Source organism: Aptenodytes patagonicus, chromosome 17 (assembly GCF_965638725.1).
Source record: "Aptenodytes patagonicus chromosome 17, bAptPat1.pri.cur, whole genome shotgun sequence".
NCBI classification, from domain to species: domain Eukaryota; kingdom Metazoa; phylum Chordata; class Aves; order Sphenisciformes; family Spheniscidae; genus Aptenodytes; species Aptenodytes patagonicus.
Genome location: NC_134965.1, coordinates 13,492,092 through 13,563,499, shown reverse-complemented (window position 1 = coordinate 13,563,499; position 71,408 = coordinate 13,492,092). Strand labels below are relative to the sequence as shown.

The following is a 71,408-nucleotide window of genomic DNA, read 5'->3' as shown; positions in this document are numbered from 1 at the left end:
TGCTATTTTCATTTGTTGAACTATTTTCAGTGTCTTAGTTAGCAATTTTCTGTAATACTATCTTTTCCTATGCAGTATGATTTTTCTTTTCCTGGGAATTGGGTTACAAAAACCATCTAAAAAGGATTTATGCATAGTTTTTCTTAATAAAATAGGGTTGCTTGTTTTAGACAAGGTTTTAGTGGTTGTGGAATACTACTATTACTATATCAAAACATAACAAGTCACTCCCCAGTAAACACAGACTTTGGGCTAAAAGCAGAGATCAAACAGATCCCACGTGTCTGCATTGCTATTCTGGAATGTGATTTCTCTCCCAAGACTGACTTCAGAGGAGAGAATCCTAAAAAAGGATTGGTCACAGGAATAAATTACTATGTAGATTTGCCAGAGTTAAGTCAAACATCTCAATTCTTGGCCATCAAAACTAGGAACAAAATTGAAAGTCAGGACCATAGTATAATATAAATGAGAACATTCTCTAGGAAAAGTTGGAATTTTTTTCTGCTTTTAAATATCAGTTGAGTCAAACTTTCAGGGTATAAGTGTTAACATATATGACCATGAGCCAGGAATTTTCCATATTGTTGTGAAACTAGGACAACATCACTGCCTCAGTTTCTCCTTTTGTAGGAACTAGACTGCCATTGTTGCTGTTGTCTGTCTAAAAACTGTTTCTGGAACCTTATTTTTTTCTGAGACATTTTGACAGAGTATGCTAAAATTATAGTGGATTTATATATAAAGCACAAATATATTATCTAACAAACAGAAATAGATGAGATAATGTTTTCTACCTTAAGCAAATTAAGCTGTTGAAAGTTGAAAACTGCATTCAAAAAATGACACATGGCTGCAGTAGTAATTACAGATAGTAGCTAAGTGACAATAAAATCAAGTTTGTGACATGTCTTTGTAAATGCTATATTTAGGAAAACCACAGACACCAGGATACCGAAAGGTCGTTCCAGGTCCACGAAATAACATAATGTTTCTACTATCATCAATTGTTTAATCTCAGTGTCTGGATTTCAACCTCTTTTTCCAACTGCCACTCAGAACTTTGGCCTTTTTTTAATATTAAATGAAGTATCCTCCATCTTGCCAAAAAAAGGTCTCTCCTTTAATATTTGAGATATTATAAAGGCACTTGATTCTTTGGAGGACTCAGAGATTCCATTTCAAATTGATTACAAAATATCTCCTGTAGATAAAGATCTTGCATGTTCATGTCTATGACTTAATTCAGAGTTGCTTCTGAGGGCTTAAGGGTGGAAACCATTATCTTTTAGTTAAAGTTGTCTATCCCAGTAACCTGTAGTGTTTTCCACACTGGATACTTGTAACTGACAAAAATATAATTTTTAGCTGGATATGCCTTCCATTTATTTAAGCTTAAATTTTACACTCATGGGTTTCAGAGAATATTAGAAGCTATAGGCTAGGTTCTCGCATTTTTAGTCATGTTGATTAGTACTGCACTGGCAATAATGCTTTTTAGAAAATGGAATGGTTTATGGCAACAAGTACAATATAACATCATTAGAACTAGCATAGAGACACAGCCATTAAATGGAGCCACTTCTGGGACGTGAAGGCGCCAAGACTCCATGAGACACAGGAGAAAATAAAGTCTTGTCTGAAGTGCTATTAGATCTTGAAGGTGGACACTGAGGAAGTGAGATGTTGCAAAGGGTTCATCTATGACACCATAGTGTAGTGCATCTGCATCAGAAAGAAAAGAAGATTCAGCAAGGCTTCATGATTGAAAGCTGATCAAGTGGAACAGTAAATATTTTATACCCAATGCTTGGAACCCAAGACATCCCCTTTTGTTCATACATTTATCCATCTGCTTTAGAATAGAGTACAAACTTGTATTGACACGGATAGTGACATCTTAAAGGATTTTACCCATAGAATGCAAGACAAAATTCTGCAGACTGGAGAGTATCCTGCTTCAAATATGGTTAAATAACAGAGAACAGAGTATGCATTATGTTATATTTATAACAAGCCAGTACAAAGTCTGCAATTTTTTTACTCCAATGTTATAATTGTAATTCAATAGAAACAAGATCATAGTTATCAGTGACTGAAACAATTGTCAGAACATATTTAATTAAAGGCTTAACTGTTCACTAAGTTCTATTTTTTGAGGTCAAGAAACTGGCAGGTAATGTGCATTTCAAAAGCCAGCCTATGACAGTCATGGTAGAACAATCTTCATCTGAAGACTGTTAAACACCATTCAATGGAGCTGTAAATTTGGTGAAATGTTGCAAAAAGACTTAAAAGACTGTAGCTTATTGCAGGTGCTGGAATGTGTACTTATGTGACTATGGTACTCCTCTGGCTTCAAACAACCATTAGAAAGCAAAGATAAACTCAAGATTAAATGTCAAGTGTCAGAAAGCATTTTATATTTTTCTTTAGTAAGTTGGTTAAAAAGACATCAGTCTTCTATTCTTAGGACATCTGAAAGGCAGATGAATTTGAGATCAGCCATTTGCCAGGAGCAATATGCATTGAACCTGACAACAATGGTCTACAAGGAACATCTTCACAAAGGTATTGCTTGCCATTTGAAGCCCTTTCTAAGGTGCTCTAAGGAAAGAATTCTGCAGTGAGCCAGGATATACGGGGCCTGATCTGAAGGAACTCTTATCCTGTTGAATGCCAAACAGGCCAGAAACAAACTCATTCCCCAGTAACGAAGGAATGGGAAACTTCCCAGTCTGAGATCCACAGACAAGCTTGCAGAATAATAAACTGAATGTTATCTATTTTATAATGGTTGCAAATATGAATAATTTCACTTATTTTCCATTATATTTTGCATTACCATTACAGTTATTTAATTTTCCAAATAATACTCCAATAATGAAGTAGTTTGATCCGCTTTCTACGCCATTTCATTTTTAGGCTCTTCTACTGTGGCACTGAGCAGAAGGGTGTAGGGAAAACACCAGGAAGAATTATGTATAAAACTAAGGAAATCATTGGCATGAATTTGGAATTAATGAAAAATGTATCTCCTTTATTTTATAATATGTTTTGACTGTGTTCAGCAAGTAAGAAACAAATAGTCAATTTGGTGCTGAAACTAATAGGTATGCTCACATAGACTACAGGTGAGGGCATTTTTCTTAATAATCACAAGAATAGACCAACAGCTCTGCCAACTGGCATGGCAACATATTCCTTACATGAGAATGTATTTTTCTATTTTAAAATAATAGGAAGTTTCCGGGCACTACAGCTGAGAACAGAGGCTTGAGAATGCAACCTTTTCCTCCAATATAGCCTAAAAGCTCAAAAGCCAGATGAGCCACACACGGAGGTATTGTGAGTAAATGTAAATTTTAGATATCTAGGTTTAGTTTGTTTGGATTTGTCTATACCAGACTAGCAGGTAGGGGTTTTTTTGTAGATTTTGTAACTGGCACAAGTGTTAATCCTGCACTTTTTTTTTTTTTTGCTATTTCCAAACATGAACAACAGAAATGGGTAGTGGGCTATTGCACAGAGATTCTTTGACAGCTCAGAGATTGAGTTCTTGTGTAGTGAATGAGGTCAAAACCTCAGGTCTTTCCAGAAGTTTTGAAAGGGGGGGCTGGCATAACGGTCTAGAGAAAGCAAGCTGATGGTAGACAAGCAAGAGCATTCAACTTGCTCATCCCTAAAATGCTGAATGGGCCAGACTGCTGGAACCTGAGCTGCAAGCTTAGATCTGAAGGAGCTTTAGACTTACCTGGGGCCTTGGCAAATCAGAGCTCTCAAAACCAGGTAATGCTAATTATGTGGAGAGCCAGACTTCAAAATGTTGGGCTTGTAGGTGCTACTTTAATGCTAGTGATAACAGAGCATGAAAATACATACTGATGTACAATACTGATTCAGACTCAAGACTAACTTTCCCCAGGTCTAAAATGGATGAGCAGCTGAAGTTTATAAAAACCTGCCCGTTCATGTCAGCTAAGGATCAAAGCTATGAAATCCCAGGAACTAAAATTCTGATAATAAATCAGTAATGTTAATTAAATAATTGGGGCTAAATAGAAAAACCAAACAATTTATTTCTAGTTTTTATATCGCCATCTCAGCTGCCTGACTTAAGAAAAATGGGGGGGGGGGGGGGGGGGGCGCGGAGGGGCGGAAATCACATTCTCCTATTCTTGCACAGGAACATCTAACTATGCTAGAAATAGCACTGCTGTTACTTTTATAGATAAAGAAAAGAGCTGGAAATGCGTGGTCTCCGGTAATGAAAATATGATTAGTGAGATTCCTTCCTGCTGGCAAGTAAAACTCTAAATATTCTGTGCACTCACCCACAACCTCACCCACTCATGATGAAAATAACTTTAATTCTTGGTCATTGCAAAGGTGGTGCACAAATAGTTACAGTTTCACGGATGCCTACATCAATATTTGGCAAGAACATAAACCCTCTCTTTAGCTGCATGCTAGCCAACCTGTCAGTGCTTATAGTCAAGATTATACAGCATTCAGGCAAACAAAAATGCTGAATTCCTTAGGGAGCAAATCTAAATATACCTCTTGTAGGCAAGGCCCATAACCTTTGAATGCCAGGCCTACAGTAGCATACGTTTGAATTATGTCTAACACGTAAACTTAAGTAATGTAAAGTAACCTAGAGCTTATGAATAATTACAAAACAGTATAAAGCACACCTTGACATGTTACTTGCATTACATTCAATTTTATTTTTTCCTGTATTGCAGAGTTAAAATTTTAATTAAAGTAATTTGAGATTAATTGCCATGAAAACATAATTTCTCTGGGGTGGTTTCTTCAAGCTCTCTTGGTTCCTTGCTCATATCTTACAATTAATAATATCTCTGTTCATTAGCTGTTTTTCCTAGCTCAGTGAAAACAGCCTATTGTTTTTTTCAATCCATTCCTTTTCCTAGGTCACTTTATGTGTTAAAAAACAACAACCACCCCCAAACAAAAAGACCTCCAACAAACAAAAAACCCAAGGTTTTTTTTGATGTACAGTTTTATATAGAACACTACAACTAAGAAAAATGTGAAACTATAACTCTCACTATAATTATAATTTCTGAGGTGCCTGATCTTGCAGTCCTTCAGTTTAACCATTGCAAAAAGAAAAGGGGAAAAAAAAAGTCTTAGGATCTGATCCTAGGTTATTTTTGCTTTCTCATGAGCATATTAAGAACAATATAATACGTTCCATTTCCCACTTAACTGGGCTTTGGGTCAATCATCACCCCAACTATCAGATTGCTTTGGAAATTCAAGAGAGAAAAGCTGAAAATTTTGGTGCAAGATGAGCATCCTGGGATGATCACCTAATACACTTTTCCTTCACCAAGATCTTTCCAAACAGAAAGATATGCATATGCTAGCTGAAGAGTATCTCCACTGGTTTCAATGCTGTTGCAGACATGAAGATCTGGTGGTGTTGGAAAGAAAATCCAGCTCAAGGATTAAAATTATATATGTTGAAAATTAATCAGCTTCATCCTTTTCATCAGGAGGCTGAAGTAATTTTAAAAATGAAAGGGAGAAGGGGTGCATGTTGAATAAGTGCTCAGTTGGGATCCAGAGTCACCCTTTTCAATCCATGTAATGGATTCATCATTTGGCTGAATCCATGCAGTGCTGGTCTTTTCAATCTCTAAGCAGGTGAACAATTACCAGGTTATTACTGGAAGATGCTATGTTGATGCAGTGTGAGCATTAAAGCTAGCAAGACAAAAAAAAGAAAAGAGGCTGTTAGCATAAGCACTATTTGACCCTAAGCAGCAATGATCTCCATAATGAACACCTTGTGATGGATATTAGTAGACATCTACTCATGGAGCACTGTTCATCTCACTGGAGATGTACATCTTGACTTTATACCCAGCTGAATATCTTGTTGATCTTGCAGGGAATTGCTTACTTTCCTTTCTTGTCCTTATCCCCACACAAGGGTAAACACACTCCCCTCTGAGATACCTCAGGGTGCTGTATTATAGCTCCTGCTTTTCTAGGAATGTCTCCCTAGACATCCAGTGTCTTCAAAGCATTTTTCCTAGGTGCTTTGCACCAGCATCATCTGTGCATCTTCTCTGAAGACTAGTATTTTGAACAGTAAATAGCAATAATTTTATTTGAGGTGTCATTCTGGGAGCACTAGAACTAAAGAAGCAGATTTCCTATAAGCAAAACTTTAGTGATGATTTCTGCATAATCAAAATTCTCTTGTGGAGTTTCTCTGTATTTTTTCCCATTGTTAGGGCATAGCTAGGTCTCTTTCTTCTCACCAGATATATATTACCCCAAGACTCTCTCCCTATCCAGGAAACTGGACTGGAATCAGCCAGTAGGTTCTGGAAATATTTGGACACATACACTGGCAGTGTAGCTGCAAAAGCTGTGTTTCCACGGGTCTGCTACAGGGACCAGAGTGGAACATAACACTGATCATGGAGTAGATGCTGCCTTGTTATTGCATTCTCTGAATTCCTCTCTGTCAAGGGACCAAGCCTGGACTATACTGCCATATGATCACAGCCTGTGCTGAGAGAAATCCCAGTTAACCTCACCATGAGGAAAGTTCCTTGATTTTACACTGGTAGAGACCTCAAAAACTTGCTGTGGAATATACTTGTCTAGAGACCAAGTCAGAAGTGCTGATTTGCCACAAAATTCCGGTTCAGTGACTCTAATACATCGGATTATAAATATTTCAGCTTCTGCCAAGGTCAAAGCCAGGCTCTGAGACACCCTTGTCTGCGTTCCTGGTCCTCCAGCTCCAAGGTATGGGAGACTGGAAGAACCTTAAAAATACTCAAAGAATCAGTTGATCGCGCTCAGATGATCTAATATTACTACTGGCCATGGCGACACTGACCTTTGTATGTGACACTTGACACCTTAACTTAATCATCTGATAGAGACTAGCACATAAAACTCTTTTTCCTTTTACAGCTATTCAGGGTGTCACCTCATATATCTGTGGGCCCACCTCTATCTCCAAACAAACTGTGTGTCCTTTGTAAGTGATCTTCAACAGCCCTTTCATCATAAGGAGGACTTAGAGCTCAAATTACATAAAGGGGGAAGAAAAAAAAAAAAAAAAAGAGAAAACACCACTATCATTTTGCTTTATTTCTTAAAGCCATGTAAGAGGGGAGATGCAGCCCCATACCCTCCTGCTCCTCAACCTGAATAGCTAAATGCCTGAGCGTTCAGGAGGTGAGCTGCTCCTCAGCAGCATTTACCAAATGCACTGGATTATCTGGAGACCTAGCTTGAACCTCCCCCTAGGATTCACCTCTGAAATCCATGGTTATTCCTCAGATGCTAGGTTTCCTGAGTGGAAGAGTCATCCCTGCTTATCTATGGGTAAACAGTCCAGAATAAGGCCATATTGCTGGGAAACAGTATTCAAGGATACCATTTTCTTTTGCTGGAAATGCCAACATCATCTCTATTCCTTGCACAGAAAGGCTCATTTTAGTATTCTGGAAGAGAGAGAAAGATGAAGAAATCATTGCCATGCTTTGTCTTAAATCACAGCATACTCATGGCAGTCGCTCTACCATTTTCTTGCATGATATCATAGCTGTTCAGCAACAATTTTTCTTGTTGTCTTTCACCTACAGTTATCTTAATGAGTGCCACCAAACAGTCCAACTGAATCTTTAATAGCTCCTGTGCAGAACAGTTCAGTAGAGGGAAGATGTTATTCATGGATTATTCTTTCCAGTCAGGAAACATACATCTCCTGTATCAGGAGCATTCAGAAGTGACAAGAAAGGAGAAGAACATGTGTCCTGCCCACACTTTGAACAGCAGTATTCCTGGAATCTATTCCCAGTTCTGGAAGAGTAGTCAAAACAATCTTTATTCCTAAAATTGCTTGCCACCACCTTCTGAGTGCAAGAATTACAGGAGTAAGTATTAGCACAGCTGTCCAGACATCATGTATATCTTTGGCTAATCTCTTAGTTAAAAGGTTTCCAGATTCCATTATTACAGATTATTTCTGATAGAGTTTTCCTGCAACAGCTCCAGCATTCTCACTGCTAGAGGTTTTTATAGTGTGCAGTCTTCTATTTACAGATTGACCCTGTTACACAGGCTTTATAAATGCTTCACAAAGCATATGAACTTGGAGCTCCCATCTGCATAACATTAATAGGTATCGGTATTCATGCCTCCCAGTATTTATTAGGGTCTTTTTCTGATTTTTTGACTCCTGCTGTTATAGGGCATCAAATTACAGCACAAAAAAAACCAACCCAAAACAAAACACACTTACCCTTTGTAATTTCCATTACTTAAACGTTCCTCAGGAGGCAGAGAATCCTGACCTTAATTTATTGTGCACACCCCAACCTACTGATGGATCAATTCAAATGCAGTGCAGTACCCCACTGGAGTGGAGGAACTCTACACAGCTAGGATAGCTGCTGCAGTGAGACATATAAATTAGCAAAGACCTGAGAGGTGTTTCATGAAAGACACCTGTGCCTAATTAACTCCCAGAATGTTGGTCATCATCAATTTAAGTCACTCCAAAATAAAAAAAAAAAAAACAACCCAAAGAGCTGGGCCAAGATCACCTGCCAAAAAATTCAAGATTTATTTATTTGACCACCCTTCAAACAAGGGTGAAGTTGTTCCCCAATATGAGTCCCCAGAGGGGTGATTTTTATGTGTGTATATTCAGTATCCTAGGGTGACGTGTTCAGATTTGCTCTGTATTGATCTGACTTACATCTATCTGTAGATAGATATGAATGAAAACAGTCAAAGGTTAGCTCTGAATTGAGGCATCATAAGACAATTGTGTGTGTGTGGAGGATGCTCCCAGGAAAGTTTATGTTGTTTTTTCCCCAGCTTTTGCTATTCAAAGAGGAGCTAAAGTGTCCTGTGTTCTGCCCCCCACCCCCGTCCCCACCCCTCTTTTTCAGAGGAAAATCTGTTTTCCCCAATTGAAGGATAACTATTCTTAGTGACATGCACAAAAAAATCCTGGGTTTCTGATTTTTTACTGTATAGCTAAGGCAAAATATTGAAGTAAAATAGATACTTGCTCCACAAATAATAATTCTTTAATTGAAAGATTTTGTTAACTTTGTTTCTGGTGGAAAATTTGATCTTCAACTGGCTTGCTAAAATATTTGCTAAGACCCAACCCATGTTATTGTTCACAAAGAATAGTTCACAAATGAAGCTACAACTAGTTTTAGTATCTGGAACATTCAGTTCTTTCAAGAATATGGTTTGTCTATAAAAATAATGTTTTATGAACACTGTAATGAGGCTTACATTCTGACCTGAACAGTTTATGAAAACTCACTGAAGAACTGTGTGCCAGATAAGGCTAGCGAGTAATTTCACGTGGGTAAATAAAGTACTGAAGTAAACACGAGAAGGATAACACCTTTTTTCTTACAGAAGAAACAGTCTCTTTCTTATTACCAGAATCTACAGTCCACGTTTACACCATAATGAATGGGCAACTATTGACTTAGTGCTCCAGAAAAACCTAAATGGGCAAAAAATAGTTTCAGTATAGTCAGCTCTATTTTTAAAGAGCTACCAAACATCTTATTAAGCAGTCCCTAATCACCTCAGAGCAGCATGCTATGCCTACCTTTTACTCTGTGCCTCTGAATGGTGAGGGCTGTACTTACCTCTATTCCATATAGGACACAGAAATTCCTTAGAATTTCCCTCTGGAAGAAGCAGGTTCTTCTTCACCATGAAAAGCTACAGGTATTAACTAGCCATGCAAAAGCACAGGATAAATAACTATATTATTTTCAGCATATCGAGTTCACAGTTACTACACTGGAATGCTAAATCACAGATTAAATAACAAAGCATTTGAGAGGAATCTACTACAAAAAGATAAAGGAACTGTCTGTTGATAAACACAGTTTACTTTTTAGGCTTATATTCATGTGCAAGTACAACAAATGGCATAGGGATTTAACAACAAGAGGAAAAGCAGGGAACAATAGACATAATAGACAAGAAATGCCACATTCTATCAGTGTGGACTCAGTATTGCTTCGCACTGCAAATTGTTGCACAAAATCACAAGCCAAGCCCTCAAAATTGCAAGTGTGCATTTAAAACTAAGTAATTCAAAACTGAAACAGTGAGTTCCTATTACTTATCTTCTGGTTTTTGAGGCTTTGGAGTTGATATTCGAAGACTTTCTTCCCATGCTGTCACAGCTTTAGGCTTACTTATTGCTTCCAAGAAAAGTTGGGATTCCTACAGGACCCAAAGAGGTGGAACTTCAAGAATCACAGCAAATTTCATACAATTTGATTGAACTCACAGACTTTAGCAACATAGTTTATTCATTAGTTAGGCAAATCATTTAATCTTTGTCTTCGTGCATGAATTAGCAGGACACATTTCTAACTAGTTTTACAGGTTGATAAGCATGAAATACAACATTTCAGACTGAAACAGAAAAGTTAAGCAACTTGCTTAAAGTTCGAGTAGAGTCCAAAAAAAGCCTTAATAAACCAGTTTCTGGCTTCTTGCTTTATGCTCACACTGTCCCCCTTTAATACGTATACTTTTACAAGTCTTTTCACACAGTTTCCCAGACTAATTTATACACTTACTCTTAAGCAATCTAGACTCACATGAAACAGAACAACTTCCTCCCACGTTATATGTATGTGTATAATACATATATAATACATACATATACATATACATATAAATGTATAAGCAAAGCCTAGCACACACAGAACTTGCTGGCATTAGAAAAGCAGTTGGCCTTAGTAGCCCAAATACCATGATTGTCAGCTGGGTGGAGTCAGTGCAACCCTACTGAAGAGCTCCTAGATACGATTTCAATAGACCTCAGTCTGAAAAGTAAAGGGGATGGCTGACCATTAAAACAAAAGTTATGGACACAAACAAACAAAAAGAAACTCTCACAAACTGTATCAGAGTTCAATAAAGGCTCATTTCATGTTGTCATTTATTAGCTACAAGACAGTGGTGTAAAATGCTGAGTCCAGAAAATCTTTAAGCAATCTTTAGGTAACCACTATCTAGATACAAGTCTTCAAAAAATGCTCATCAACCTTTTAGGAACTTTCTTTTTTCTTCCTTGAGTGTTCTGTTGATAGCAGAAGCTGGATTTTAATGGCTGTCCAGATGAATGTGCATGAAAAAGCCTCCTGCCAGTTTTGCAGGTGAAAAATCTTGGCTGGATATAAAGTAAGACCAGAGGAGGTATAAAATCTATCCCTAATAACTCTAACTGGACAGCAACAGAGTTATACAGGAAATGTTAGAATCAAAATCTTACTAAAGAATGAATCTTAGTAATGAATAAAACAGTAAAACTAGCCCCCTCCTCTACAATGCCAATTTTTGACAAATTTCTCCCATTTTCTATCATGGCTATTTAAATGAAACTATGTTATGAGGCTGTTTCCTAAGAAACTATTTTTAGGCTTTTGATAACAACATTATTATTCATTGTGCTGGTTTTGTCATTAATATTCACCTGTAGCAATTTGCACTATCAAGTTGTGGTATTCTGCAAATACTTCTGTGGAGTTGACAACTGTGTAAGTTCATCAGGCCCAGGGAGATTCAAGTGCTCTGCTCGAGGACAGGAACATCTTCAGTCATGTCTTACAAAGCAGATGCAGTCTGTAGTGCATGGCAGAGTCCTCTTTATACCACAGACTCTTCACAAAGGGGCCAGCAAAGATACATAAAAGTGAAGGTCTGATCTGATGCAGAAGAGCTGCCACTGGGATGGTTCTTCCAGACAGAGGAAAACCAGCATCTTTTCATTAAATCATGCAGACAAATGCCAAGCCTAGCAAGTGTCCGGTAATGGGCTGCTGGGATTGTGCTGCAATGCACAAAAGTGTTGGAGACCTCACAGTGACACAACCAGACTGAGCACTGTAAAGTCACATGTTTATTCACCCACACTGGGAAAACATTGTGAAAATTATCTGTCACTTGATCCAAGTGTTCAGGATTCATTACTACCCACTTCTTTCCATATTTAGCATAGACATTTAGGAAAGAAAAAAGATGTGAAGTATATAAAAATGTATATGATATGTCATTACTAAAAAGGAAGAGGTGCTTTTGTGTTAAGGAATCACTACTGGATTTTGGCTAGGACTACGATTTATTTTTTTTCTGGGCTGATTTTCAGCAACTGTCCAATTCCAACACATTGTCAGCAAATGTTTTTTGGCTACAACCAGGTTATTGCTCTTTCAAGTGGTAACACACCGGAGCTGGAAAACAAAGTCTGAATAAACCAAAAACTGAGTTCAAGTGAGATCAGAACTCAGCTGGAATGAACCACCCGCTACTCTGAATTCAGCGGATGACACTCACCAAAGAGGTAACCTGCATAACATAGCCCTACTTCAAACTTAGGGGTCAGGCAGATCTCTACAGTAGGCCAAAGAAGAACATACTTGTACTTAAGAGAAAAGGGGATGACTTTTGCATCCACATTAAACTTGAGTCTATTTCTGTCTTGGTGCTTTTTTCAGCTTGGTGACTTCTAGATCATGTAGAGAATGCTGAAAGGTTTTTCTGCTTCGTTCCACAGATCTAGATGTTCAACACACAGGTGGGAAATACCTTTGTCCTCCCTTTCTATGCTTTCCTGTAGTTTGGCTTTTCATGAACTCATTCACACATACGTAACCATTCCCAAACAGCCAGTGCTTTGTGGGAGTAAGTCTGCACACAGATACATGAAGTAGCAGGAACAAACCCTGTATAATAGCAGCCCATATCATGATTCTGCAGGTTTGAGACATTTAATATTTGCAGAAACAGTATTAGCAACTTGGTATTCTGAGAGAAGAAAGGAAAAGTCAAGGACATTCTATAGAGAGTGAACAGAAAATAGGAAAGCATTAATTTAGCTCCTTACAGACAGCGCTGCCTGCTGTTACGCCAGCTGGACAGCTGACATACCCATTAACCACCAGTTTTCACACTCTGCCCACGTATGATAAAACAGGAACTGTTTGCTAGTTCAGTGTGGCCGAGTAACCCGTCCTGACAAAGTCCACACTGAAGAACCTCCCGTGTTCTCCGTTGGCTCTGGTGGTGCGTCTTTTGAAGTGGGGGTCAAAGGGATTCCTTTATGCCACTACCTTAGGACCATCACAACTTTTGCACCTAAACCAAAACCCCTTTGATGAGAAGAAAAATAAATGCCATGCAAGACGAGTATCTATCATGATATTTATCCTGCAATGCTGGAAGGGGATGTCACTTAGCTCCAGTAACAAAGCAATTGTCCTTGCATTACCCATTGTAAATAACATGTATTTACTTAGGGCACTAGAACAGGACAACATGCATGCTTGATGCTGAAGGAAAGCCTGTTTGTGCCTGTTATACTGGAGTTTGTACAAGATTAATTCTTAAAAACTAGTTGTGTTTCTTAGATTCTTACAATCTTTTACTCTGAAATGAATGAGAGAGCTTTAGGGTATGCCACCCGATTTGGTCCCACCTGAGCATTTTCAAAGATGGAAACCTGAGTTATTGCTTAGCTGAGGAAAGAGGAGGAAACATTGATATATAGGTCTGAAGGTACTTAAAGCGGTATCCAAATCTCTGCTTTGCACCGATTTTCTATGGTGTGTACCCTCCTGGATCTTACTGGAGCAATACCAAGCTACAGTGGAAGCTAATGTAGAAACAAGTGGTCCACTGTGTTACACAGGAAACAATCCATGCCAGAGAGGAGACAGTTCTAGTAATTTTTTATTTGCCAGGCTCTAATTCTGCAACTCACCCATTTAAATTAAATACAAATCAATCACAGGATGTCATAAAAGTGTCTCAGAAAGAAATATTTGCTATTAACAGGACAGAGAGGTGACACATCAAATACACCAGTTATAATAAAACCAGCATTCTTTATTACTGTGTATGTACGCTCCCCCTGCCCTGGCACTTCTGTCAATAAATCACCCTGTGTGACCATTGATGAAAATTACATTTGTTTTCTGCTTGCACAGCAACAGAGGGAAGCTCTTCCCTAGTTGAGATGAGGGCACTTTCTCCCCTTCAAGAAACTTTCAGAACATTCCTTTCTGCAAATGGGATAGGGAAGTGTCTGTCCCACGGCTTTTAGCTGAAACCGGTTTTAGAGGAGTTTTGATCTGCACGAATTGAGACAGTGTCACAGCTCAGTGTCACCCACCCATGCAAGCTCCACTGTACGTTACTTGCAATAGTGAAGAGCAAGCACCATGAAGTACCGGGCAGTGGTGAAATGTCCTCATACTGTGAAGTCCATCAGAAGGCAGAAAAAGTCCCTTTCTCAAATGCATTTAGATACCTACAGATGCAAATCAGCATTAAGTGGCGACTGCCAAAGCACAGGAGATGCTTAACTGTTCCTGGTTTCAGTTTCTTCAAACAAATACTGTGAAAAGCTTCAGGTGGTGACAAATGTCTGTGACCAAGCCACTTCTTGGCACTAGAACTGGCCTCTTCCTTAGATAGACTGCAAGTGGAACAGTGTTTATCCACATGCTCCACCACTCCATGGAAGAGGTATGAGGCCACACCACATGCAGCCAGCTGGATAGACAGGATGCCATTGGAGGCACCCGGGAACAACAGTCAGTGGAGAGTTTATGGTGCCCAGCACCTTGAAAGAGCACAGAAGATAAAGGCACGAAAATCAAATCATTCTTGAAGTAGTTTTCTGCTCAGAAAAGCACCTGGTCATTTTGTGGATAAATACTTTCCTCACTTTTAAAGACAAAAATATGAATATTTTTTCAGTTCTATAAAGAACATTCACGTTAATAACAAAACTATTAAATATCCTACACACACTACTGTGCTACAGGCCAGGTCTTCTGGCCAGAATTCTCTGGCCAGAATTCTATGATTCTACGGTTCTATAACTTCTACCTTGCACCCTCTATCATGACGTGGGGAATCACCATGGGTGCAGAATTTGACCCTTATGTCCTCACAACGCCCTTGTGAGGTAGATAGGTACCATGACATCTTCCTCAGGAGGGGAAACTGAGGCAAAAGAGGTGAACTGACTTGTGTGAGGCTGCACAGCAAATCTGGGAGCAGAATTCAGGTCACGCCCACAGATGTCTCCACTGTAACACACTGCCTTACCTCCCATCCAACTTCATCTCCAGGGCTGAATGAAAAGCATCCACGTACCACTGACAAAATACACCTAGTCCAACACCAGTCTTTCTGTAGGCTACTTCTGCTTCAGAAATGACATAAACAGGTGCTACAAAACACTTCTCACAGGACCTGAATTCCAAAGTACACAAGACAACTCCCATTGCTGTCAGCCAGCACAAGCCCTAGTATCTGGGCCCCTAAATTTTTACGAGGCCTTCAATTACAGCCTTTCTCATGCCTTGTCTCCACTCCAAAATTCCAGAGTTAATTAATAAGGCACACCACAGGCTAATCCAGGAACTTTCACAATAGGTGTGAAGTCCTATAGGCCACCAGTCATTTCCAGGGTGGCACTAACAAAACACTGGTTGGCAGGTGAAACCACATCCTGTGGCCAAGAGAGGGAAAGGCTCCTGGCCCTGCAGTGCCACAGTGCAAGAAACACAAAGCCAGCCTTAACTCATCATCATCCAAGACATCAGCTGAATCATGACCAGCATGGAATTATGTTATCTCAACCCTCAATAAGGGTGTCTAAATGCAGTCAGATTTGGGACTGAAAACAAGGCAATGGAAAATGGGTTGGATGTTGACTTGGAAGGATTCCACCACATGGTTGAGGCCCGACTAAAAACATAACATAACATAACATAACATAACATAACATAACATAACATAACATATGTACCCCTTCTTTCACTAGACAAGTGACAACAGGGATTTCTCTGTACAGCTGCTGACTTGTGGATATAAGTAATAGTTAATGAATTTTCAGCCTCTGCCTGAGTGCAGTGTTCAATGCTAATGATTTACAAGTACATACCAGTGATATGATAGTTCAAACCATTTGATACAACAGCCTGCCCTCTCTTTATTTGAAGTTCGATAAATTCTAAATGTTGACCTTGATTGAAGGTACAACAGATCACTTGATCATACTTATGATCCAGACACATGATCCTTAGGGTTGTGTAATTAAACAGCACTTTTGGCTCCAGCACAACCGGAATAAATTTGTGTTGGTTCATGCCTGAACTGATGTGTGACTCCCGGAAGGTAGCAAACACCTGACACTGGATCTGAAGTGGTGATGAGACTCTATATAGGGCTTTGGGCAATAGGGAGTAGTATTAAGGGTCCTTTCCTTGTTTAGCACATGAATTCTTCACTGCTCACTGGTTAGTTGTGCTGTTTGCCCAAGCTGGGAATGTGTCCAGCTCAAACATAGGTCTTCCCCATGTGTTGATGGCCAGTGTGACACAGAAGACTCCAATGATGTTCATCACTATTCCAGATCTAACCTGTGAGGACAAAAGTCCAAACCAACAACAATAACCAAACATCAGCACAGCAAATTGCAGCAAGGGCTATTTGTACATACACAAGAAAGACACATGGTCAAATAAACCACAGAAATAGCCATTGTACCCACTGCCCTATGTTCTTGCTTAGGTGGAAACACCAGAGAACACACTGTGCAAAGCCTTAGAACACTTTGATATATAACTAGTCTAGGAGCTTTAAGGCATGTACAAGTTGCTCTTATTAGTTAAAGAACAGCTTCTGCCCCCTTCAAGTCTCCAGTTGGAAAATGGATAATGTTTGGGTATTCGGCACAGAACCTGGCACTGTTGTCTGGCAGGCAATCAGAGGACCAGAGCCTAGGGCAACTGATCGTTACCTTCTGCTTTCAGCTCCAGTGGAAACAAGGCTTTCAGCTACACTCGCCAAAGCCCCAGAAGACTGGAAAGCACTGACTGCATTTTAACCCTTCAGTGTTTAAGAGACTTATGACTTGTCAGTTTTTAATTTCAATTGGGCTGGGCTGTATGTCTGCCAAAGCCTGTGAGAAAGGTACTGTTACTGCAGAGATGCAAATCTTTATTGCAATATTAACACCGTGTAAGAGAGGGGCATAGGCTGGTAGTTACAGACCATAAGAGCTTCCTGGTACTTTGGAAATACTCAGCTAAGAAAATTAAACTCTCACCGTATTTCAGGATAAAGCCAATGGAGAGCTTCAGATAAGAGACCAGGCAATTATCATCTTACCATATCCAAAACACGGATGTGGCCATAGGAAAACACTATCGCATTTGGCGGTGTTGCAACAGGTAGCATGAAGGCAAAGGAAGCACTGAGAGTACCAGGCAGCATAACATACAAAGGATGGATCTTGACAGATGCAGCCTGCAATGAAATGGAGAGAATATCACACTGGAGGTGTTCCAAAAGAAAAGCATAAAAAACATTTCCCAGACCATTGAGACACACAGGCTCATTTTGTTTCCTGGTATTATATCACCAGAGTAATTTACAAGCATTTTATTCTGAAATCCACACGTGCTTCAAGATAACTTTGCTCTCGTTTCCTGTCCCACAACACTTAAAAACAATGCTTGATTCTTTCTTGTTGTTTGTTTTGCTCTACAGTATAATTTGGAGTTCTGATCAAATTTATCCAACGATCTTTTCTTTGACCTCAGACCACACTTTTGCCAGGGTAATACAGGGATGGGATTATAATTACTAGGCATGTGGAGTAACACTCTTAGACGTTACATAAACTCTGTGGGACTCAGAACTTAAGTGCCAATTTAAGTCACTAATAGCTCAGCACCTTGATTGGGATAATTGTACTTTGATGAAGTGGTCTAGAATCAAGCGATTGTACTTTCCAAATTAAAGAACTAAGTAGCCTATTTTTTCCTTTATGCTACAATTTCAATTCTGCTCAGAAAAGGCAGCAAAACTTGCCAGGTTTTCCTCCGTAAGTTTTAAAATTGTTCTGGCTTCCTATGGAAAATGACACATTTCTAATAATCAGGCCTACCACTTTCTGTATTCTAGCATAAAACCATGAAGATGAAGGAACCATTCAAAGGGATGAATAGAAAGTGCTGGATTTTGTTTCGGGTTGGGTTTTTTGTTTGCGTGTTTCTCTAGTTCTGAGCTGATGGTTCAGATACAACCACAACAGAAGTAACTGATGTTTGTTGATCTGTATTAAAAAAGCGACTCTCACTTCACTTTCTCCAGGGCCACGGGACACACCTTACAGAAGGCTTGAACTGGCTTCCTTTTCAGTGAGGGTGCCATCCTGAATTAGCTTCTTCCCTCAAGAAGCTGGTTCTCAGGCTTCATGCATATAGGTAGGGCAGATTGGAGAAAGTTTGCATTCCCACTTTCTATCTACATATGATGCTATAAACATAGTAGTGAACACCAGCTAAAATCACTATCCATCATGGTATACTGTCAGATGGACTGTTTCATTACTGGCTTTCAGATTAACATTGGAGCAACAATCAAGACAGTAAATACAATATTGCTTTGCCACTAGAGACTGTCAGTTTAACTCTGATCTCCCAGTTGATAGAATAACAGGATGGAAGTAATCTTACCATGGATGAAAAGACAGGTAGGAAGAGGGTGGCTGTGGCGACATTACTGGTGCATTCGGTGAAGACAGCTATAATAAGCGAAAGTACTGTTGCAATGGCCCACGGTGGGATAGATCCTAGTGGAGTCATTTGATGACCCAGCCAAGCTGAAAGCCCAGAGTTCTGACAAGAAAAAAAAGTGTTTTTCAGTGAGGCTTAGAACCCCTAGCTCATGAACAGTGAACTCATGTTATGTGTAACATTCCTACCAAATAATGCTAAATGACTCCTGAATTATATAGACACCATCCGGGAAAGTACAATGATCTGTCACAAACACTAAAAGAAATTCCTTGCCAACTAGACATAATACTGAGTCCCACCTTCCTGATTTTTCTGAAACCCAAGTACTTGCTCACACTTTGGTTACAAAATTATGGTTTTTTGCTAAACAGAAACAATTATTGCTGAGACGATTGCAAATACTTAGTGTATCACTCAGAAGTTTCCTGGCATGTTTTTCTAAGGTTTCTGAAGATACTGATGCTGTATGAATGCTCTATTGTAGGAACATAGGCAGTGATTGACTCAGCTTACAAAACCTTTGACTTGATGACTTCTAATGCTCTGGAGCTTTAATAATGTAGGTATGATGTATGTAGATGAATGTAAGGCCCTAGAGCTTTAATTTGCCCCATGGTTTAAAACTACCTAACCACAAAACTTAGATCTGAATATGAATTTCCCCAAAGCATGGCACTGTTGATAGCTAAGGATTGCTTTGATTTAGATGCATCTTAGCAGTGATGAAGGAAACAATATGGTTCACCTCAAGATTCTTTCCTGTTTTGGGAATTCAGCTGCCTTTTCTGTGAATTTATGAACATAGGCTCAAACCATGGGCTTATGGAATGCAGCATATTGCCTGGCAGCAGCCACTGACAAGAAGTTCAAGAAACCCCACTGTACACAATTGCGGAAGATATCTACCCACAATGATTTTCTTCCTGACCACTTCAGTAGTAGTTTGGTTTAAATCTGAAGATAAATATCCTTTAAACAAACCTCAAATGGTTCTTAAAAGTGTTATCTATACTTCTATTTTTCTAGCCAGGGCTGGGATCAGTGTGATAACAGAAATAAGAAAGGCTGCTTTTCTGGTCTGTCCAGCCAGTGAAGATCCCAAACTACTTGGCAGCCTCTAAGAGGTAAGATAAATTGAAGAAACTTGGTCAGAGCACATAAATTCCTGAAAAAGAGGCACAAACATTCACCTCTCCTCCCAATTTTTGCTAATTTGGATCTGCCTCCAGATCTGAACATCTCTACTGGGTTTGGCTTTGGGTGCATGCCCAGTAATACAGGACTAGATAACAAACCAGGGAAGTTCGCCTTTGAGTCAGAGAAAAACAGATGTCAGGACATACTGCGCTTGCATCAGCCAAAGCAAAACCTCCTCCCAGCAGCAGCACAATGCTCCAGGGCATCTTCCTCTGAACCACATTCCAGTCTAGCAGCGCGGCTGGTAAAAATGGCTTTTTTATATCTGAAGTGAGAAATGAAAAGCAGAACATGTTTTAGGAGAGTGAAGACATTTTGTCTCCTGTTCTATAAGATACTAGGGAAAGACCCAACAGACAGATACGTATTACTGAGAAACCTGCACACAGTAAGGGTAATACACACGAGCAGGGACTGTGCCCCAGCCCTGCCCAAGAAGTGAGAGAGGTGAGCTACCCTGAAAAACTGCATGCAAATCCAGTATATGTTTCTGCCATGTTAGCTGGAGCTGGCTAACTGTTTCACAATGTTACAATTCCTCTTAAATACCTTCTTCAGTCTGTTCAGGGTCAGACATGCTTGGATTCCAGCCTATGAATTTGGGTTTATTAGCAGGAAGGATAAATAGTAGCAGGGCAATAAACACTGCAGGAGCAGAATCAGTGATATACCTAAAGAAGAAAAGAGAATATAGCTTAGAAAATAGACATCATTCTCCTAGAAGATGGCTGCCTTCCAGCATTGCAGTCACTGCTCTTTGTCATCCTGTTTGGGGCTTGTACATTAGCAAAATGGGTCATTAATTCATGCCTAAGGTCTCTCAGATCTGCCACAACACAAACACAGTAATAAAAGAAACGAGCTACAATACACATTAATAACCAGAGTCACAGATGACAATGGCTCCTGGGAGCAGGGTTCCCTCTCTGTGGTGAAGCCAAGATTCAACAGTTGTATCTCAAAGAAAGATGTGTAAAGAAATGGCCTGAATGATAGTCCCATCGTGCATTTTATATTCTTAATATGCCACAGACATTATGCAAAGAAGCCATTCAAAGCACCAAATCAATTTCCCAGTGAGTTCTAAGCTATTGTTTAGAGGTGATATTACCGAATACTCAAATGACACTGCAACTGATTGGAGCTCATACAAACAAAATACTAACGTGTACATCAGTGTGACTGAGACCAGCATTACAGAATTTTCTCTTCCTTTAGGAGGTTCAGCTTGCTCCATGTCCCAGTCTCCAGCCTTCATTGCAGTACAAACTGGCAAACAATAGATCAATTGGTGATCCCACGCACAAGTGGTAGGATCAAGCCCAGCAAACGTGCATTCAGATAAGGTTGGAATGAATGACCCCGCACTCAAAATGGAATGCAAAAGCAAAGGAATCGGATTCACAACCAAGAGAGTACAGGATGAAAAAAACCCTGAAAACTTACTTTTCTCCTTCTGGGAAAAGCCTGGTGGCCCAGCCTTTTACAAAGCCTGGGTGTCTGGAAAACCACAAGAGAACCAGCAAAACAAACATTAGGAGGACATTGAATTCAGCGTAAGAGATAGGGCCTAATTTCTTCATTTCTGCCTTCAGCACGTTGTATGCAGCTTTTTCTTTAGCAGTTCTCTCTGTCCCACAGCCCCAGCTTTTTTTAAAGCTTTAAGAAAAAGGGAGAAGAAAATACTGTAAGTATTAACATACTAGAGGGATTTAACATGCTTGCCACTCTGAAGCTGTCACTCCTGGGGACAGACACAGACTACAGCAGAGGCCAGGAACAAAGAAATTACAACAGTGTCAAAGTAATTCATGGGGACATGCCAGTTCTCACAGAAGAATGGGGTCTATTAATGGATGTAGGTCTCTGTCCAATTTGGAGCAACCTGGGATGAAAAACTCAGTTTTGAATCAAGGATAGCAAAACAGATATGCTAGCTCTCCTAGGGTTGAAATTCTTAGATGTGAAATTGAAAAATAAAAAGGCAATTCTGTCTGAACATTAAGAATGTATAAAGCTTTTGCCTTAGTGCAACTCCCATGAACACAAAAGGTTTCCAGACCTCAAAAGTTGCTGTGAAATGGAACTGCTCTCTGCTACAAAATTAGTAACTTGTCAGTGCATTTGTTTTATCCAGATTTCTCAGTAAGCTGATCTGCATTAGCTGAGGGGTTTACACAATATCATGTAGTTAAATACTCACTTGAGTCCCATGAAGGAGCACTGTAGCCAAAGCCAAGCTAGTACCAACATCAGAATCATGTTTGGGAATGCAAACCCAAACCAGGAAGCAAAATTCACAATATCATTATTGTTGGGGTATAATCTGAAAAGAAAAATGCTTTCTGTATGAATGTCAAAACATTTAGTAATCTACTCTCCCTTTAATATGTGCTAGTGACAATTATACATGTAAATCTAGGACAAGCAATAATAGGCAACATCCATACCCTAACTGAAGTCAATAGGAAGACAGCCTGGATTTCAGAGCAGAACTAAATGATCCTCATTTTCCCTGTATTTTACTTTAATGCATATAGAGCTCATGTTGATATTTTAGGTCTCAGTAAGACAAGTGCTGCTGAAAGATCTCCCACAAACTCTAGGTATCTTTCACTTCCAACATGCCTGCTCATTTATCCCAAGACAGGACATTCTTTCTTCCTCCCCATTCATTCTAATAAGAGAGCAAGAATTGTCTTTCCTGAAATTAATAGCTGCACTTCTGCTCACTTCCATAGAAGACAAAGTTGCTAGTTGGCTTAAAGGAATGAAGCCAGTGTTTTTAGAACAGCAATTTTTGTTCTTCCTTGCGTCCACCAATAATGACTGAAGGAAAAATATCACTAGCAAATTTCCAGCTCGGTGTTAAAACCAATGGGTAATGTGGCAGCTGAGGCTGAAGTACTCCCAACAGAAGGAAGCAATGTTGAGTGACTGTTGTGGAGTCTGCAAAATTTCCACTGTAGATTAGGTTGCATTTAAATCAATTCCCAAAGTCAGTTTAGCAAAGAGAGTATTTTGTGGATAACTCCTTTCCTTTACAACAGTATCTGTACAGTTTCCACAACCACAGCATGGAGGAATAGTATTATAGGAGAGGCTAAGCTATTTTTAGCTCTCTTCGGTGTGCTTATGAGAAGAGTTGATCATACATTCTTCTGATGCTCTTCACTGCAGTTCCTCTGCTGATACGCTGCATTTCAGTTGAAAAAGAGGCAGAAGAACCAGTATCTCATGATCAACCAGCTGCCTGCTGATTACCAGCAAGTATTTCCAAGTTTCTCGGGAGACCTATAATACCAGCACATAGCTGCCTAAAACAGGCTGAAGCAAAAAAATGAGGCCCATCACTTCATACACATTCCTCACTCTCAATTCATCAACTGATTATTGCTTATAGTTTGTCATCAACTGGTTATTGCTTATAGTTTGCAACTGAAACTGTCATCTAAGATGAGTCTGTTGGTCTCAGAAACAGTAAGGTAGTATAAGTAAGAGAAACAGCAAGAATGACTTACTGATTCATCTGGCCTTTCAATACCATGTTTGGGCCTGTCCCAGTGAGTGTTGCAGTTCCTCCAATGCTGGCAGCATAGCACACACAAAGTGTCATTCCCTTACATATACGCTTCCTCATTTTCTTTTCCTCAGAACATCTGGGGTCATCAGGGACTTGTCCATTGCTTATGACTAGACACAAAGAACACGACTTGCCTGAGGTAAAGTTAGGGAGGCAGAGAGTTCAGGACAGGGTCTGCAGGCTCAGCGCTTCCAGCTTGTGTATGCCATTTATTTTAATTCAAAAAACCACAGATACGTCCCTAAATACTTTGGACTCATGTTCATGAGGATCTGAAGAGAGAGGTTGACAATCTGGGTCTACATGATCCAAGGATGTTGTTGTCTGTATCGGTGCCACGGTTTCTCAGTAATTTCTTGTTTCACAGAGAGGCTTACCACCAGCCAGATATTGTAGTCACTGGAACCATTCCAATATCACAGTAAGAACCCACCTAGCTTTTACAGCTGTGAATATGGGCAGAAAAAAACCCACCCAAAACCAAATTCTTGCCTGGCATAACTGTTAAGATCAACATGTTATGTCTGTTTACATCAACCATGTAATTTTGTGCTGTGTCCATTGTTCTCTGAGGTTAACAGTCTAATCTTGAAGTCTGACCAGACAAATGGAGCAGGACAATGAATTGATGGCAATTACAACCAACTCAACTATACCAAAGGGTATTTTTTGCACACATTTATTACCTTCACTACATGTTAAAGTAAATTAGTCAGCAAAGCTAAGTAGATCCTTCTAAGTGGACAGAAAACCAGCAAAATTATTATTACTGGTCTTAGAGCAGAAGTCTGGTTTTGGGACTCAAGAATCAACACTAAAAAGAGTATTTGCAAATATGAAAACTTATCTTCAATATGCCTGTTTGGAAGCTAGAAATGAGCAACCTTACAGAGCACTCTGTGACCAAGTGGCATTCTTGTGGGCTTGGACATCTTACATAAACATGGTGTCTGAGCTTTGCACAATCATAGTGCATTCTCCCTTTACAAATGAGGTAAGAAATGAAACAACCAAAAGGCAGAGATCACAGCTGTATCTAAACTATGCCTCCAAGGTCCAAACAAATATGGCAGTTATGAGTCAATCTCATAACAGAGCAATGTCTGGCACACATAAACACCCTTCTTCTACACTGTGTCTTCCATGGACACATAAACCAGAAAATGGGCATGGTGTGTCCCAGGCAGGAGGCTTGAAATGTGGGACACAGTATGCACTACCAACATTTGCACTCATTCTTGCACGCAGTCACACAGGGAATCGTGGCAGATCAACTTGCTAATTCAGTGAAATCACATCTCCACGAAAATTCCCAAGACAATCCTTCCTCCTCTGAAAGAGAAAGGCACCACAGATCTGATCTTTAATAGTACTTAATAATATAGCCCTCCATAACAGCACAACAGAGCAGTGAAATCAGAGGGATTGAGTTTGTGCGCATGGTTCAAATCAAGTGAAACCTACTGCAGAACCACAGCATTGACAGAAGGACCTTGGGGAGTCAAGCATCAGGGCAAGATCACGCTTTAAATTGTTCCAAAGAGTAGTTTGTCTACTGTGTGTCAAATGACACTAGGTCCTCTTTTCCATGTAGTTTTTAAAGTATTCCTCTTTCTTCTCTCCACCTCCACATACAATCTGGTCAATAAAGAGATATTTATTACCCCAGAACCAAAATAGGTTGCCTTTGCACAAAATTTTTCAAACATTCCTACATGGCTTAGAAGCTGAATCCCCACTGATAATCAGAAGATTTAGAAAGTGGGATGCTGGGGGGTTGGATGATATTTCCCACAGGACATGCTTTTCACTTCCCTGAGCAGGCAGTTAAATCTAGGGAAACTATGGGAGGATGACCCCAGCTTGAAGGAAAGAACCTAACAATCTGCATGGGATCTAGCACTAAGCATAACAAAATGATAGCCATCAAAATTGGAAGCCATTTTGTAAAACGTAGATGTCACGCATTTAGGGATTTTCAGTCAGATTACCATCCTCTTTCCTTGGAAAAGGTACAGAGAACTCCTTCTAGGTCAGGGAGCTCTGAGTGTAGCAAGTTCAGTAGAATCAACTCACTGCTGAGTAGGCCCTTACCATGCACTGAAGTGGGATCTGATGCATTCTTTTCCTCCAGCTCAATCACTGTATTTGTTTGCCCAGTTGCTTGTTCCATCACAGTCACATCATACTCTGTGTTGTCCATTTGATCCAGAACAGCCTGGACAATGGGAACCATCATAGCAGTGGTGGCTGTGTTACTTATCCACATGGACAGGAAGGCAGTGACTATCATAAATCCCAGCATGAGGCTGAAAAGAGAGAAACAGGCAGAGGAGAAAGGAGGAGAGAAAACAGACACTGCTAGGCTTTGTAGTCACTGTAATTTAGAAAGTAGAGCCCAGACAGGGATGTGTGTAGCATCCAGTAATACAAAGCAGGGCCAGATTCCCTTCTAGGACAGCTCTGCCACCTTCACTGAAGGAATCCCAGAAAGCCATTTAGCTCCTCAGTCTGCGCATGATTAAGTCTGTCATCATTTTGTCCCCAGTGGCAAGCATCTAGAATTTAGCCAGATGCTGGTTTTGGCTAAAGGACAAATAAACTGTTCCTGCTGCCAGACTTCACCTCTGGAAACTCTGTACAAGTGCAGCTAAAGAGGTTCTTGAAGGTTCCCTTCTCCGCTGACTGTTAAACACCACCCCTAGGCCTCTGCTAAATTGACAGAGGCAAGGAAGAAGTAATGTAATACTCTTACAGTGCAGGTTTCACCCCAAGAATCAGCAGGACCCTCAGCGCAATCCTTTTGTGAAGATTCCACTGTTCAACAGAAATTGCAACAATCAGCCCTCCAACGAAGAGCATGTTTGTGTCATTTAGGTACTGCAAGCACACCTGAAAGACAGAGAAGGTAGGTCAGGGGCCCAAATGTTGCCTCTTGCTAGCTTCACCAGTACATGTTGCCTTCCATCCTCTCAAAACCATTTACTGCAACAGACCCCATCCCAGCATTGGCAGAAGGGGCAGTTGCAGCCTCAGAGCTACCTCCAGTTTCCTGAACGCTTGATCCCCTGTTTAAGTGCTGAACTGTATAGTGCAGGGGCTCTTTGTGCATCATGAACCTTCTTTTTGGATCATCAGGAGTTAATAAAGTACAAAATGACAGCAGTTTCCTAAAACATTGTTAGGGGCTCAAAGTATTGTGTAGGTACTAGAAATGCTGGGCTCCAAAACGGATTTCTCAGCACCTTTAGCAACCACACCTGCCCTTACCAGCTTGTTGGTCAGTAGTGAACCTGGGCTATGGTACCTAACTATGGCCTCTCTCCCTTGGACTAGAGCACTAGCACAAACAGCCAGAGTGAGCTTTGGAGGGGACACAGTGTACTTGCTGGCATCATGCTGTCTACCCTGTTGGAAGTTTGTCCCATGCATTTTGAAATCTCCCAGAGGATATGTCAGCACTGCTTTCTCATGGGATGGGTTATGAACACACAAGCTGCTGGCACTAGTGGGATGCTCACCAGCAGGATCCACGCCCAGAAACAGACCTTCCCCTCTATCACCTCAAGTGCTACACCCTTAACGTTTTGGGCAAAGGTGTATTTAGTTCAGCATCTTCCCATACAGGAACGCTGAACACTGCTCAACATGTTCAAAAACAGTACCACAGAACTGGAGTGCCTTCCTATCAGACTTGTTTGCTAAATATTGATGGGGGCTCAGAGCAATGGATATCCCTGTATCACATCTGGATTGAACAAGTTCCTTACTGATTTAGAGCTCTGAACTCCAAGCAGAGGGAAAAATACCACAGGCATGAGGGAGGTAACAGCCAGTGGGATCACTTCAGTGCACCAGTACACAGCCATGATGATGATGATATATGCACATTTGGCCTCCTGCAACATAATGGAAGACACATTTAAGCGTAGAAAACTATTCTTAAACATAAGAAACACATTGGTAGCTCTTGTAAGGGGCCCAAACACACCACTGCCTGTAGCTTAACAAGTTATTCTGAAATAAGTAGCAGAGACATGAGGATTTAAACTTGTACTTTTAAACCTTGTTCTGAAGTAATTTGCATAAAAAGATCTTTTTGACCACAGTGTTTGTTCTAAAGCACCCCCACAAAATGTAGGGTGTGAAAAAAACAAACCTTCCACAACTGGGTAAGCACACAGTTTGCAGTGTGCAATTACCCCTTGGCAGTTGAGGTAAGCAGATTTCACATCTAGGAGCCAAGAATTTTTATTAGTGTTTGTAGATTTCGGCATTTCTATTTTGAGTAATTATTTTTAAATGGATGGCCAAATTTCCCAGTGTGGATGATTAGCTTGTCTGAAATTCACAAGCCTTCAAGGTGGGCCCAGTGACACACCTGAGCCCAGAAACTATATCACTGAATAATTTAAAAGTTCTTAACCTTTTAAAGTAACAAAGTAAAACTGTTTTTTTTTTTTTTGGTGACTAAGCAGGTTAGAGGTACTTAATTACTTTCCCAAATCATACTGTGCTTACCTACTAAAGGGATTCCCTAGATTAGAAATGTTGCAACATGTCTTTTTATACTGTTGATCAGGCATTTCTGTAACCTAGCCTTCCTTGGTTTGTACTTTCAAAATTGTTAGGAGAAGCAAGCATTCATTAGTCAACAGTAAACAGTGTTTTAAAGCTTAAGTCAGTGTTCTGTAGTTCAGAATTTGCTCATATTTAGAGTATGTGTTTATAGGATTTTATTCTAATTCAACAAATGGGACTTTATTGCAAAAATAAATGGTGTTACAGTGACATTTAAAAATTTCCGTAAGGTGATATTTATAAATAGGGGTGTGTTTTCCTTCATTTTGTTGAGAAGCTTAAGACCCAGAAAACAACCTTTGTAAGTAATTTCAATTTTTTTTTCTTCAGGTTTCCAGGATATTAATTACAGCACAAGTTTTGAAAAAAATATTTCTTCAGAGACTGAAAGATATCAGACAGATCCTATTTAAGTCTCTTCCCTTAACAAATACGAGGTGAGCTCATGATACAATTTATGCTGTACCACAGTAACTAAGTGCTAGAACTGACTGTGGTTAATCTGTTGCCAGTATGAAAGACAGATAAACAATCCTAAGTGAATAAAATTCACAATACAGAAGAAGCACTATTTTTGCAGAGTGGGGAGTAAATAATTTATGTGAAGTTCAAAAATACAACTATGCTTATAAATTAACTCCAACAACCACAGCCAATTCAAACAACCAAAGATCTGGAATTAAATATATATCTGTATCTATACCTGTATCTACCTGTGATTTATGGGAACAGTCACAGAATGTTCCTTTGGTGTCTCTGTACAGTTGACAGGAAACATAGTGATCTGCCTTCTCACTGAGAGCTGAAAAAGCAGTCACTGATGGAAATGTTACTCTCCCATTGTGAAATACTGTAATTTCCCAGATTAGACTGATGACACAATGTTCCTACAAATACCGGAAAACTGAAGACATACTTATTTTTTTAGGGAAATTATCTTTCCTAGTATTGATCAAAGTAGTGCCTAACAGTCAGGAATTCCTCTTTCTATAAAGCACCAGCATTCAACTGAAAGGCAGGGCTGATATTACTTAGACAGGTAAACCAGAATGGCTGGCAATTTGGTTTATCAATATGCATGACATTTTCCTGTACTTTAAAATACACTGAGCAATACAGGTCACTCAGAAGAAAGACTGTTTTTAGCATTAGAATAGCCTCTAAAGCTCTAGTAGGCTAAAATACTGTAAACTGAGCTTTCACGTTTTGCCAAGAAGGCTACAAGACGTTAAAGACCAAACTCTTCTCTGGGTTATTCCAATTTTATGCTGGTATAACTCCACTGAAAGCAAAGCAAGTTGTGCCATCGCCATCACTGGAGTAAGATGGATGTGGATTGGAGGATATTGCATTTGAAACCCTGTTACGACCACTGCGTAACACACAATGCATGGTTTCTGACTGCACCACTGATGAAGAATGCCACTCAGCTACACTGCCAGAATCTCAGCAGCAGAGTGAGCTGGAGGACCCAGAAGTCCTGTCTTTCAGCCCACTGCCAGCATTACTAGATAATGCAAGACACAATTCTAAATGCGCAGGCCAGTTATGCATATATGTATCTTTGGCCCAAAAAGTATTGCATCTAATTTGCAGGATGGGTTGGGTCTGTGGGAGCCCCAGGTCCTGGCAGTGGCACAACCTTTAGGATGCATAGAGATTGGCCCAGAGCTCCTTCTGCAAATTCAGCTGCCTAGCACCACTGTCTGAAGATCCTTTGGGAGTGAAACCTGCAACACACGTTCCTGAGATCTGGGACTGAGTAGCTAACTGAGCTGCACAGAAATGCTTGAGATGGCAGGAAGGATCTGCTTCAGTCCACTGTGGAGAAGCAGAACTGCCTTGGCAGGGATCGGGCACTGCTTGCTCAGGTGGCAAAGGAGATGCTGTGGCAAGGGCAGACTGGGTGGACAGTGCTGCACAGGGGCATGTCTGGGGCATGGCCCCACATGAGGCGGTCAAGCAGGCTGGGTGCCCAGCAAGCCTGGACAGGGCCCTGTGTGGCTGGCTGGGACCAGGGCTCTTGGGCAGCTGGGCCCAGACCTGGGGCTCAGGGGGGTAGGCTCCTTTCAGGCAGCAAAGGCCGGACCTGGGGGGGCAGAGGGGTGGGCTCCTGTGGGGTAGCAGGGGCCGGACCTGGGGGGCTCTGTTCCCCGCATGGGCTCCTCAGGCACTTACCCGCGTCGGCACAGCGACCGGCAGCGGCAGCAGCAGCAGCGGTGTGAGGAAGAGGATGGCGAAGGACCGGTACCTCAGCAGGGGCCGCAGGCACGTCGGGGCCATCTTCTGTGGGGATACACGGTCAGGGCGCGAGCGGGAGCAGCGCCCGCCGCTGCCGCCTTAAGTACGGGGCGGCGGGGCCGCGGCGGGAGGGACATGGCGAGGGGCGACACGACCCGCCCGCGCCCTGACGGGACACCGGCCCGCCCGCGCCCTGACGGGGGCCGGCCGCTCCCGCCCTGACGGGACACCGGGCTCGCTCCCGCCCTGACGGGGGCCGGGCCGCCGGGCAGCGGTGCAGACACGGATCAGGAGCGAGCGAGCCGCAGGAGAGCCGCCGGTCTGGCGCCAGCCCAGCGCCCCTGCCCCGCGCCCCGGCCGTGCGACGTCCCTCCGTCCCCACGGCCGGCCGGCGGCAGCAGCCCTGGAGAACACGGTGCCCGCAACCCCTGTCTGACACCTGGGAGATTTCCTCAGCCTGATCCGGACCAAGTCAGAATCCGCCAGCCCGCTCCATCATATGGGTGCCGGGACATAACATGGGGCGTTTCCCACTTCCCCATTCCTTATGTCCACCTCTGTGCTCGTGCTTCTGCAGACCCTCCATGAACAAGGAAAGCTGCTTAATGGCTGCGTATCAAGCTAGCAGACCAGTTGTGAGAATGTTTTAAGAAAAATCTCCCTGCTCATAGTGCCTACAGAAAGTTGCCAGTAAGCACAGATTCTCATAATGCATATTACATGCAGGGACCAAAGTGCTGACACACGGCTTCTCTCAGGTGCTGGACTCTCAGGAGGTGCTGATGATGCCAAGGGAGAGTCATCTCTCACTCATTTACAGTGGTGAGGAAGGACTGAGCTCCTTTATGGAAATAGAGAGTTAAAACCACAGTGGGGGTCTCCCCAAAACAAAGGTCTGTGCAGGCATGCATGGCTGTGTTTCACTGCTTATTATTTTGTGAGGGATTGTGTGTCTGTGACCTGGGTTAACAATAACCCAGAAAGGTTAACTTGAAAGGTTGTTTTTAATGTCGTTCATTTCAGTGATTTGGTCTACAGTGTTGCCACAGAATCAGAATCAGGAGTGATGGCACTACCAAAAGGGTGGCAAGACTATCAAAATGGCAGAAAGGAACAACTGGAGGGACTGGAAACTAGACTGAAGACAAATAGAATCATAGAATCACAGAATGGTTTGGATTAGAATGGACCTCTAAAGGCCATCTAGTCCAACACCCCCTGCCGTGGGCAGGGACATCTTCAACTAGATCAGGTTGCTCAGAGCCCCGTCCAACCTGACCTTGAATGTTTCCAGGGATGGGGCATCCACCACCTCTCTGGGCAACCTGTGCCAGTGCTTCACCACCCTCAGTGTAAAAAATTTCTTCCTTATATCTAGTTTTTTTAATTTTAATAATTAAATTAATTAAATTAATTTTAATAATTTGTTGATATTTTATGTTCTGCTTCTGGGATGTCAACAGCCACCTGAAATTGAAGGCAGCATAAATTATATCTTGACAATTTGATCCTGCAGTCTCTTAGTACAGTCTTACCAAGCAGTTACTCACAGAAATAAAGAATTTCAGATTCCACAGCAAGTAATGAGGGAGCTCTGACTACAGCTTGCACTATTTGTCCTCTGCTGACCAGAGGAACTTGAGTGACAGAAGTTCAAAACAAGACACTCCAGTGTTACTGTTCTGTTTGTAAAAGCAGTGAATGTCCACTAAGGAAAATAGTAGCCAACCGGATCTGTACAGATTCCAAATCTTCAAACCTTTAGCAGCAGTCCCTCTGGGTAACTTACCAACACAGAGGAAACTTCACACCAGCGCAAAGCCTAGCAGAAAGTGGGGAATCGGCCAAAACTTGCATTCCTGTGGACCGTCTCCAATGAAAAAATGGTCCCTAGTCAACAAAGAAAAAGGACTACAAGCACTTAAATAAGAAAATGCAGAGTTAACTCTAAAGGAGTTGTACTAAGGTTTGCTTTGATACACCAGTGCAAATATGATTTCCTGTCTTCTTGTTTAAATGAGATGCAGTGCAGAAAAGAGAAAATAAAGAGACAGGCCATGAATGTGTGTTGATACCTTTAGATGGACTAATCCTGTGAAAGGAGACTTGCTTGCTGTACCTAGGGATGAGATCAGGGACTCCTGTGGGCAATTCAATTAGCCAGTCCATGCCTCAGTGTCCTCTTGTCAAATACAGAGAAGGGAATCAATATTTCCTTATTGTGCAGAATTATTGCAAACTTGCCTTCAGTGTGCCACGCAAAGTACATTCTATGATATGGAACAAAACAAAAAAAGGATTCACAAAAAAGAACAAACATCTGAATAATAGGAAATCAGATTGCAAGATACTGGAGTACCCTCTTCTGCTGTGCATTATAGCAACTGTCAAGCAGAAGGGTGTACCTTTGGGAGGAGAAGGGGAGGGATGCGAGAAACACAATGTTCCCTAGGGTTCTTAAGAACAGCTGACTTGGGACAGGGATGAGAAGATGGTGCAGGCCTCCCAAGAGATTATAGAGCAGAAAGGAAGGAGCAAAGGAGGAAAACAGGGAGGTGTCAATCAGGACCAGCAAGTACCTGACCCTTAGAGATAAATACCCACTTTCCACTTCTTCCGGTGGAGCTGCCTGGTCAATACCAGTTGACTGAGAGAGGGAGATCTAGGAAAAACATTGAGTCCAGATTTGAAAGAAAGCGTGTCTAAATCTCCTTTTTCTGAACATGTTTTTATCTGAGACCCAGGTCCCAAACTAAGCAACTAATCTTTTCATGAATCAAGACCAGCACTGATAAACTGAGTTTAGAAACCTAAATTTAAAGGCTGATCATTCCCAGCACTTTGCCTAAAGCAAAAGCGGGGAAAAATCTTAAGCGTGACCATCGACATGAACAACTTTTATTTCTTTACTTTTTTTGCAAAAGTAGGCTCCTTTTCTAGAGGTTTGCTTCAGGAGGAGAGCAGGTTGGTTTGTTGTAGTGTGTGTGAAATATTTGTTCATGAAAAATGTCTGTGCTGACTCTGCTGAGAAATCAAATTAGTGCCAACTACAGTTCCTGTGGAAGTCTGCTAGGAATTCAGCTAAGACCAAGCAAAGCAGCTGGCTGTTGCAGAGCAGCAAGGACCAAGTCCTGCACTGAACTGAACCTGTAATCTTGAAAGGTAAATTCTGACCTTGTTACCCCCTTGCTCAAGCCATCCTGCCACTGCACACTTCATATTTAAGATACCTCCATCACTATTTTATAAACCATTGGAGGTTTACATGTGTCAATTCATGCTCTACGGTAAGAACCAGGAGGCCGAGAAGTTGACTGAATCCAGATGTTAGAACCACACAACATTCACATACCATCGCAAACAGCAACAACATGGGCAGGAAAAATAGTGAGTGAGGACAAGAGAGAAGACACCTGCATTCAGATAAGGAGGTGGAAAAGCTGTGCAATGCATAGTCAAGATGCAGGAAGGGGAGAGCATGATTGGATGAAATGGGGGAAGAGAGCAGTTTACAATGCAGGCCAAGGGTGGGCACTGCTCTCTAAGGGATCAGCATGCACCAACAGAAAGAAGCAGAGAAGCATGTTCGATTTGGCAAGTCTTCCAGCTGTTCCCTGTCTCTCTCAATCTGTGCTTACAACTCAGATACATTTGGCAGTGGCTGGATATGAGAGTGCTACAGGAATGGCAGCTCTTTCACATAATTTGCCCATGAGCTTCCTCTTCACTGTGCCAAGGAGAAGGCGGACAAAGCTTTGGCTGCTTGCTTTACAGAACTAGTCTAACAGCCGGGCAAAAGGAAGCTGCAGAGAGCCCGTTGCGCTTGCAAAACCTCCAGCAGGAGGAGTTTTAGATGGTTCAAAGAGAGCATTCAAACAAAAACCTCCCACAGCCTGAAATTCAGCTCATGCTAATTGAGCACTAACTGCAGGCCTTCAAGAAAAAAGAATCCTTTCCTCCAGTCAGTACTGCTCTGAACATAGCAGAGACCAGAGCAGTATTTACAAATATGTATGTGAGATGTGTGGTTTCACGGTCTTTACTGCTTTAAAGGCAGTAGGTAAAATTAGCTTTTGGTTGCAGACACCATTTAGAAGCAGGAGATTGTAGCAGCCTTTGGCCTAAATTTTGATACCCTAACGTTGAATAATATGCTGCTCTTGTTCTTCTTGGTAGTAAGTTTCAAATCAGTTTACAAAGCAACTCAAATCTTTGTGTTACAAAGAGACTTAGGCATGGCTGGTGACATGAAGTGGAACCAGGAGCTGAATCAGGTCTCTTGTACCTGAATCCCTTTCCCTGGTTAGTAGACACCACTGCTGCCATTTGCTGCTGTTCTACCCTAATAAACACAGGTATTTTAAAGCATATCAAGAACCAAGGGTATGATGCAGTAACAGAGCCAAGCCCACCTCATGGCTCGCTGCCACTGACCTGCCCTGACTTGCTTGCCATTACTCAGCTGGTGGCTCTGGGGCTTATTGGAGTTTAACTTGACAAAGAAAGCAGAACATTTTTCTGCTGAGTGAGTGAGCTGAGTAGGTTCAATGAAGTGTTCAGTGAGTACCAGAGCCAGTTCAAGAGACTGGGCCACTTATGACTGGGAACAGTAACAGCTGGGACAGGAACAGCTGCACCTTTCAAGACAGCAAATTCATAGATGAGCTTGACAGCGTTGTCAAATGACACACAGAGTCTTGCAATCTTCCCTTTTGTACTTCAGATACTGGATTCAATGATGTGAGCCACTGTAAAGAGTTCCACTCAGAAGTGGGACACTGCTGAAGACTAGTTAACAAAGGCTGACCTGCATTGTTTGGGTTAGTAGAAAGGGACTAGAAATCAAGTCTTCTTGGAAGGTAGGAATTCCAGGGTCATCAGTCCAGGTGGAAAAATTGGAAAATAAAGATTTTAGTGTCGTTTAGGTCATTCCCAAGAAGCTGCTTTTCTGATATATCTTATTTACTACAAGCCAATCTTCCCAGTTACTGCTGTTATTGCTGGGTAGGAACGGTCTGTGGCAAGGAGGCTTTACAGGTAGCAGTTAATTCCTTTAATTACAGATATACATATTTTCTGCCTCTGATTCAAATGCTGTCCAAGCACACAAGTACAGTTTGCCTGTTTAAAAGCAGTCCATTTCACCTAGAAAACTGCTATTCCCTCTCAAGACAAAAAATCTCCTCACATTCTTTTTAAAGTTCTTTCATGTTGCAGGCTCCATGCAACACCCAGAGGTACAAAAGTTTTAACAAAATTATATTAAACAAGGACTGTAAGACCTATCATACTTGACACTGAGAAACAAAAATGAAAACAACTGACCCTGAGACATTCTAGGACTTAGCAGAAAAAGAAGTGTCTTCCACCCAGGCTTTTGAAAATCACATTTAAAAAGCAACCAGCTCAGAACTTACCTCTATGTGATGCTTGACTTAAAAAGATGCCTAGAAGAGGTCTTGTACAATAATGTTACGCACTGGAAGGTTTACACAGAATTTAAATGGAAAGTTATTACCGGCATTTGGAGAAAATCACTGTTTCATTACTTTCCATTTTCCTTCCAATCAGTACTTTCCAGCCACTGCCAGTCCACTGTGTTGCTTTAGGAGTATCTTTCAAATAAGTTCCCAGTGGAGCATCTGATATTTTTCCAAGAAAAGCTTTTGAGACACTGAACGAACAGTCCTTTCAGTACAATCCCTGTGCCCAACAACTTTCTACATAAAAGCCCTCATTATGAATTTTGAGTCAGTGGGGTTTTCTCAGTCAGTGTGTGTTGCTATCAGGCTTTCTTGACCTAGAATTGGTATTTCCCGTATAGCTTGCATGAAGCCCTAAAGCACATTCAAATGCTGTGCAGGCTAATGACTACAAAAGAAAAAAAAAACCAAAAGAAAATCACATTAAAAAATTTGATTCGGAATTGGCAACTCTGTAATCTCTCCCTTAGCTGCCATCTCATTAACATATTTGTTCAAAAGCCTTTTCTCTGCTTCATTACATAATTTGCGTTACAAAATCCAGATAAACACTCATTATTCCCACGTCTAAATAATGGCTTATTGGGCTTCCTTCTTCTTCTTTTATTTTTCCCAGAGAAAAATGGGGGACAGAGGGGTCTTGTTTGGCTGGGAAATGAACCACACCACTTTCTGAGTAACATCTGGGACATCTGTTGCGTATGGCATTACAATACATTATGCAAATACTAGTGCATAATTCTTCCCAGTACCTCTGCAAAGAAGAAGAATTAATATTATTTTCCCCATTTTACAGACTAAGAAGGTCAGTTCATATTTTCTGCATCTCCTGTATCTCATTGTTCCACACCGTCAGGGTCTACAACATCAGAGAAGAGCCACTTGTGTCATACTGCTGGAAGGGATCAGCTGTAGTAGCAGGTACAAGAAATGCTAGGCCTTCCATCAGAAAAACCTGAAGATACTGGTGTTGGCATTGAAATGAAAAATGTGAAGTTCTGTTCCTTTTTCTCTTTAACTTGTATTTCTTCTAAAGTTCCCTATGTAAAATGTAGAGCTGTATGACCCCCAGCTGAGGCCCAGTGACAGGCAGGACCTGCTGCACCTGGGGCCTCTAGTGCTGTCGGTCAGTCCCAAGCATGACAGAATATGACCAGGGAGAAAAGGCAAAGCTGGTTAATGCAGGCTGGAGATTTCACCTTGCACATACTTAGATACCCTGAAGTGGTCCAAGGGTCACTGGGGAAACAGTGGGGCCTGGGCGTGGCTGAGCAGCCACGTTGCTGGGCTTGGTGACGTGACACTGGAGGTTCAATGCTGGATTTCTCCCACATGGTGATGGTGGGCAAATTTCCTCTTCACTAGCTGGCTATTTTTGTCTGAGTGGGACAGCATTGCCTTGGGGAGGCCAAGATGGGTTTGTGAGGCTGGATACTACCGTGACCACCATTCCAGAGGTGGAGGGGGCTGCAGCATACCCCTGCCCTCCCTGCTCACTGCAAACCACCCCTGCAGCCAGTCAGCCTGGATGGGCTGAGAGAACAATGGCTGTGGTGACATGAGCCGGGCAAGGGCTGCGGCCAAGCGGACACCAGCCGTGGTGGGGCGCAGGGCAGCTGCCAGCAGAGCCTGCTGCCCGAAGGCAGCATTCCTGGGTTTGGACCACAGTGCCTGAGGGTTTTTTTCATGGTGCTTCCTCTTCCTCTCTGCTGGCTCCTGCCCAGACTGCAACCTAGTAGACTGCAATGTTACGGTTATCGGTAAAATACCATCAAAGGTGAGTTCACAGGCAGGGCTGCCATGCTCCCTGCAGGTTCCTCTGTGGACAGGTGCTGGTGCTACACCTGCACAACACACAGCACAGGTGCTGGGCAGGAAGGGGTGATGGGGCCCGAGGGCTCCCCACAGCCATTGCCACTCCAGGCGTGGAGGGGAGATGGTGGCAGGAGGGCTCCCCGCAGTCCTCTTGGGGAAGCAGTGGCGAAGATGGTGTCCTGCTACCTCTAATGTCCCTGAAGCACTGGCGGGTGGGCAGCTTGCCACAGCCTGCTGCCTCCCTCCTCAGGGAGCCACAGGCTCACTTGGCTCCTCAGCAGGCGTCTGCAGTGGGTGGGAGAGTGTGGACATAGAATCATAGAATCATAGAAAGGTTTGGGTTGGAAGGGACCTTTAAAGGTCATCTAGTCCAACCCCCCTGCAATGAGCAGGGACATCTTCAACTAGATCAAGTTGCTCAGAGCCCTGTCCAACCTGATGTGCCTGGGTGTTGGGGGGTAGAGGCCAGCCAGGTCAGCCAGCCCTGCTGCAGTGGGACAGAGGAACACCTCTGCCCCCAACTGCTTCAGGCAGCTCCAGGCGGCAACCCAGCCTGCTGCATAAACCAGCTACTTTAAATTAAACTTATTTGGGAAAGAAGGAAACTGACACCCCGTAGTTCCTCTAAGGACTAGCAAACTAATCTGTATGTGGAACTCGCACTAAAGACTAATACTTGTCTGGCAATGCTGCTGTTTCTCCTTTAAAGAATTTTTGGCTAAGCAGCTGTTTGGGGTGGAGTTACCGCAACAGAGGCTTTCAGTTTCGTTTTTTTTTTCCTCTCTGCTCTTAGAAGAAAGGATATCCAGCAGAATAAAAAGAAAAATCATGACAGAAGAGAGCAGGTTCTGCAAAAATTGGTAAGAGATCTTTCTCCCTCTCCACCCCTACAAACTGTGGGGATTTCAAGAGTTTTCTAGGATTTTCCTTAATGTTACCTAGGTCTCCTGTAACAGGGGGAGAAGAGGAAGAACCACACGACAGGAGGGGGGTACGCTAGCCATTGAGTAGTAAAAAAAAATATTTTGTACGCATTTTCACATTTCCAGGTTGCTGCTTTCTTGCTACTTTGCTGTGGAGAGGTTTCTTCCATAGCCCTCCTCCTATGCTGCAATATTCTCTTCTTACATAATATCACTGTGGGTAATTTTGCAGTATCTGGCAGAGGAGTCAGTGCATGGACCATGCCAAACCCAGCAGCTGCTTCAGTTTCCCCCCATGGCTGATGTTTCTTTCTGTTGCTATATTTGCAGTTAAGTGATAAAATATTCATTTTTTTCAGGGTAATTGGCCATCTCTCATAGAATAGAAGCCTGAAAGGGGCCATGAGGATAGCATAGCTTGGTGTGTCTCAACTAGTAGCTAGGCCATTGGGCAAATTATATGAACAAAGACTGTGAAGCACTGCAATTAAAAAAAGGAGTCAAACTTAGAAAGGTTAAACATGAGCTTAGCCTCAATTTTATTTGGTCACAAAGGAAAACCAATGCTTAGCCTTGCACAAAGAGAACCTGTGCATTATATTCTAAAAGGTTGTAGGGGATGCTTTGAATAAAGCAGTTGCTGCACACTGGTCAGACTCCTTGGCAGACCTACTTTGCCTAAAACTTCTGATAGATGCCTCTAAACAATTCTTAAAAACTCTGGTGACAGAGATGACACATTCCCACAGGAAATCCACTCCATTGCTTATCCATCATGATCATGAGAAGCTTCTCCTCATGTTTGAAGCAGATTTCCCTGAGGCAACTTACCTTCTCTAAGAAAATTAGAAGAGTTCACTGTCCCAGGGCTTTTTTGCTGTGGCTGCTCTGTCTTGCGGTTGGGCTGTTCATAATTTATGTGGCCTTATCATGGCCATTCCCTCCACATTGAGTGACCAGCAAATATGTTGGGCAGACCGGTTCTGTGGCCCAGACATGATGTCAGAGTTTGGAACAAAGACTAGCGCAGAAAGCCCAGATGGCATCAGCTATTCTGCCTCACGCATCTCCTCGAAGTAGCAGAGCTGGAAGTGTACATGTCCTTTCAGGCAGTCTTCCTACTCTTGTAGGCCAGAAAGGTTGCATGGGCTTACCTCCAGCTGCCATGTCCTAACGGCCATCACTCTCTTGTGTCAGGCATCAGTATCTCCTGCCGCAGGGTCCTGGGCCCACTGCAGTAAAGGCTTTGAAATGACAGGGATACACCTCACCGCCTGTTGCCTGGTGCACTAATGTCTCTGAGCCTGAAGTGAGGGCAGTGAGGCAGACATCCTAAGACAGGTCCCATGGGATCAGGGTCCCAGGCCCTGCTGGCAGAGGAAGTCAGAAAATCAGCTGGTGTGCACATCAGTCATCCCGAAGCTGTTTCAAGAGGAGCAATGGAAGTTTCATGCTGCTTAAGGTTTGCACCTGGAAGCTTCTTCAGGAGGTCTTACCCAAGTCCTGTTGAACTGTATCTCAATTCTTGTCACTAATGTTGTGAACACATCAATTACTGAAATCAAGTAAGTGATTTCCCAGATAAACTTAAGTGGCTCTTCCTGAATGCACTGAGCATAGTGACATCTGTGTGTCTCAGCTCCGAGGTAGCCTTCATCTGAACAGAACAGCTGCTTGGCTGGGCTACCTTAAATTGGTCTGCTGGGAGCCAAAGAGCTGTAAATTTTGTGATACCTTAGATGACACCCAGAAGAGGGGCCCTTCTTTTCTTTCCATATCTGCAAACAATGTAAACAACAGCCAGAGCTTTTCCTGAAACAATTGTTGGACAAATATACCAGGATCCTCCAGCAGCTGCCCTGTCCCTTTCAGAAGTTTTCCTGGTAATACGGCAGAAGAGAATGAGAAACAGAATCCAGTCTCTAAATGTCTCATTAAGATTAATTGGAAAGACAAATACTTACTTCTAGTTTTTAGGGACAAACTAGTTGAATTGTAACCAGTTGTACTGGGTCTGGCTGGGATGGAGTTGATTTTCTTCATAGCAGCCCCTATGGTGCTGTGTTTTATATTTGTGGCTAAAACAGTGTTGATAACATACCAGTGTTTTGGCTTTTGCTGAACAGTGCTTGAACAGTGTCAAGGTTTTCTCTTTTTCCCCACTCTGCCCCCCCTCAGTGAGTAGGCTGTGGGTGAGCAAGAGTTTGGGAGCTGACCCAAACTGACCAAAGAGATATTCCATACTGTATAACCTTATGCTCAGGAATGAAAACTGCATTAGAGGAAGAAGAACAGGGTTGGGTTGGGGTTTTTTTGCTTCCAAGGTGGCTATTGTTCCAAGACTTTGGGCATAGATATGCCTGTGGGAGGTGGTGAGTGATGCTTCACAAGTGAGTCTTTTGCTTCACTTGTTTCCGCCCTCCCCCCCTTTTCTTCAAGTATTAAACTGTCTTTATCTCAACCTACAGATTTTTTCACTTCTGTTCTTCCTATTTTCCCGCCCTGTCCCACTGTGTGTGTGGTGGGGTGGTGGTGAGTGAGCAGCTGTGTGGGTGCTTGGCTGCTGGCCAGGGTCAACCCACCACACCAGTTCATTTACTCTTCTCTCTTTCTCATTTATGTGCTCGGTAGTAAACGAGATGTGTCTGCTGCCAATTTCTCCCTCCATGAGGCCCACTGCTTGCGGTTTCTCACTCTTTGTCCAGAATGTGATGAACCAGTTGCCCAAAAGGATATGAAAGACCATCAAACAGAAGCACACAAGCAGGTAAGGAATGCTACACATTCTTCAGGGTTTTCTTGCAAATAGCAAAAAGCTCTGCCAGCCCTGAAGTAGTACATTCGTGGTGCTGTGCTCTATATTAACTAGAGTTGAACTTCTGTAATTGTTTGACCAGAAAATCTATAAGGGTCTGATATGACCCTTCAGGCCTGGTCACAGCACCTTTTGATCTTAGTGCACACTCAGCTTAAGAAAATAAAGCTTCCACTGTGGTATCTCAGTTTCCCCAGCAATACAAATTACAGATCAGGTATGGATACATACTCCTAGTGCTTGTGAATTAACCAGAGCACGCAAGTTAAATGATTTAATTAGAGGAAGACAGACAGTACCTGATCTGACATAAGCCTTGCTTGTACAAAGCTATGACATCAATGCACTTTTTTACAAAACTGAACTGGCAGAGTAAATTTATCAGCTCTTCATATAGTGAGGCAATAGCATTCTTAATATAGCGTTAAGAACCCTGTAGCTAGAGGTACTATACTGAAGCATGAATATGCAGGCATGACTTTTTATTCTGTCTTACTAGTTTTATTGTTTTAGCAATTCCATTGATTTCAGTTACTTAACAGAACACATGAGTAGCTCTCGTGGCAAACCTATAGAAAACTAGCATACCTCCTATGTTTTCAGAGGGGCTATTATAATTTAGACTAGCTGAATATCAGACCTATACTTTCAAGTTAAACCTCAGTCAAAATTTTGAATACACCCTCTTTATTTCACATCACACTTTGCATTTCACATGGGCACCTTTGAGAACTGGATCCTCGCACAGAATGACAGCTTCCTGCAGAATCATCAGATAACTGTTTTCCTCAAATTCTCATCAACACAGCTCAGGCCTGACAGAGAAACAAAAATTCACCCGCAGCTTGTCGATGATTGGGATGAAAATGACGGGAAGATCATCTCAGCAGCTTGAAGTTGTATTGACATATGAAAGCACTAACCATCCTCCTATGCTCCCAATGAACTGCTCTATGTTTTGCTTGCAGGTCAGATGTAATCTTTGTCACCAAAGCACGCAGCAATACCAGTTGGAGCATCATGAGGTAAGTATGGAGTGCAGTACTTTTTACCTTCTAGGCTGACCCCTTTTACCAGCCACCAAGAGTCACACTAATGGGTTCAACAGCAAGAACATGTAAATCCCTGACTCCTGTCCTGGACCATGAAGAAACTTAAACCTCTCAACAGTTGCAGTGTTTTGGCATACCTTTTCCCCCTTGTAAATAAGTATATCTCATGGTGGTTGCCCATCCAGTTGTGATGGGACAGTCTGTTCCAGGGGATAATCTATTACTTTCTCATCCTTGGCACCTCAAGCTGATATTCTTTGAGGGCTTCTCAAAGACATTTCCGTCCTGCCCCCACACTCACATTACTTGCTTTTCCAAAGGAGTGGTTATACAAAGTGAGAGTCAAGGAAACAGCTAAGGAGGAGATACACAAAAGAATTGGCAGAGGCTGGGAAGTGAGAGCAGCCTGTCCATGCTAGCTGTAGTCTAACCATTTCAAGGAACCAAAGCAGTGAAGACACAGCAGGCTTCCCCTGGTGGTGGTAGCTGAAGTATTGGAATTTTCTAGGTGGGCTTGTGCTCTGTTGCTAACCTGTACTGACACAGAACATCTTCACTGCTATTGATTCCCATTTTGCCTTATATTGCTGAAATCATCCTAAATTAAACATAGCCTAGATAGGCGAACTCCTAATACAGCTAAGCCTGCATTTGGTTGTGTAGATACCCCTTAAGGATGGCATTCTTAAATTGTCACTCGTTGCTCTCACCCAATGCCCTCTTTTAGTATTGATAGAAAATTTGCAATAATTTCCTCTGTTCATGTGCAGACCAAGGAATGCCACAAACGAGCAATGAAATGCAAGATCTGTGAGCTTGAAATGCCCTTCAACAAGCTGCAGGAACACCTGAACACCTGTGCCAGCCGAACAGAGTGGTGTTGGGAGTGTAACAAATACATCATGTACAAAGACCAGAACAAACACAAAGATATTTGTCAGAACAGTGCTCTGTCCTATCATAAGGATGTGAACTTTCAAACCAGTGAAGCATCCACTAATGCAACATTTATTTGCCCCACTGGTAAGCAAAATTCCTCATTGTCATGGACTGGGTCAACTCTGTTAAATCTCAGTGAAAATTCTCCTGCCTTCTCTACAATTCCCAGTAATTCAGGATAGAGGGGATTGTTGTTTAACCAACCACAGTGAAAGGGCCAAGTGTTGCTTTCTATTATGCTGGTTATTGTAAAGCCAGAGTGGTTCCACTGACTGGTAGCTCATTGGCCATGTTCTTTTATGCCTGCCTTATATCCTGGAAGTGAAATTTCTTCTGTCAGAAAATAAGTGGCACTTCTTCCTCTTTCTATTTGTCGCACAGGAGAAAATATGATTTAGAATTTCCTCCTACTTCATATATAAAGCCAGCGATGCACACCTTGATTTCTTGAAGTTGAGAGCAGCTTTATTAGGCCTAAGGTACTAGACAGAGTATGTCAAGACAAAAAATTCATGAATCCTGTCAATGATTCCAGAAAAGAACAGGCATCAGTAGGTGCAATGGTTGGCAAAATAAACTATAGAGAGCAAAACCCCTTAGCAACAGAATTAGCTAGGCCAGGGTAGGAGCGAAGCATCTTGAGCCACAAAACATGGGGCTGGAGTAGAATTTCAAATATCCTGAAGTTTGCGAGAAGGGATGATGGATTGGTTTTGAGTGGTGCCAAAAGCAAAATGTAGTCACAGCTCTAATTCCTTCTTGGCCAGTGGAATCAGCATTCTGTGTTTCTCTAGAACCAGTGACCATAAGTGGATCTGAGCAGCCTGTCTAGATGACTAGTGTCAGTACTGTGTTTCTCTCAATTGTTTTTTCCTTCTGAAGGTACTGGAGGCAATCTTTGTCGGAAGTGCAATAAGTCATTCCCAGATGACCAGTACTCCCAGCATCTGGTAAGCACATTTGAAACTGAACAAGAGAATGGTCTGTGCTTAATTTCCAGCCAGGTTAGTTCTCTGAAAAGCTATATATTAGGTAAGAAAGGGCAGTGTGTCTTGGCTCTTCAAACTATAGTTTCATGATACAATGTATTCAGCTGAAGCATCACTGCGAGGTGGTGTTCACTGTCCCTCCCCGTGACTCATGTCTGTCACAAATCACAGCATATCACACAGTTGGGTGTAATGCCAATCTTCACTTTATTATGCATGCTCTCTTTTAACAGAATAAATGCAGTGTAGCCCATAAGATGACAAAAGTTCTTGCTGGCCAGTCAACTTCAAAACTCAGCAGTGATCCACCACAGTCTTCTTCCTCCCTGGCTCCCTCTTCCTGCTCCGAGAATGCAATGGTGTGGAAAGATGTCCGTCCCAAAGGGAAAGAAAGGGACCAGCCATTGACCTCCAAAACCTTGCTTAAGCCCCCAAAGGACAAAAAGGTTGGCTTTCGCTCTCCCACAAGAGGCAGACTTTCCACATCACCTCAAGCTCTTAAAGACACCCAGTCTTTTGACATGCTGGTGACCTGTGCCCATTGCAACATTCTTCTGCCACTTCCAACCCTTCAGAAACATGAGGTGAGAAGTGACACATTGGAGTCAGCCTTCTACATACAAAGGGCCGTACCTACAGAGTCACTACTTATCTCCACACTGCCTGGGGTCCCAGTGCCCATTTCTGGATTCCACAGCTTCTTGAAATGCTGGCCATAGGTGCACCCTCTCTGTAAAGCGTGGAATTTGTTAATTCCATTGACTATTTATGCTCACATCTACACAAACAAGATCCATTGCCTATAGTCTGCTTGAGTTTTAGGAAAATAATAACCATGACTCAAGCCATTAATTTTAAGCTCAAATCCTGGAAAGTCTTCAGCAACTGCCCTTATTTGCTGAAGGCTGATACTGTTCCTGCTAAGCAAATAGTATGATTATATCTCAGCTGCATCAGAGATGGAGCTCTAGATAATTTTCCATCCCAACAAAGAGGCCCAGTTGCCTCCCTACTGAATATGATTGCATGTTGAATATAATGTTAAATTATCCTCTGATACAACTGTTCCTTACTTTTCTAGATCAAATGTCTACGTTTGACATCTTTGAAAAATGCTAGGATGAAACAAAAATCAAGCCATGGAGAAAAAGGTACTGCAGAATTTCAGAAATTTAGAATAGAATCAATCATTCAGGATTATTCTACATTGGGTTAGTAGGAACAATGGGATATTTTGCAGAGGAAGTGCATCTAGAAAAGCTAATACTCAGAATATCACAAAGCTGTCTAGATTCCAACACACAGTGGGTTCCCATGAGGTTGCATTAAGCAAGCATTGCTTCAGAGCCAGTATGTTTTCACTCTCTTGACTCAGAGTAACGCATATTTTGCCTCTCAAATTATACTACTATGAACAGTGCAGTAGCTTCCCTACTGTAAGCAGAGATCAGCACAAAAGATTTCACAGAACAGATGTTCTGTCCCAGGTCTGTCTGCTCCAACAATGAATGGAGACTTAAAGAATAGTTTCAGAAGACAAGAAGTAAAACTATTTTTTCTCCATAGTAAAAATTGCATATTCAGTAGAAGCATTGATATAATTATGCCAGACAATACCTCCAGTTGAGCTTGCACTGATCCACAGGCAGTAAGTAAGTCTCTTTCCTCACCCTGTCCCAGACAGGCTGTGCATCTTAACACTTCTCTCTTTGCTAACATCCCCCTCTGCTTTTCAGTTCCTAAGCAGTATCGTTTCCTCTCAGTCCAATTAATTAAGTGAAACTGAAAGCCGTTGTTCTCAATCTGTCCTTTTTCTACTTGGTTCAGTAAATGAGGTATTGCTTCTCCCTGTTAAACTTTCCTCTCCTGGTAAATTAAAGAGAGAAAACACCAAAGTGAGAAATAGGGGGTTTGTCTAGTTCTGAATTACAGTACTCTAGTCTTGAAATAAAAGTAAGTACATGGTAATTACACAGATTATTTGACTTGCATTGTGTGTTTTTTATATTGTTCAACTGAGTGCTGACATAGGAAGGCTGTAAAACTGAAACTTTAAAAACAGTCATAACTGGGCTTTGTTTGTTTTACAGAAGACTTTCTACAGCATTCATGACTACATCTGAAAATAGAGGCATGTCTTCAGATTGAACCTTCAGCTCAGCTTTAGCAAAAGGCACTGAAAGTGTGATCGCTTTATTGACAAATAAAAGTGACTTGCTACTCTGGATCAAGAACAAAGAGCGACTCAGATTTTTTTCCTTATCAAGAGAGGCATTTAAAAGGTTTTACCAGAAAACTGTAAAAGTGATGGGGGCTCAACAGCTGTTGTAATTTCAAATATTTCTGTGTAAGCTTGCCTTAGGAATGTACTTTTTCCACCCGCTTCAGCAAAGAGAGCGGCTTATTTAAAAATGTTTGTGCTGGAGGAGAGAAGGAAATAAGGAATTCAGAATTCCTTGTCATGTTGAGCGCCACCAATTCCCCTTGCCCTCACTGAGAGCTGAGACCTTAGTGTTTTTCAGGGCATGGCCCAGTGAAATTAAAAAACATTAAATCCTGCTCTCCTTCACTTCAGTGAACCACTGAACCTAGGGCTAGCACGGGAGATTGCAGACAGATCCAAGGATAACTGAGGGTGTTCATCTTCTGATATAAATGGAAACTGATAGAGCCCAATGGTGGAAAAGTTAAACATTAAGAGTGAGTGGATGCTTTATGCTAATATCTGTGAACATTTATGAAGCAGCCTTTGCTGCTTGGCATCGTACATCAATAAACACCAAAACATGTTAACAGCACAGTTTTACTATAAGGTGCCATTTTACTCTCATCCACCTTTAGCAGTGTTCAATCTTACAAACTGATAGCTGGAGTACATATGCTGACCTATAATTTGAGTAACATCTTACTTTTCAGATCCACACTTGTTGATATCTGCATCATTTATGCACAGGCACACATGGGATGCGAAGTCAGGCCAAGTTCATGAACTCTCTCAGTGATTCAGCAAGGGCCAAGGCTTGTTTATGCATTTTGTAGGCATATTTATATGGGCAGGACTGAGCTGAAATGCACCAATGGATGTTCCAAGAGTAGATACTTCCAACCACTGGGCTAGTGCCAGCATTGTGAGTGGGACAGCGGCTGGTCATGTGGCCTGGCAAGTGTCAATGACTTCTGAGGCTCCCTCAACCTTTGCAGCATAGAGACTGCAAAATCAACAGCTTTTCCTACATGCGTTCAGACCTCATTAATCTGAATCTGAAAGTCTGCTACTCAAAGGCCAAGAGTACGTAACTTCACTCCCTGTCTGTCCCAGATGTTTTGCTGATCAGGGTCTAGTGAATTGCATTTGAAAGCTTGCAGGAGTACTCTGGACACATTTAAGAAGGGATTTTTCAAACACAATCTAAGACAGCGCTCTCACTGAGGTTTATTTTAAGCTTTTAAAAAATTGTTCTGAACTTCTGGTAAGCAAGTCTAACATTGAACATGGTGCTATGAAACAGAATTTTCTGTATTTGGAGGCAGAGGAAAGGGCTGTGAAAGCATGTCCATTAAGGCCCTATCACTCTATGCATAAATTTATCCTCTTTTATTCTGCACTCGTTAGACTTTCACATAGTTTAGTATTCTTATTATTCTTTGATACACATCACAGCAATGGACTTGATGCATCTCCACACAAGCATAAGCTCTCTCACTCTGCTGTGTATTTTGGGGTCTGTATAGGTTCCAGCAAAGCTAGACTTAGCAGGCCTCCCAGGAACTCTTTCTTTATTGTTCTTCAAAGTCTGTTTGAAGAGGGCTGGTAAACATAACATGGTCTGAAGAGAGTCCACAGTAAATGAGTAAACCAAGTTTGGAGACAAACTGGGCAGGCAGCTCATGCTCCACTATCTAAATCTTTATACAGAGAAAGACAGGAAAGCTTTTTCATCCCTTTTGAAAAGGAACTTTGAAAACTTTGCTGCCCAAATGCAAAGGAAGATGCTTCGCACCTAGAAACAGCCCAATTTACCAGACAGGACAACAAACGGGCAGGAACAGGCAGGTAAGGGGATGGTGCTCGCACCAGTCCTGTTATCACAGGACAGCTGCAGACTAACGCCACGCTCCGTCATGGGTTAGCCTGACAGCACAGGACAGCCATGGGGTCACATCTTGTACTGTGAGACAGGAACCAAAGTGGCTGTGTCTGAAAAGTGTCACAAAACTTACATTAGAGCACAAGGCCAGCTTTATCCTTACAACCCTTTTCTGGGGTAGGGGTGTGTGTGAAGGCCTAGCTTCTTGAAGAAGTGGTATTTCCTTGCCTCTAAAAAGCACAGCAGCGCTTATTTCAGAAATCGATGCTGCAGTGTCATCGTGTGGCTTTTGGTGGTACTGGCATGAGCTAAACCGCGTCATGGCTGGAGACCTGGGCCTTGGAGGGAGGAGGAGAACCAGGTGCTGCCTCACCAGTGTGTCGGTCCTGCTCCCAGGCTGCACAGCAGCACTTCGTGGTTACTGTATTGCTTTGGCACTGTTACCATTCAGTAATTAATAACTTCAGGCTCCCAGCTAGGTTAAAGACAACAGCATCTGGATAAAGAGACCAGCAAGCCAAGTGTCCAAGGACTGTAGCACTCCTAAAGTCTTCCTGTGGCATGCTTTGGTGCCCTGTGTGCAGACATGAGAGCTAGCTGCTAGGAGTTTGTCTCAGCAAGAAGAGAGCCACTTGTGAGCCCCCAGAAAATTGAAAATACCTCTCTGAAGGATCTTGAAAACACCTGAAAACAATCTGACTCCTTCCTTTTCCCAAGGTGAGGAAATGGCTGTTACAGCTACATCAAATGTTACCCTGGTCCTGGAGGCGCTGTGCTTACCCTATCCAGCAAGGTGACCCCTGTTCCCAAGCTCTGTGAGCTCCCTGGGGACAAAACAAGGCTATTCATTTTTGCAGAATGACCTCTTTCTAAATTGCTGAGCTCTAGAGGGAGGGTAAAGGACCTGTTCATTTGCAGAGTCAAAGGTCTGTATGAAAGCAGCAGTGGCCCACACTTAGTGCAAATCTGAGGTCGAGGGTCCATATGGGATATGGATAGTGTAGCACAAAGTTAAGGGTGAGAAGCAAGCTTCCTTTGTCTTTTGCTCTCGTCGGTTTCAAATTTCCCCAGATTTGCAATCCAGTTTGGTGTGGAAGTGGAAATAGCTTTGGTCACTAGATGGCAATAAAGAATCAATATGCTCTTCCCTGTTCAACAGGGAAAGTTTGTAAGAGCTTGGCCTAGATTTGCCCTGGGAGAAAGAACTGGAAGATACTAGAGAAACTGTGAAAATAAGTGTGCAATCATTCTGCTTGGTAATGAGCATTTGTTTTGTTATTGTCTCTTTCTTAAAAAAAAATTAGATAGGTTGTATTTACCAAGCAGAAAATGATTATCAGATTAAAAGTATAATTCTGAGTAAGAAAAGGAAGCTCAGCCTCACCAGGACAGCTACTCAGAGAGTATGGCATCATACTCCTGAAACACCGCTGATGTTTCAAATACACTGGGATTTCAGTATTTCGCCCTGAAGCTTCAGACACATTTTTATTCTTTAGCAGTGGCAGGAGGCAATCCATTTCTGTATGACCCTCTTTCCCCAGTAAAAGCTTACCTACATGCCTCTCCATACATTTTTTTTTTGGAACAATTTTTTTGTCATAGTGAAAACTTTAATACAAATCTATGAGATACCAGAGTGAAGCATACCTTGTATTTGTCAGTTTCCTAAGTGCTGTATGCTGGTGGCTTCTTCTCCACTACACTGTGCTGTGTGTATCTTAATTTTGCTTGAAGGTTAATCTTGTTTGAAGGCAGGATTTTTGTGTGTACAAAAAATTGCAAAGCCAGCTGGCATATCCTACTCCCATATACTGTTGTGATTTGAAAGCAGTGTTATGGGAAGCAGAAGGAACTAAATGAAGAAATTAAACTGACAATATACCCTGCAGTGAGCTGATGGGGAGAAGCTGAATGACCTATTTTGGATTTGCCCACTGCTGCTTCTCAGTGGTTCTGTTGCAAAGGACAATGCGGGATCTCAGTGCTTATTGCTGTCTTCTATGGGATGTGGATTTTCAACAATCCAGAGGGTAAAAGTCGTCTGTGAAGAGCCAACACAAGGGCCCTATACCACTTCAGCATGTTTAAAGAAAAAATAAGCAGCATATTTTGTACAAACCATACCCAACTATGTAACTTGTGTAGTACCTCATGATTGACAGCTCTTCGTTTGCTATTGAATTGAGTCACATTGGGATAAAACTTGGCAGAAACTTGAGCCCAACTACTTTTTTGATTATTTAGAAAAAACCCACAAAAACTAAACGAAATATTAGATAGATGACCGGGACTGGTCATCTCCTATAGTATATGAACATTTTTCCCAGCAATTCAGAAAGAAATGCAGTAAAAGTGCAAGTAAACAGTGGGGGAGATTATGAAAAGTAAATTAATTGGGTGACTGCCAGTAATTTCAGAGCTGTGTATTTCTTTGATTTCAGAAAGGCACATTTCCCACAGTCCACTAAGCCTAGATGCTGTCTTTGCCTGGATGTGTGCAGAAGCGGTGCAGCTACTTAGATCAGTTCTTATTAACAGCTGTCAAGAACAATCTTGTTCCCTGGAAGACAGAAGAACATGTTAAAAGGATAGCAGCCTTATATATAGCTGTGCATCCTTATGTGTCATGCCATTTCGTTCTTGAAGCGTTGCTGGCAGATTTCTCCTTGGATTTAATGCAAACTCTTTAATGCAGGCCCCCTACAAGGAGTGGGTAGGGAGCAGGTTGATAAACATGCCAGTCAGTCAGGCCAACAGCTTGGTTTGAAAAGAAAAAAATCAATAACATTTTCTTGGCTTTGTAAAAAGGTGGCATTTCATTTCTATACCATAAAGTATAATGATAATGGTTGTGACTGATGATTGCAAAGGCTTGGCAAGCCCATGGAGATAGTTATTGGAAAAATGTTCAAACTGGCTGTTGGGAGGTTGCACTTGTACCCATCAGTGTGAGAGAGGCAGCTGGAGGTCTGTGGTGAATTCTTCAGTGGCTGACTGGACTAAAGATATGCTTAGCCCTTCTCAGAGTTACCCTGAGACCAAGCCTCAGTGCAGCTTGGGTGGATCATGATAGTGCCTGGGTCCTGCGAAGACAGTAATCGCCAGCTGGATTACCCCAGCGAGCGGGACCGGGGACTCTGTCCTGCAACTGAGTGCAAGCAGTGCCATGGTGGTACCTGCAGCGTAAAGTGTTCACGTCTGTGGGGAAAGAAAGGGAAAATCAGGCTACCTAGTCTGAATCAGAGGATGTGACTGGCTCCTAAAAGGCTTTTCAGTGTGTTTGATTCTCCTGCAGTGCACATGTGATCTAGTGGAAAATGGGGAAAGAAACTCATCAGTATTTGCAAATCAGTAGACCATGGTGCGATTAATCTCCTGGAGCTGCAGATGCCTACAGAGGAGATGGCTGCAGTGCTGTAAGTACCTCAGGTCTTTCAGACCCAACAAGGGCCCTGGGATGTGATTCTTCTGGCCCATTTTAGATGTTCACTTCAGGATGAGGCAGACTGTGTCCTGGAAGTGCCTGGTTTTCTCTGTTGACTGCAAAGGATGTCTCAGTAACAAGCTCAGATGTAGACCTCTGCATGTCTGATGAATCACACCAAAAATACTACAAACATTTGAAAGAAGGGAACTGTTAATCTCAGTCATTTCTTAAAACCAGTCCTTTCCACGTCAAGGCAGGTGCCTTCTTAGGTAAAGGAAGGAGGAAATAAATGAGAGATGATTTATCAATTGCAGGTTAATGTGTCAGTAATTAAGCTTATGTGAAGTCTTTATGACCAGAGTAGGTTTGATGGGTGCTTTTTGAATCATGCTCATCTACAAACTATTGTACAAAGTGCACTGTACAGTGTACTTCCTCCAGTGCAATTGGCAGAGGCTGTGCAGCCAAGTAGCATGGCTTTGCTGTTTCTGCTTTACTTCAGCCTCATTCAGTTATGTGCTTAATGAAAGAATTAATGGCAAATTTAGGATATTGGTCTGTGAGGTGCTGTGCACACAGCTAATGGGTTCTGCATTTTTGTCAGCTTTCTGCATTCATTAGTTGCTTGTGGTGGATCTGACTGAGCAAGGGAATCCCTTCACACATTTCAGGAGCAAAAGTTTTATGCTCACAGATGCTTGCAAATTAAGGACAAACGTCAGAAGGGGAATAACCGCCATAAATATTCTACGTGGGCATCATAGCAGAAGCAGGTCTTTAGAAAGGAGTTAAATACAGTTGGAGCGGAGATTTTATAGAGAAGTTGTGGGAGGGGGAAGTTAAATCATGTCTGAAGCATCACACTGAAATGAATATGCTAGAATCTGGAGAAGGTCTCGTTTTCCTAAATATTTCTTACACAGAGTGTGGACAGTCAGAGAACTCTTATAATTTCTTTTTCTTTTTCTTCTTAATGAAAATCATATAAATAATTTTAATTTTTGGGGCCCTTGAAGCAGGCAGCGGCCGCAGGTGGGAATGCTGATGTAGCAGTGCAGGGCAGAGAGGGCTGGAGACTCCTCACACGTGGCTCTGATGGACACAGGTGAGTTTGGAGTGACAGCACCCATTGACACCCACCACCGCTGGCATTTTTGGAGCAGAGTTGCTAGTCCTTTCAAAGCAACAAAGCAGCTCACGATCAGGTCACAGTCTGTGTCATTTTGCATGGCTACAACACAAGTCATTTTAATCACTGCAGCTGGCTGAATTGACCATATGCTTTGTGAAGGGAGTCCATTGAGGTGGCTGAGGAGGTCCTGCTGAGGGATGGTCATCCTTCCCAGTGGCACAAGAACCAAATGAGGGACAAGAGTGCAGATCAGGAGGTCATTAAAGACATGTCATAGCAAGCACGCACAAGGGACCCGAGTTCAGGAAGCAAGGGCAACAACAGTTAAGATATACCTCATTTTCAAACGCTTGTCTCCGTAAACTGTGCAAGTTCTCCACACATAGGCTGAGTGTGTCTACGTGTGTAATATTTACAGATGCTTGAAAACACATACACATCCTCTCACCCATGTATAAAATATATAAATATAGGTGCACAAATAAATACAAAATATTATGTTTTACCAATCTTTTCCTTTAACTGAGATAGGGTTTAAGACAAGAGCCTCTTTCAAGCATCTGTCTTAATTTCTAAACTCTCTTCATGTTACCTATATTTTTCTCACTGTTAAGATTTTCATTACCTCATTGTTTAGAAACATAGGTATCTCTTTTACTTCTGATACCAGTTTGCCCTAGGGCTGATAATGCCATAGGAGCCTAGGGGACTAGGTGTTATGTATCTTACACACTTGGTTTCTGGGGACTGCTGGTGCAGGTGTGAATTGTGTGGCTGGGATTTTTATCAGCCAACATGGGCCAGCAATTGATGGTGACCACACAGCATGGAGAGATGCTGCTGCTTAGTTTTTTAGTATTAGTATTTTTGAAAAATGGAATCCATATGATTAGGAAAGCTTTAATATACTGATAAAGACCAACCTGAAATACAAGAAACAGCGGATGTTTAACTGTGTGCTGTTAAACAAATGGCAGCATTCTCATTCTTCTTGTGGAATTTCACAAACTCCAATGTCAGGGAAGTAGTGTAAGAGGCGCCAGCCCAATGCTGTTTGCTGGCAGACATAAGGTTAAACCAGTTTCACAGGTGTTTGCCGGTGTGCTGTGGAGGCTGGTCCTGGCTGGGCTCAGCTGTGGCCAGGGTGTTACCCTGAAGAGATAGGGGATGTATAAAAGGGATGAGAGGGCACTATATGCTCCTCTGGCATTGCTGGAGAGATGAGGTGCTTGTTGAGCAAGTATGATTTGTGTTCAGGAGAGGGGTACTGGTGTTGCTAGTGGAGAGCAGGCTGGAAGCTTTCAGACTAAAGTGTTACAGGAAAATGAAAAGCAGTCTTAGGGACTAGATGACCTCTACTATCCTTCTGTCTCAGCTTCTCTTTCTATGATCTGTGCTATCAGAGATTTATTACTGTGGTCATGTGAGCTGAAAAGTCATAGATTCAGCTTGCTGAAAGATCCCTGAAGCTAGAGACAGCAGTGGATAGTTCGACTGCTGGTGCCTGTGGTTGCACCTCCTCTTAACCTCAGTGCAATTCTGGGCATCTCTATGCTGTGTATCCAGAACAGCCGTGTGGTGTGGTGACAGGTTTGTATGTGAGGAATGTGTGGAAATGAGGTTGTAACAATGGCAGTAAAGTACTGCAATTTGCATCAATTCAATCAAGCCCACTAGCAAGTCATGATGGGGGAGGGCAGGAGGAAATAGAGGCTGCTGAGAGACTAGGCGGGGTGCTGCAGTTAGCATGAAGAACTTGATTTATCTTTCACTACTTTCATGCCTGTGCCATAAAAATGAGTGGACTAAGGTAGGTAGAGATCTCTCTGCAGTGATGGCAAACCTTTCAGAGGCAGCAGAGCAGAAGGAAATTAATCTGTGGGCTGTGGGAATCAGTATCCTCCAACTGCGTAAAATCCCAGTGAGCCACGTGTCTGAGCCGATGGCATGACACGCAAGCAACGGCAAGATTTGCACTGGCAGGTACCGTGTGTGGATCTTTCTGCTCTTCTCTATTCTTTCAACAGAAAAGTGTCACTTCTTTTTCTTTCTGTTAAATGGATGCTGCTACTCCCACAGGCCTGCACAAGATATCAAAAAACTGGTTTCCCATGACTGGAGGCAGTGCGAGGAAATGAGATTTTATGCTTTGTGTTATATTCAGAGATCACATCATAAACTGCTGTATCAAATTTTGACTGGGGCACAGTTCCCTCTAGTACCTCTAGACATCTCCTCAGAGGAGAAAGGTGGTGAATGGACTTGTTTCTAGTAGTCTGTTTGCTGTGCCAAAAGTAACTTTTTCTACCAAATGCAATGAAGGTTTCATATGTCTTCTTGATTCTTAGAGTTTGTTCTGCCTTTACCAGCCGGAAGGTACTTATTCCTAAGGCTCAAACTTCTTGAAAGTTGATTGTCATTGTAATAGGTCAGATTACACTACCCCATAGGGAATTTTCCACAGAAGTAACTTGCCTGCTGTGCAGAGCTTGGAGCCCAGTGCCAGCACTATCAATGTATTAAAGATGCTTTTCAGGAATAGGGAATATACTTTTTATAATGACTTGCAAATGTGAAGAGCTGGTGTGGGTGTTAGAGGAAACATTGAGTAGAGGTGAAGGTGAGGAGTGAAAATTGCTCTTTTAAAAGTAACTTGTAATGATTAATAAGAGTGGCTGGTACACAGATCAGTCCTGAGCTAGTTCTCATCTTAGGCTGTTCTGCAGAGGCAGTTGCAGCTGCATGGAGATTGTCTTGAAGCAACACTGAAATAAACTCTTTTTCTTTTGTTCCTTCTTTTTTTAAAAAGCTTCACAAAAAGGTGTCTCTGGATAATGCAGCACCTGTTTATTAATCACCTGGGATGGCCTTGCTCTCTGATGGGGCCATCTGAGCAGAGTGCCCTGAACACCGAGACCATGCGGATGCTCCCTTATGGGTGGTGTGTCCGTGCCCCGGCCCCGGGATGGTCACTGTCCACCGCACTGCCATGTGGCTTCTTGGGGCTGACTTTGACCTGACCTCAAGGGCACTGCTGGCGGGGCAGCAAGCTGGTTTACAGAATTGGTTGTGGCTTATGATGGCGGCTGCTGTTGGTGCTGAGCATGCCAGTGTGCGTGGGGTGCAGTGGCAGCAGTGAACGTGCACGGTGCCCAGATTAACCTGAGCAGCTTCTTGGCAGTATGAACTGCATGTACTGCATAAACACCCATAGGGTTCTGCTGTGATGCAAGTAAACTTGTTATATTTAATAACTGTCATTAGCTTGGAGAACCTTAGCAGTCTTTTTCTTTCCCTCTAATTGCTGAGCTCTTCAAGGTGAGCTTGGAAGGAAAACCCCTTACTCAGATTAGAGGCTACAGCTCAACTGAATGTTGTATTTTTTGTGCAGAAAGCTTGAATTTCCAGCCAACACACAAAAAAAAAGATTCGGAGTTTTTTTTAGTTGACAATAAAGCTGGTTTTCTTAGTTTGAGAATTACTTTAGTGAGTAATAGAAAATTGCTGTGAAAAACAGGTCTGTGCACAATGTCTTTTTAGGTAAACATTCAGTTTTCCAGCTGGGCCATCTTGCAAGTACGTTTTTCTGATTTGGGAAAGCAGCTTCTGTCATTAGGTGCTGACACCAGGCACTGAGAACATGCGTTTTCTGTACTTGTCAAAGTACATGACCAGTATAGCATACAGTATAACCATGAGCTGTGCTGTTTTGGAGGCATGGAGAAAAATACATGTAGACTCAGGTGGGATTTGCTCATAAGAACTGTTACAGAAAAGGCTTTCAACATTTGCATGAATTCAAACTGTGTGCTGCATAAGTTTTCTCTGCTGTCATTTTTAAATGGAGAGCCTATTATGCCTTTTTGTGACCTGTTAATTTGGGTTGAAAATTTTTTAAGTAAAGGGTAGGTTATTTTTTTCCCCAGTGCTACTTAGAAAAACATCACAGAATGATTTAGAAAAAAAAAAAAACTTTAAGATGTGGGCCAAGAGGAATCATAATTGCTTATCCCTGAAATTACTCATGACACTAGCACATTCTTATGATGTGCCTAGGTTTTGTGCAGGAAGCCTTGTTGTGGATGGAGGGGGAGGGTAATGCAAATTAAAGAAAATCAGTGGGGAAGACTTGGTAGAGTGCTCTGTAAAACACTGATCTCTAGTCCTGAGGAAGAAAACACTAAGTTTGTCTGTTGTACAGAAGCCTTATGGGTGGAGGAGTAGACTTTAAATGGTCACTTCAAAAGCTGTGAAAGTTTTTTTTTTTCCGCCTTTGTCTTCCAGTTCTTTGAAATCCTCAAGAGTCAGTGAAGAGTTGGTTTTAATGTGCCTTGTGGCATGAGCAGTAACCAGATGAATGGTGTCCTGCATTGGTGTGCCATTCTCAGATACCAGTGTGAAAGTCCAAGCTCTGGCAAGTGATGGCAGTGTTTTTTCAGAGGCCAAGATGTTTTATTTCTAGGGAGCATTAAGAGCTTTCTGTGACTAAGATAGCTGCTGTTTACAGTGAGACTTTCTGAATGATGGTGAAGGACTTCCTTTACACAGGTGGTATTCCCTGTAGGGCAGAAATGGGGTGGTTTTGCTGGTACTTCTCTGACAAGAGTTGTGTGAGAAAGATGAGATGATACCAGTGACATCCACACTTTAGTGCCTGCTGAACTCCACATGCTCAGGCTGAGCTGCCTTGCTTTGTGTGAGGCGTGAGAGCAGGGAGCTGGTTTCGCTGTGGTGTGGTACCAGTGAGGATGGCGGGGATGGGTGGTGGGACCCATTCCCCCTCCTGCACCCACGCTGGCAAAAGCTGGTGTATTTCTATCTGCTCTTCCATGTTTTGGTGAAAGGCTCAGCTGCTCTGTGTGAGGAGGGGTGTTTAACTGGCTGAGAGCATGTACCTGTGGATGATGCTGGGTCTGTGCTTAGCTGGAATCCTCAGAAGGGTTTTTTATATGCTACTTTCTGTGCTACTTTATGCATCAAAGAGAGCAAGTTGTTCAAACTGGTTCACTAAGACAGCAACAACATAACATCAAGAGAGGGTCGTTTATTCTCAGGTTTTTCAGACATGGTAGCTGTAAATCAAAGGGCAAAAATCAGTCTCTTTAAGCAGAAGTATTTTCCCAAACTTCATTGAGGAAGGGTGTGTAGAATATTTTTCCAAAATCTGTTGCAGAAGACACTTTATTTTAAACACCAATTAGACTTCCTTAAATGACTTTCTCAATCACTGATGCATAGTGAAAATATATAATATATATAAGCATATTTTCTGAGATATCAAAACCTGTAGGCATGTACTTCCAGTCTGGAGAGGGCAATGAAATGTGACAAAATAGGATTTTAAACTGAGTAGCCTACACATTTATTTGCTTGCAATACCAAGCAGATAAATGTAAACGCACATCATAACACATAAAAATGAATCCCATATTGAATATTTTGTTGGAGAAGCAATAAACTGCACTAAAAATTGATGAATGGCAAATATATTTTTATTTAGGCATTTATTTTTATGGCATTAACAAATAGAAAAATATATGGAAGTATGCAAATAACTTCATAGAGACATTAAAATAAAATGAACAATATCAAGTTGCTCATCCTTCATGGAGAATTTGTGCTTCAGTACTGTGGACATTATTAAAGCACATATAACATGGCTGGTAGAAACACTGGAAATAGATTTAATTCTTCAAAAGCCTGAGCTTTCACTGTATTTCCCTATTGAGAGCTTGAACTTTTTAAATGTTGGAATAAATCTGCTTTATGTTGCTTTTATCACTTACTTTTATGCATGCATATTTTATTATAAGATGTGTAATTGGATCTTCTTTATATATTTTTCTTTAAAGTTTTATTTAAAAAGTCAAAGAAATAATGTAAACTGTGATAAGTAGAACCTTGTATTAAATAAACTTTACCAAAGGATGATTGTCTACGGTAGGAGTTTAGACTGTTTATTATGGACTATTTCTAGTTAAAAAAAATGGGACTCTTGTCCCATTGCTGCTTGAATTTTTAGAAACCACCATGGTGTCTGTGGGGCCATTGAGCGACCTCTGCCAGGGCAGTGACCCCCATGGGCTTGTTCCTCCCTGCTGCTGGCAGGGATCCCTCTTGGGAAGTGCCAACGCAGGTGGGAAACAGCTATATGCCAGCAGTGCTCCGGTATCTTAAAATGCATGGGGGAGGATGCAGGGAGTCACCCCAAACACAGCGATGAACAGTGAATGTGTGGGTGGATATTTACTTCCTTTTGTCTGATGAGTTGTTCTTGCTGTGCTGTGGCCACTTTTCAGAGCACTTATTTATCATCTTTCAGTATCAAGCTCCCCTAGCTGGAAGTGAGATGGATAGGATAGCTTGCTGGTTTATTAGCTTTTAATATTCCAGTTGCAATTAGTTGCAATGAGTTTATTTACATTTGGAGTTTACATTTTGACTCAGTGGGGGGGAAAAAAAGAAAATATCTCTTCCTCTGTTTTATGAAGGAGCCTATGCAGGAATGAGGCAGATGGAAGAGGCCATCTCTTCTGCTTTTCTTCCATTAATTATAATTTAAAATGTAAGGATAACTAGTTTGTCCTCTCACACTGTTCGTGGGGATTATTTAACAGCTCTCCCAGCTTCCAGTTGTAATAGAGGTATAAAATGCTAGTGCTTCCTAATCAGTTAATTTGTGAAAAGAAACTTCACACCCATTTCCATTTTGCCTTAGATGAATCTTGCCACTTTGTCCTCTGAAATAATCTATTTGATTTAATATTAGCCTCACATCACTGGATTGCACATAATTTCTTAACATGCTGTGGTGATCTGCAGAGCAATGTTTGCTCAAGCTGGGCTGTTGATTATGAGTATCCCAGGGAGAATAAATGAGTCCTAACCTAGGAGACACTACAGAAACCTTGTCATAGAGGAAGCTATTGAGGCATCAACATTTATAAAATGTCTGAGGGTCTGGAGAGATGGAAACAGTCCCAGAGCTTTGTCCAGAAGTTCAAAATAATAATTTGTTGCGGAATTATGATTTCCCCGGGAAAGAAAGAACAGATGACTGTTGTATTGTATTCATATAGAGCTATGTGCAGATTAGATTTAACAGAAACCCTTCATGTAAGTTCCTAGAAATGACAGATTTTATTCTAGTGTTATTAATGAATTTTATTTTGTAAACTTTGCATATTTGTCCATAAAGGTCAGTTGGTAGGGTTTATATTTAATATTTTTATTCTTTTTAAAAAAACTTTTTATATATTCTTTATATTTGTTTTATTCATTTATAAAAATAAATAATGCCCAAATCCAACAAAGAAAGGCAGGGGGAAGTCAGGAGAAGAAATAAATCCTTGGAAAAAGAATCACTTGCCCAGTGACAGAGTTGAAAAGAGCCTGGATCTCTTGGGCCGCAGGCTGTGTCTCTGCTTTCAGCAAAGATGTTTCTGCAGGACTTTTCAGTCAAACAGCCTTCAGAGGAGGTGGTTTCTTTACCTGCCTGCTTTTCCATTTGCTTCCAGCTGATGGATGGGACATCTGTGTTCATGTTATTTGGATGGTCTGAGCAAAGGCATCGAGGTGCTGCTCGGCTCTCAGGGGGTGGAGGCACTCCTACGGGGCTCAGTTTGAGTGAGAGGTGACCGAGGTCTGAGGACATATTTTGGAAGAGCTATTCCCATGTGGAGCTGGATCTGACCAGAGGCAGTCTGGAACAGTCAGCGTGCAGGTTTGTGGGCATCAGTGGGCTGCCCATCACTTAGGCACAGGTGATGGACACCCAAGTGCAGGGCAGTCGGGCTGGGTGCACGTGCTGTTTAGCTTGTACCAAGGACTGTACAAAAAGGCTTTGGTCCAAACATGTTCTTTTTGCAGCGTGGCCAAATGCTGCCTGAGCTGCCTCTGGCTGCTAGGGCCAACTGCCATGTGGCCCTGCAGAAGTCCTCTAAATTGGCAAAAAGGCTTCTCACCTTCTTGTAAGTTTGCTTTTTCATTGCTAATAATAATTCCTGGGCTTCATCTTCCACTTGATGCTCGAGCTGTATTTCTCTTTATGGTCACCATAATTAATTTATAAGCTCAGAAATGACAGATAACGTTTATTATGGAGATGACTTCCTTGAACAAGCTCCCTGAAATAACCTCGAAGGATTTGTAAGGAACCTTACATTTGGTAATTAATTATGCAAACCTACTTTTAACATATCTTTAGGTAATCAGAACATAAGACGACAGTTGTCTTTGTTAATTGTAATGAAAATTTACTTATGAATATTGTAATTATGCACATTACTGTGTCTGCTGTCACTCATGGCTAGGGTACCTTTAGGCAGTATTATTTTCCTCCCATTGTCATTGTAACAAAGGGCTAATGGAAAGAAAAGACCTGAAGTTAGAGGTGCTGTAGTTTAATTTCAGAAAACATTATTTGCTTGTTCAGATCAGAATTGGAAGCTCAGTGCAGCGGCACCTGGGGAAGTGGGTGTACTGCCCCACCATCTCCAGAAATGGTCCACGCGCAGGTGTATTAGCAGGCAAAAGTCCTTATGTCCACCTGTGCCAAGCTTTTGCAGAGGAATGGTCTGCACTCTGTGGGTTAGTCCCTGTCAGTGGTAGGAGTGCAGTCACACTGGCTGTGGGGCCACTGATGCTTCTTTGAAATTTTCTGTACCCTGGATTAAAGCAACACACCATCTTGATGTGTAGGTAATGCAGAACTTTTTTGTACCACTTAAAATTGCTTTTTAAGTGTTTGAGAGCACTTCCATTTATCTTTGAGATAAAGCTGTATCTACCTATGTCAGCTAAGAATTTACCTACTAAGTGTTACTAAAGTGTGTTCATAGGTCAGGTTTTCTTTAGGGTGATGAAGTTACAAATCTGAAGGTCCCCTGGCCAGTTCTTGAGAGCTGGACAAGTGTGACAATTAATTATGAACTCAAATTCAGCTTTCTGGTACTGAATGTGGCCAAGTGCCTTATCCTTCCGCAAAAGCAGATGATCCATCAGAATGGGCCAGCTCAGCCTTTGGCCCTCATTTCTTCTCCAGCAGACAGCTGATAAAGGAAATTGCCATTAAATTAATTGAAGTTTGAAAGTTCACTTTATAGTTGCCCTTTATAACACAGAGAATGTCTTTGAATTTCCATAGCTTGACACTCACCAGAGGTCAATAATGTATCACTAAATATCTTTGTATGTGCTGCTAATACACATTTTCTGCCCTACCTAGTACTGGAAATGTTAAATGATTTTGATGCCTGATTACAGGCATGCCTAAAGATCTAAGCTCCACCTTTAGCCTGTGCTTCCAATACCCCATTTTCAAAGATGTTTTTGAGATAACTTGATTGAACACTTCAGTGAAATAATCTCAACACACTACCTGCTTCCCCCCTTTTACTTCTTACCCTCGTTATCTGTGTGCATAAATGGTGTAACTGGCTCCTTGAAGCATGTATGTCTGTTCTGCTGGAAGCCTGACTGAAGATGGTGAATTTTTGTTTCTTTTTATTATTTGTATGAATATTATGCCTTCCCCTAGCTGTGCTGATAGCCCCATCATGTTCAGGAGTGTGTAAACACAGGAGGAAAGCAATGCTCTGAAGAGCTTATCCAAATACATAAGGCAGGGAAAAGGTGGGAAGAGGAAAATTTTTTTCTACCTCTTGTAGAGACCTGGAGCTGAGAGACGCCAATCTCACAGGCATTTTCCGAGGTCAGTTGGAGGACCCAGCAGATCCAGGCTTTCAGCTCATCTCTTTTATGCCAAAGACAGAAAACAGGATGAAAACATACTTAAAATATGACCTTACTCAGACCACTTTACAGGAACTAGCTTCTCATGCTTTTTGATGAAAACTCTCTGGCAGTGCATTTTGAGTCTATTTGCAGCTTATGCTACAAGATTAGGCCATGACAGCATGTTTTTTCCATTTTGGTTTTTTTTGGGGAAAAAAAAATCTGTTCTCTGCCACTTTCTAAAATCCAGAATGAAACTGGTGAATAATAGTCATGACAGAGTTCCAAATTTGAAACCTGGAGGATGGAAAAATGGCCTAAATCTCCATAATATCGCTTTGAAGTCTTGTTTTTAAGTCTACCCCCGTTCCCCAGATATTTAAAACTGTAGAGATACAGACACACAGAGAGCGAAACCTGGTAGAAACACAGGAGCTGATGCTGGTCCTTGATTTCAGAACCTGACCTAAATGACTTTGATCTCTGCAGGCAAACCTGCTTCATAGATATCTGCAAGTACTGATGCCATTCTGCACACCTCATTTTACTGTCATGCAATTAGAAGCTACAAGTATGAATGCCACTTCAGCTTTGTAGTTTGCCCTTTTAATTTTGTCTGTTGCTATGGTAGCAACAAATGATTGCAATCACTGCTGTTTATGTTGCAATCCAAGTCACATCAATAGAGATCCTGGAAAATAAACAATAAAAATGTGACTTAACTGTATACTGCATTTATTGTTATATGCAATACGTTGTTCACGATAATCAGGATTCATCGAAATCTTTTGTTCCTGAAGCATTTGGAAAATTCCTTTAACTAAAGGGTTGTCAAATGATAATTTATTTTCAATACACACTTACCCAGTGCTCTTCACACAGCTGGACAATATTTCTTTTGCACTGTTTCCTGAGTATATCCTTGAAAACAATTATTTTAATAGTCTTTCTAGTTTTGAAGAAAGGCTGCTCTTTTTTTTACCTTGTATTAATCATAGTAGTATCTTAGATCTAAAATAATAGTCTTTAAAAAGATAATTCAGTACTTTCTCCCACACTTTGTCTGTCTTGTCTATTTAGATTATACAGGCTTTTTGAGGAAGGATTGTCTTTATTTTGTGCAAAGGCTTGTATAAAGGAACTTCTATGAGCTACAACATTAATAAACTGTAGTATCAATTTCTGATTTTGAACATTACCTGCTGAGCTTTGAAGAAGTTGAGAACAACAGAGGAGAGATAAAGTGGGCACATGAGTCTGTCCAGTGCCCCTGAGGTGATGGGCAGCCAGAGCAGGGAAGCTGGTTATGCCATCTGCCTGCACTCACCCATCAGTATCACACTGCCTCAGAGTTCATTTTGGGGACCTCAGCACTGCCATTTGGAAGGGAGTTTAGCTAATATTGTAGCAAAACGGTGTGAAATCCTATGTCCCTGAAGTTTAGGGTCTTTTTGCTCTTGATTTTGGCTGGGAGAGACTTCTTCAGCTGCAGAGGTGGGGAGGCAGAAGGCACACAGCCGCAGGGCTCATGTCTCTGCTGCAGCAGCAGCTTGGGGATGGAGCATTGCCTCCTGATCCTGCCTGCAGCAATGGGCCAGAGCAGAGCTTGCAGGATGTGCATTTTATTTTCTGTGTGGGTAAGCTCTAGTACCTGCTCTTCCTTCGTACGCAGACCTGTGGCTGTCCTCTTCAGGTGTCTGATGCCCAGGCACAGCAGAGTTACTGGGGCTGACGTCTGCTCCAAGCCCTGGAAGGGCTGAGACTCATCTATTGGGTGGTGCGTCTTTTCTTACAGAAAGTTGAATCTAGACTGTCTAAATAGGAGGCCAGTAAGGCAATTTGCTGTTTAAATGACACAATGCACATTGGGCATATTGAAGAAAAAAGCCATTTCCTAGTGACTAAATCTCATTAAAAAAGCAATTTTCCAATCAATTACAATGCAATTTAGCTGCTAACTGTTTAATTATCAAAAAAGAAGCTATTTTGTTCTCTGTTCCTATATTTATGAACCATGCTTTAAAATCTCATCTTCAGAGTAGCTGTTTGGAGGAATGTGACTGCTCTATTGATGCAATTATATTAAAGTTAAAATTTTCAGTTCAATGTATTGTATTAGTTCAAGGAAATATTGTTTGCACAAAAGCTTTTTAAATAGGAGATTCATTGATTTCTACAAAAACTTGGATCTTTATTGTTATTTTCATGCACTATAAAAATTGTATTATCTTATGTAGGTTTTATTAGAGGAGCATTACTTTTTTTTTTTTAATCCTGTGCAAGAATTTCAGTCCTGAAAACATACACTGAAAATAGACCAAGGTTCCTCTCAAAAGGAAGACTTCTGTCTCTGAAGACTCTGAAACAGGTAAAACGTGGAGGTGATTTATAGGAGCTGGGATGCTGGCGCCTGGTTGTGACTCCTTGGCTCAGGGTAAGCACGATGGTGAAGGATGCACTTATGGCTCAATTCTGAGAATAGGAAGACACTAAAGCAGCCGTGCTGCCACATCTTGTCATTTTTATTAAAAATCTTGCAATACTTGGTGTTTCTTCTTAAAGCTCCAGCTCCCAGATTTATATGAGACTTTCATAATTCCTTTTCCTAATGCTGTTTCAAGTCTGTAGTTTAAAGGAAATCTCAAACCCACAAATTTTTCAGCCTTCAACAATGGTTGACAATGAAAAAGAATGCAAACCTATTGCTTCCTCACAGCTTCTGCTTTTTAATCTGCTTTGGGGTAGATCTTGTATGGGTGTAACTCATGGTATCATTTGACGCTATCCTGAGGCCTCTGAAAGCGCTTGATAACTAGTGTGCATTTAACGTGCTCAGACCATGAGCATTTGGCCCTTTATTCAGGGACCCAGCTGGGTGCTCTGCTCTGAAAAAGTCTGGACTCAGTTTAAGCGCAGACCTCAGTGGAGCAATGCTTACTCTTGTGAGCATCAGGCCACATGAGCTCTCAAGGAGGCATCTGAGACCCCTCAGCTTGCACCAGCTGATGGGGTAGGACCACATCCCTGAAGGAAGTGCTGGCAGTGCCTGTGTGCTGTAACCTGCCCTGGCCATAACAGGCACTGAGTGGTCTCCTCTTCTCGGACTGTAGCTGGGCGCCTTACTCTGTTCTTGTGTGTGATTAGCCTTGTTTTATACAGTGGGCAAGCTGACGGAGGGCTGCTCATCTTCCTCTGAGCCCATGAGCGTTAGGAGGCTGAAGGACATTGAGAAGCCAGGCATGAGAGTCAGAAACCTTTCTGGGAAACCGCTGAGAGATGTCTGATGAACCCTAACTTGCGCCCACCAGCCCACACTGCTGAAGCAGAGGCATGCTAACCCCTCCTGCTGTCTAAAACAGGTGTTTGTTTTCAAAAAGCTGTGAGAACCTATGTGTGATGAAAACAGGAAAGGTGAGACTGTGTGGTCCACAGGATAGTTTAGCAAGCATCAGACTATGTGGTCTGAGCCCCAGCACTCACTTTGGCGTGCAATAGGCTCTCTGCTTTTGTTGGCGGGGTCCCTAGGCCTTGGTGCCTGTTGTCACCCTGCAGAGGACGAGCTAAACACATTGGTGCTGCATCGCTGCCGAGATGGGTGGCTTCGGCTTGGTCCTTGCTTGCAGTTACAGAGGTGGCAATGTCCTGTTCCTGGGCATCGGTGAGCCTTAGCCCCGCAAGTCAGCACAAGTGTCCCCACCCTGGTGAATTTACAACATTCACTATATCCCCAGTTGAAATAAATCTCCATAATTACTGAAATAATATCTCATGCCCTTGGAAATGCCAATTACTTCTCTGTAAATACTTCCCAGCACTCAGACATGCTCAGTCTTTTACAAGGTCCCTGACCTTTTTCAGAAAGCCTCAGAGATGGCAGCAATAAGCACACATCCAAGTCATTATTCCACGTATTTCCAGTTGTTTTCATATAGTGTATTAGGACTCATGAAAACGCATGGCAGAATAAAAGTATTCTGATCATTGACTCCCTGCCTGTCATGAGTGCAGGGTATGTTCCCCCCATCTAAGCCTGTACGTGGAAGCTGTGTGGCGCATCTCATTTAGCTGCAATTTACCTCTGCCAGAAGATGAGACCAGCCAGGGATATGTGCAGCGTAGGCAGGTCCTTCCAATTACTAGCCCTCACCATCCCCGCTGCGCTTCCTCAGTACCTGTCTCCTCGCCTGAGCACGCTCGGGGCTGCCGCCGGCACCACACCAACCCTGTGGCTATCTGTCTTGCTGACAGTGCTGTCACTCGGGAAGGTGGGGAGCAGCTGTCCCAAGGCAGAGATCGCAAATCTCCTTGCCGGTGTTACCCAGCAAGGGCCAGTGCTGGCCGTCGCCTCCAGTGTGGATTTGGGCAGTGGCGCCAACAGACTCGTGCCTGGTGACGCTCTTGCATGAGCGGAAAAGAAAAATGGCTTGTGGGCTTTGTTACTGCTTGTGTAGCTCATCACATAACCTAGAAAGGGCTGTCTTGTGACTTGCTCTGAACAGGGGGAATGGAGCTAAGAGGTGGGGAGGACTCTTAATTAGGAGATAATTAAATAGGCATTTCTCCAAGATGTCATGGGTATTAAAATAGAGTTTAATGGTGATGGTGATTGGATGTCTACATTTTGTTCCTCTTTCTCTCACAACTTTTAGATTATTGCAGGAAAGTTGTTACATAAAACTCCTAAACAGGTCAAGACCCACGTCACTACAATTTGGCATATAGCAATCATTTTGCTAATGTTTGTGTGCCCTTGTGCATGTCCAATCAGTGTTTAAAATTATGGTGCAGAAATAATACCAGATGAGGTAATTATGAATCTGCTATTGATGTAATAACATTTTCAAAAGCCTATAGTGGTTTTAGGAAGAAATTATCAGTTTATAGCTCAGGAACTTTGCAAATCTCACTATTAAGCACTTAGGAAAAAATGTAGTTTTTCTGAGGAACAGCTGTTTTCCCTCTTTCTTGCAGATGTATGTGTGGTTATTGTTTATTTCCAGTATGTCTAGGTCTGGAAGGTTCTGTTTATAAGCACAGTGGTACAGCACATATAATTATTTATTGATTTAGCACCAATGATTAATGTTTCAGCTTTAACAGGTCTGTTTTATTGCTGTGCATAAACAGTATTGAAGTAATTAAAGTGGTTTGATTGCTTTGTGGGTAAGGTGAGACTTGCCACACACACTTATGTTGCAGTGACACTCAAGAAAAACACAACACAGTACGGCCCAGTTACCTGACAAACCCTATGCCTACTGCAGCGCTTTCAGCAAGTTGTGAGAGGCAGGCACCGGCCTTTCAAAGGGGAGTTCTGTTAGCAAGTTTCCTAATGAAACTCATTTGCTGAAGTTTAAATATTGACTGGGAAGATAGAATGCCTTTGGTCACAATCCTATAAAGGTTTATACTCAGTTTTCAAATTTCAGTGTGTGAGTCATGCTGCATGTGTGAGTGGGATAAGTCCTGTGCTTAATGCAGAGGATCAAGTGTCTGCAAGATCAAAGATGTAGTGATCGAAATGTTTGCTTTTCAAGCTGAAAAGCACAACTGTATGTGCTGATTCAATTCTATAGCTCTACACCTGTTTCTAAGTGAGAACATAATTGTGGTTTGCAGGTTCAGACTGGCTCGGATGAATGAGCGCCGCCTCCTCAAGCCTCTGCTTTGCAAATGGCAGGGGCGAGTCCAGACCGTACCTGAGCCAGGCAGAAGTTGCTGCCCTCCCTGCAGTGCTGGCGGGGTGCCTGGGTGCCCGTCGGCCACTTCTGCTGTTGCTGTCTGCTACGCCTTTGCGGGGGCCGCAGTGTGCTGGGGACTGTGTCGCACTCCCCAAAAGCACCAAGCACCAAAGGGTGCTTTTTGATTCTATCCCATACCATTCCTGAGGAGTGGCAACAAATTTAGAAGATGAAATGAGTCCAGCAAATGAATTTTAACTGTGAAATGAGACTTTTATTTCTGCTAAGCCTATCTGTTTAGATTATAGAGCTATGGATTGAAATGGCTTGTTCCAGTTTCCCTGCTACCAAATGCCTGTTTAAATAAAAGAAGGTTGCTGAATAATGCAAATAGATATTATTCAATAATTGATAAACTTTGTAATAAAGATTGACGCATAACCCAGTAAAACCTCAATGTGCCTTTATATTCTTTATTAGCTGATTCTGCTGGGGAAAGGATTGTTTCTGTGTGGAGGTTTTTGTGTTGGTTCATTGTTTTTTTTTTTTCAACTGGCCTAGCAGGAAGCAGGGATTAGAGATTTGGCATCTGGCTCCGTTACAAGTGAAGCCATGACTCACAGAGACACATAGGGATTTACTCCATCTCTGCAGGAGAACCACCATGAGGGCCAGATGTCATGGGCCTCAGCACAGGCAGACAGCTCAAGGGCCCTATTTAGGACTAGCTTCCCTCTAAAATTCTGCAGAAATAAGCCCGTAGGGAAGGAAGGTTTGAGTGGCTCGCGTTGCAGACCCGATCCCTGCATTGCAGCTGATCTCTACATAAGCTCTCAGGAAAGTTGAGGCATATCCAGCTAAAAATGTGAGGTCACTATGCATATTTTAAAACATGTAAGCTCTCCTGCAGATGTTTTCATTAAAAGATAAATTAGCTTTCAGCTGCTGTGGAGGATTAAGGTATGGCAATTTAAGGCCATTTCTTAATGAGGACCTTCAAACAAGGATCTTGTGCATCAGTTTCACGTTTTTTAATGATTTGTGTCTGGCTTCCTGGCTGGTCCTGTGCTTAGGGGACTTGGTGGTCTAGAGGCACAGCAAGAGTAAAGGACCTCGCCTTCCTAGATTTGAGTCCCATTTCCACCCATGTGAATACTCCTACAAGTTAATGACACATTGGTGCCTTCTGCAAGCTGAGGTTCTCAGGGCAGCTCCTGAGGGACAACTGTCTGTACTGCACCAGCTGAAGCTGATTCTGGTTAGCTCTTGTGAGAGATCACCAGGGTATGACATATCCTGAACAACACAACGCTCCTCTCCCAGTCTGCAGGCACAAGTTTGTTCTCACTAAGCAAACCAGGAGGCTGCATACAGCTCTGTAGCTGAATGAGAGACCCCAGGAACAGAGCTGTTGGCATCACTTGACTTGGCTCTACTGATGGCAAAAAATCTATGTTGGTTTAGACTAGCGGTAAATCAAGGTCTCTGGGACAGTTAGTCCAGGACATTTAAAAAACTCTGAAAGCAACTTTGTTTTAAGGATTACCAAACTTAATTTAGGCAGTGCAGGACCTGCCTCCAGTGGGACAGATGAGTTTAAGCGAGACTGCAACCGTCTCTGGAGCCATGGCATTTTATTACAAAGCACTAAGTTATTACCAAAGAGGAAATCAGTACTTGATATGGAAACACATTTAGAAAAAATATTCTGTTAACATGCATTTAAGACCCCCCCAAGCAAATTTCTTCCCATCATGGGAGTTAATATGATGCAAACAGTGTATTTTACTTGCCATTCATTGCGTTCTAGTTTCTCTCTTGAGGTGTACAATTTGCAAAATACCAGGGTATAATTAAAAGCTTTATGGCTTGATCACTGTATGTAAAGACAGACTTGGGAATCAATCAGTGCTGCAGGGGTGCAGCGGGCAGAAGGCTCGAGGTACCGTTGTAGCTTAGAGTCACGGCAGGGAAGCAGCCTGTTAGGCCAGCGGGGAAGCCATGCCTGGCAAGTAAGCATCTCTGGAGTGTCTTCCAGACGCAGACACCCTCAGTCCCAGAGCTGCCGAGGTGTCCCAGGGAGCCATCCTTTCCCCCCAGGGGAGCGGTGCCACCTTGAGAGGGGCGGTTATCCCAGCTGGAAGAAATAAGGTGTCTGAGGCTGCCTTGAAGAAGCGGCCAGTTGCTGCCGGCACTCCGCAGGAGTGGCACCCACTGGGGCAGTCAGGCCCCTCACCTTGGCTGGGGGTCCCCGGAGGACCTGCCTGGGTGCTGTGCTCTGCCAGCCACTTCCTCGTCTGTTGGTGGCCTGGAGGGGGACGCAGGGGACAGGGTATCTCACCCAGCGCTTTGCAGTTCCGCAGCAGCTTCAGAGAAAGAGGGTAGGCGGTTGGGGAGGAAAGGTGTGAGTGAGTCGCTTTCCTGGGGTGCGAGAGGGTGGATGACAAAGAGCTTGAAGTGCTTAGAGCACATCGGGAATCCAGGTAAGATTTGGAAAATGGGCAGGAGGGAAAATCATTGCCCTGCAAAGTATCTAGATGCAGGGAGCTGGGAACGGGCTGGAGGTGCTGCAGAGGGAGAATGCAGAGCCTGTTTGCAGTCACCTTCCTGCAGCAAGGAGAACCTCCAGCAAGAAGCCATGCCAGGAATGTAGCCCCACAATATCAGGTCAAATGGATGAGCGACATGCTCATGTCTTCAGTTTGGCTCTGCTTTGTCTAGTTGTTCTAGCCATTAGAGCAATGTTTTTTTATGGCTACTACAGAAAGTTTGTCATGGGTGCTATGACCTCCCTCTTTCTGGCTAGCACACTTGTGACCTTTCACCATCTGGTGAATGCTGCAAAGACAAGCTGTTACTGTGTGCAGAAGACAGGAGGTCTTGGAAATGGCGTATCAAGTGTGCTGCAGCTGTCTAAAAATAAAAATCAATAGTGAGTCACATATGCTAATGAAAATCTGCAAATTGATCACATATTTGCCATGTTGAAGCTATGATGACTACAGTGTTTTCTGTGACAAAGCCTGCTCTGGTGGGAGTGGAGGCATTGCAGAGAGCCACCCCTG

General features: G+C 42.3%; 2 protein-coding genes across 5 annotated transcripts; one reads left to right on the top strand and one right to left on the bottom strand.

The window, feature by feature from the left end:
• Positions 1-13,770: 13,770 nt before the first annotated feature.
• Positions 13,771-32,121, bottom strand: SLC13A5 (solute carrier family 13 member 5). Of its 2 annotated transcripts, none has more exons than XM_076354883.1 (13): positions 32,051-32,121; positions 30,199-30,306; positions 27,210-27,338; positions 26,195-26,331; positions 25,534-25,748; positions 23,378-23,549; positions 22,060-22,182; positions 21,303-21,515; positions 20,406-20,527; positions 20,003-20,121; positions 18,597-18,758; positions 17,245-17,382; positions 13,771-16,493 (listed from the first exon to the last, which is right to left on the bottom strand). In XM_076354883.1, the coding sequence occupies exons 2-13, from the start codon at positions 30,301-30,303 to the stop codon at positions 16,365-16,367; spliced, it is 1,764 nt and encodes a 587-aa protein (XP_076210998.1). In that variant the 5' UTR covers positions 30,304-30,306; positions 32,051-32,121; the 3' UTR covers positions 13,771-16,364. The 2 variants fall into 2 exon arrangements, with proteins under 2 accessions (XP_076210998.1, XP_076210999.1); XM_076354884.1 differs by having other exon boundaries at positions 30,199-30,303; positions 32,051-32,120.
• A 6,198-nt stretch (positions 32,122-38,319) lies between these two features.
• XAF1 (XIAP associated factor 1) lies at positions 38,320-46,515 on the top strand. 3 transcript variants are annotated; one of them, XM_076354375.1, is made up of 8 exons: positions 38,320-38,419; positions 41,114-41,249; positions 42,266-42,322; positions 43,120-43,372; positions 44,171-44,238; positions 44,511-44,723; positions 45,359-45,428; positions 46,368-46,515. In XM_076354375.1, the coding sequence occupies exons 1-8, from the start codon at positions 38,388-38,390 to the stop codon at positions 46,388-46,390; spliced, it is 852 nt and encodes a 283-aa protein (XP_076210490.1). In that variant the 5' UTR covers positions 38,320-38,387; the 3' UTR covers positions 46,391-46,515. The 3 variants fall into 3 exon arrangements, with proteins under 3 accessions (XP_076210490.1, XP_076210489.1, XP_076210488.1); XM_076354374.1 differs by having other exon boundaries at positions 44,511-44,861; positions 46,371-46,515; XM_076354373.1 differs by having other exon boundaries at positions 44,511-44,861.
• The last annotated feature ends 24,893 nt before the right edge of the window (positions 46,516-71,408 follow it).

Excerpts from the sequence above, each read along its gene's own strand:
- SLC13A5 (XM_076354883.1), bottom strand. The coding sequence starts at position 30,303 with ATGGCCCCGACGTGCCTGCGGCCCCTGCTGAGGTACCGGTCCTTCGCC. Across the intron at positions 26,332-27,209 it reads GAGTTCAGAGCTCTAAATCA|GTGTGCTTGCAGTACCTAAA; the intron begins GTAAGGAACTTG and ends TCTGTCTTTCAG. Across the intron at positions 18,759-20,002 it reads CTTTGGCTGATGCAAGCGCA|AACTCTGGGCTTTCAGCTTG; the intron begins GTATGTCCTGAC and ends TTTTCTTGTCAG.
- XAF1 (XM_076354373.1), top strand. The coding sequence starts at position 38,388 with ATGACAGAAGAGAGCAGGTTCTGCAAAAATTG. Across the intron at positions 43,373-44,170 it reads AACATTTATTTGCCCCACTG|GTACTGGAGGCAATCTTTGT; the intron begins GTAAGCAAAATT and ends TTCCTTCTGAAG. Across the intron at positions 45,429-46,367 it reads ATCAAGCCATGGAGAAAAAG|AAGACTTTCTACAGCATTCA; the intron begins GTACTGCAGAAT and ends TTTGTTTTACAG.